The sequence below is a fragment of the Taudactylus pleione genome, unplaced genomic scaffold (assembly GCF_031769625.1).
Source record: "Taudactylus pleione unplaced genomic scaffold, aTauple2 ptg000105l, whole genome shotgun sequence".
NCBI lineage: Eukaryota > Metazoa > Chordata > Amphibia > Anura > Myobatrachidae > Taudactylus > Taudactylus pleione.
In genome coordinates this window covers 5,493,201-5,565,289 of record NW_028284507.1, presented here as the reverse complement: position 1 = coordinate 5,565,289, position 72,089 = coordinate 5,493,201, and the positions used below count along the sequence as shown (strand labels likewise).

Sequence of the window (72,089 nt, the reverse complement as noted above, 5' to 3'; positions counted from 1 at the left end):
TTCTATGCCCAGGCATGGCAATGGCCTTCTTATCTTGGCCAAGAGCTGCTTCCACTGGTGCCTGACTTATACAAATAATATCCTCATCCTCAACATCCTCATTAGTGCCAGCATCAGCTGCACATATATTCCTCTCATCCTCTTGCAATTCCACGGTGGCATCCTCAATTTCTATGTCCTCGGCAATACTGCTCATCCCCACAACTACAGATGGAAAAGAAACTGTGGAGGGCGGCTTCTCTGAAAGGTCAGGCTTACACATAGAAATGCCACTTGTGGACCCACTTAGACTCTCCTCAGGGATTTCTGACATTTGTGTTTCAAAAAACACAGTTTGTTCGACTGCCTTATTGGTTTTAAATTTTTTCACACTTCTATAGTCTGATTGAAAAGGTCTTTTATCATCACGAGAGGCACAAGATGCCTCACTGACAGCTGCAGAACCACCACTCAGAAATAAAGGGCAAAGCCTGAGTCTTTCCTTGCCGCTACGTGTGGTGAATGGTATGTTGCCAATTTTCTGTTTCTCTGCAAAAGTAGTAGTCTTTAGAGGTTTTTTTTTTGTCTTTACCCCTGTAAAATCTAAATTTTTTGATTTCAGGTTCCCTAAGGTTTTAAAGCCTCTACGCCCTTGAGCATCAGCTTTAGATAAAAGTGATGGACTTCCAGCCGCTGCAATGCTAGCATTTACATGTTGTTTCTGCTCTAATCTCAGTTCATTCTCGTGATCCATATTACTTTATCACTATGAACTGGAGTCACAGAGCTTGTATACACACAGTGGGCTATGCCCTTTCACGGAGCTTGTATAATAGACACAGTGGGCTATGCCCTGTCACGGAGCTTGTATAATAGACACAGTAGGCTATGCCCTGTCACGGAGCTTGTATAATACTCAGTGGGTTTATGCCCTGTCACGGAGCTTGTATAATAGACACAGTGGGCTTATGCCCTGTCACAGAGCTTGTATAATAGACACAGTGGGCTTATGCCCTGTCACGGAGCTTGTATAATACTCAGTGGGCTTATGCCCTGTCACGGAGCTTGTATAATAGACACAGTGGGCTATGCCCTGTCACGGAGCTTGTATAATACACTCAGTGGGCTATGCCCTGTCACGAAGCTTGTATAATACTCAGTGGGCTTATGCCCTGTCACGGAGCTTGTATAATAGACACAGTGGGCTATGCCCTGTCACGGAGCTTGTATAATACACTCAGTGGGCTATGCCCTGTCACGAAGCTTGTATAATACTCAGTGGGCTTATGCCCTGTCACGGAGCTTGTATAATAGACTCAGTGGGCTATGCCCTGTCACGAAGCTTGTATAATAGACACAGTGGGCTTATGCCCTGTCACAGAGCTTGTATAATAGACACAGTGGGCTTATGCCCTGTCACGGAGCTTGTATAATACTCAGTGGGCTTATGCCCTGTCACGGAGCTTGTATAATACACTCAGTGGGCTATGCCCTGTCACGGAGCTTGTATAATAGACACAGTGGGCTATGCCCTGTCACGGAGCTTGTATAATACTCAGTGGGCTTATGCCCTGTCACGGAGCTTGTATAATACTCAGTGGGCTTATGCCCTGTCACGGAGCTTGTATAATACACTCAGTGGGCTATGCCCTGTCACGGAGCTTGTATAATAGACACAGTAGGCTATGCCCTGTCACGGAGCTTGTATAATACTCAGTGGGTTTATGCCCTGTCACGGAGCTTGTATAATAGACCCAGTGGGCTATGCCCTGTCACGGAGCTTGTATAATACACTCAGTGGGCTATGCCCTGTCACGGAGCTTGTATAATAGACACAGTGGGCTATGCCCTGTCACGGAGCTTGTATAATAGACCCAGTGGGCTATGCCCTGTCACGGAGCTTGTATAATACACTCAGTGGGCTATGCCCTGTCACGGAGCTTGTATAATAGACACAGTGGGCTATGCCCTGTCACGGAGCTTGTATAATAGACACAGTGGGCTATGCCCTGTCACGGAGCTTGTATAATAGACACAGTGGGCTATGCCCTGTCACGGAGCTTGTATAATACACTCAGTGGGCTATGCCCTGTCACGGAGCTTGTATAATACTCAGTGGGCATATGCCCTGTCACGGAGCTTGTATAATACACTCAGTGGGCTATGCCCTGTCACGGAGCTTGTATAATAGATACAGTGGGCTATGCCCTGTCACGGAGCTTGTATAATAGACCCAGTGGGCTATGCCCTGTCACGGAGCTTGTATAATACACTCAGTGGGCTATGCCCTGTCACGGAGCTTGTATAATAGACCCAGTGGGCTATGCCCTGTCACGGAGCTTGTATAATAGACACAGTGGGCTATGCCCTGTCACGGAGCTTGTATAATAGACACAGTGGGCTATGCCCTGTCACGGAGCTTGTATAATACACTCAGTGGGCTATGCCCTGTCACGGAGCTTGTATAATACTCAGTGGGCATATGCCCTGTCACGGAGCTTGTATAATACACTCAGTGGGCTATGCCCTGTCACGGAGCTTGTATAATAGATACAGTGGGCTATGCCCTGTCACAGAGCTTGTATAATAGACACAGTGGGCTATGCCCTGTCAAGAAGCTTGTATAATACTCAGTGGGCTATGCCCTGTCACGGAGCTTGTATAATACACTGAGTGGGCTATGCCCTGTCACGGAGCTTGTATAATACTCAGTGGGCTTATGCCCTGTCACGGAGCTTGTATAATACACTCAGTGGGCTTATGCCCTGTCACGGAGCTTGTATAATAGACACAGTGGGCTATGCCCTGTCACAGAGCTTGTATAATAGACACAGTGGGCTATGCCCTGTCAAGGAGCTTGTATAATACTCAGTGGGCTATGCCCTGTCACGGAGCTTGTATAATACACTCAGTGGGCTATGCCCTGTCAGTTGTCATGGAGCTTGTATAATACAGTGAGTAGTAGAGTACACATACACACAGTGGGCTTATTATGCCCAGTCACAGAGCACACACAAGGGCTTATGCCCAGTAAAGTCACAGAGCACTGCCTACTCTAATCTATCTAACACTAGAACAGACAGCGCACTAGCTAACTACCTAACTACGCGTCACGCGAGAAATGGCGCCGACTGCCGGGCGCCGCGCCTTTTTATTGAGGCCGAACGTCACTCGGCTCTCGCGAGAATCCGACGCCGGACGGGTGACGTTCGGCCTCGAGGTGGAATCCGAGTCAGGCGGGAACACCCGAACTTGCGTTCGGGTGGACTCGGATTCCACCTGTTCGGAGAGGTTCGGATTCCTCAGAATCCGAACCGCTCATCACTAATAATGACATAAATCAATTTCAAGCTCTGATTTATTTAGGACAGTCTATAAAATGACAGAAGCTGATTGGTTGCTATGGGCAACTTCTACACTTTATCTCTCTTGAAGGTTTGATACATCTCCCCCATAGAGAGGAGGTCAGAGTTGTGGAATGTAGAAGCTGGACAGTTAGGAGGATGGGTTGCAGTTTTGAGTAAAGAGATGAGTTTTAGGGGCACGTTTAAAGGCCAGGGGCTGAATGCATGTCTGATTGGCATTCCAGAGGTAGGGAACAGCCTTGTAGAAATCCAAGAGATGGGCATGGGAAGATATAGCCAAAAGGTAAGGAGACTATAGTTATTGGCAAAGGAAAGTGGGAGGGAGTGTGTGTGTGTAAATGTGTGGAGGCAAGTGACAGCTTATCACACTGAAAATTCACCTCTTCATAGCTTACCCCCATGTGATACTATTCGTCCATGATCTACCAGATATAGTCCCACACACCGACGAGGGGGGTGGGGCGCTGTGAGCCCCTCAGCAAGTAGCAAATCCAGGGGGGAGGCACGATCAGTTTGATCGATCCCTCCCACAGGCAGAAGAGAGGAGTCAGCGGCAGCAGTCTCTTTGGTCCCATTGCAGCCCAGCGCACAGCAGCGTGTGTTGGGCTGCTGAAAGGTAAGAGGGAGGGGGGCGGCAACAGATCTGGTGCCCGGCCAAGCCATTCCTACAAGCCTCGGGTAATTAGTACCTGCCCCCCCTCCCCCCTCAAAGCCCCTGTCCATGTCCGCAATGAGTGTTTCTACTGTTTCAGCATTACCCTCTCTTCCAGACTGTAAAGTGTCACAAGCAGAGCTCTCTGTCCTCTGTCTCCTTTGTCATCCTCGTGTGCACATGTTCTGTCTTATGTGCATGTGTGTTTTGTATGATTTGAAATTCTGAGGCACTGCCGAATTTGGAGGCACCCTACAAATAAATGATGATGATGCTTTTACTTGCCAAAAATCTTATTAATTATGTAAAGCTTTATATTCTTTGCAGCATAATTATGATTTAGTGATATGTTCCGCCGATAAGGGATTGTCTATGACACAGAGATTTGTAGACAGTTGTCTGATAGTGATACTTATAAATAAAACTGATTTATAATGCTATGTAGGAAATTAAAATCAAAGTCGATAATATTATCAATGCTTGGATGAGACACTTGCCAATTGTTTAAAGGTACAATTTCCTGTCTGCCCTGTACTGTTTACATTACCCAAAGTTCTCAAAACTTTGGTGAACCCACCAAGGCAACCAATAATCTCAGCCCGTAAATCTATTCTGCAATTTCTTGCCCAATATTTAAATGTTTTTTTGTAATTGTTTTCTGATCAAATCCCCACATATATTAAATATATGGGCAATTTTATTGCTAAGTTCCCTTATCTATGTGTTTTGCCACAATTGATGTTGGGTCTTTCTACACCGTCATCCCGCATGATGATGGTGTAGAGGCAGGCAGGAAAGCCTTGACTTATTTTCATAATATGACCCTTATGCCTCCAGTTGAGTTCATGTTGGAGCTCCTTAGGGGTGTTCTGGAATATAATAATTTCCAATACAAGGATGGCTGTTACATGCAGATCTCCGGCACTGCCATTGAGTCCAATATGGCCCCCATGTATGCGAAAGTATACATGCATTTCTTTGAACAGACCCACATTTTCCCTAAGTATGGTGATAATATTTTTTATTATTTTATTATTTAAAATGTTTTATTGACTATTTGTTTATGATTTGGTCAGGTGATCATGTAAGTTTTTTGGCCATGATGGATGAACTTAATGTTGTATCTACTCCCATTAAGTTCACCTATACATACAGTCAGCCAGGGGTGGATTGGGCCACCGGGACAGCGGGAAAGTTCCCGCTGGGCCGGCCCCATTCACCCCCCTGCAGGGCCGACTGACACTACCTGCCAGGCCGGCTGCCGGCCCTGGCCAAGTACTATGTGCCAGCTGCTGCGCTTCCTGGATTTGCGTTCCACGCAAACAGGAAGCTGTCAGCTGCTCCCACTAGATGCCGGCCACTGCGGGGTTCCGTTAGTCAGGAGGAGCAGTGGTGGTGCAGCGTAGTTACTGGAGCTTGTGCGGGGCAGTGGCTGTGTTAGACGGAGCGCTGTGAATCCAAGGAGTGGTCCGTTTGTGCACCAGACCACCCCTTAGCAGTGCAAGCAGCGGCTAGGTAATGCGGAGCCGGTCAGAAGTCAGACTCAGCAGTGGGTCACGCGGACAGTAGATTTAGCCGGGGGCAGAGCACCTTCTCAGCTTTCTTTCTCGGCAGCCAGCACTATGCACATTCAGTGATCCTGGAGGACCCTGCGGCTGCTACAGTATGGCATGAAGTTCTACTTAAAAGTAAGACGTCCGGGTTCCTACTGTATGCGCAAGTAAAGCATTGAATCCCTGTCCAGCTGTGATGTGACTACAAGTCCCCAGCACACTTTGTCAACTGGATGTGCTGAGACTTGTAGTGCCATCACTGTTATAAAGGTCATGAAAAGACAACTGTTTATATATATATATATATATATATATATATCCTCTCAGTGTCCCAGCTCTCACCCTCCCTGCCCTCAGTATATCTGTAAATCCCCCTCAGTGTCCTTGCTATAACGTCCCCTCAGTGTCCTAGCCCTCACCCTCACTGTAAATTCCCTGTGTCCCTGCCCTCAGTATACCTGTAAATCCCCTCAGTTGCCCTGGGGCCCCCCACTACCCTTAATTGAGCTAATATCAACAAATCAGATTCTAGTTAACATTTATCTACAGGGCTTAAGGTGGTTCCAGAGAGGTGGTGGTACTCATGAAGCCCCGCCACCCCCCCCCCCCTTATTAAGCAGAGATACCCCGAGATGGAGCCTTGCCACTGCCACAGGCACAACCAGGGTAAGTGCTGAGGAAAGCATGTAAGATAAATGTCGCCCCTTGAAAACTGTACTTTAAAATACTGGCTGTATACTTATATTGGTGCTGAAACACACATTGGAAACCCAAATAAGGGAAGCATGAGAAGCAAAACCTCAAATGACTGGGATGAATACCATATGCACACACATATGAAAATTTTGAATGGCTGGGTGCTGCTTATGTCTCCAGAGGCTTTAAGAAGTTTGAGAGTATGAAATACATTTTAGATGTTTTTTAGCTTTCCTGCCACCAGCTGAGACTACAATGTTATGGCATTTAAAAATAAAAATGTGTTCTATGCCTGACAAGGATTGCTGTCTAACTGTTTGATCAGGTAACCAGAACGTGTTCACCTATTCATATTACATGTTCCTACTTCAGCGCAACTATGGGGGGGAACCTTGAAGGATTTTAATGTACCTTAAACCTGCATCTGTTTTAAACCTTGTGAGAGCATTTATATACAATGTGCTTAAATAAATTGCCTATACTGGTACACACTATGTATCATTTCTTCATATTGCACACCATTTATCGGTCTGAGGAGAAAGAATTGGTGTGACCGTCCAAAAGCCATAATTAAAGGTGCATTATCTACTTTGTTCTTGTAAGAATAACACCATAAGTGGGACCTTCAGTGTTGGAATCTCTCATTTTCTGTTGGAAGATGGGCAATAATTACTCATCACCATTTCCATGGGGACTTTTATCCAAATGTATTACACTATGTTTATTTTCTTTGTATGTACCTGAGAGACGACAAGTTCTGGAGAATTCAGCACCATACCACTCTATACAGTACAATATGAAGTGTGGTGATCTGCTTCTATGTAGTTTGGTGGGCTGCATATTGTTTTCTGGTTTATTGCGCGGTTGAGCTCCCTAACATTTTGTCTGTTTTAGTGATGCAATGAGATAACATCACTGGTCCTAATATAGTTTACCCATCGCGGAGCAGTGCTAGATTAAGCCTGCTGGGTGGCCCGGGGCACTTAAGAGAGGGGGCCCTCCCTCTCTTGTCAGCAAAGCCTCCTGGCTGTGCCTAGGCCCTCACCCTCTTGTCAGAAACTCCACCCTGGCTGTGCCCGCTGTATGCCTCTTGTCCCTTCTTGCCACCTTGATGCGGGACTGCTGTGGACTCACTCAGGACGGCATTTAAACGGACAAACACACCTGTGTTTCTCAGACCACTGCCCCGTCACCACCCACAAACGTTGACAGCCTGTCACTCACTCTGCGATGAATTCCTATGTGCGTCCGTAACCACAGTGCGATCGCTGCGCACGTGCAGTGCGACTTATACGAATGCACGATGGCAAACAATCACTTGATTGCGTGCGTAATTGCCTTTGCGTCCATCTCTGAATCAGGCCCTAATTGGAATTAGAACACAGGTGTTTGGGGAGGAGCCTGGAGATTAAAGCTGTAGATGGGCACAGGTCTTCCACTGAAAGTAGGATTTACTGTACATACAAAACTTTTCAATATGCTATTACAAAAACATTTGGAATATCTTTGATTAGTAGAGCAATATACCTGGGTGTACTTGCTATGCTGTATGTTCTAATGAAGGTTTAAACTCAAAAGTGTTACATCGGTAATATAAAATAATTAGGACTGTTTCAGTGGTTGTCTAAGCACAAGAATATATGATGTATTGTTGACCATGGACCATACTTGCCTCATTTTGAAAAAGGAATTCAGGGAGATTGTGAAAGCAACACCTATGAGTACAGCGGTAAAGTGGACGTGTACTGCTACATCCAAATGTAAACAAGCCCCAAAGCAGTTAGTAAGATCTACTTGTTGAAGAAAACACACTGATACTTTAGAGCTTGCTCATGTATTGTGTTTTACAAGGGTTTCCATTAGAGATGTGTGCCGACGCCCGTGTTTTGGATCTGTACCTTTTTTTTGAAATTTATAAAATCTGCTAAAATCACATAATTTATATTTTGTTCCTACAGTATTATTAACCTCAATAACATTCATTTCCACTCGTTTCCAGTCAATGTTGACCACCTCACAATACTGTTTTCATCCAGTTTAGGCTCAAAATGTGCACCAAGCTAGCTAGCTGGCTGACTAAGCAAAGCGGCAGCAGTGGGTGGCACAAACACGTGGCAGTTCAACTTCCAACATTGCACAGCAGGAAACAAATGTTTTTATTATTCAAGAGGCCTGAGGGAGTTGGAGTATGTATGTAGTTGAAGGCAGGGAGAGGAAGGGTTGATTGGTAGTACATTTAATTTCATTTTTTGATTATGAAGTAAATTTATGAGAGGGGAGGGGAGGCATTTACAAAAAATATTTTACTCATTCACATCAGTCCTTGCCCCAGAAGAATCCTTGAGGGCCATGCCTGCTGCTGCTGTGAGTGGATTTTCATCCCAGAAGGGGACCAGGAAGACTACTAGTAGTGCTTTCCAAAACAAGTGACTATTAAATAATCCTTTGCAAAGATTCCACCTGAAAAGCATTTCCCAACCTGTACAGGGACATTAAAAAAAACATAATTAGTGGCTTCCAAAATGCCATTGTACCCACTGTCCACTTAACCACATATATGTGGACAAGCTGAACAGAGCACATGCAAGATTTAAGGTTTAAGTCTTACATTGTGTCTTTCTTGAGAATCTTTGAGCGCCATGCTTGCTGCTGCTGCTGGGAGTGGATTTTCATCCCAGAATTGATGTAAAGAGCTGTTGGGAAGCAAATTGTCAGCTCAAGTGGTATGTGATGCAGCGATGGCTTCTTCTTCAGTTTCTCCAGCAAGTGCATCTGCCGAGAAAAAATTAAACTTTAAAGGCACACACTGGTGATGCAGATGAGTCAACACAACCAAGTTTTAATTTTTGACATCTGATCAGGTCAGAATGGTACAATTAATGACACCTCTACCGTGACTCCATCTGATACAGTCACCATTCAAAGAATGGTTGAGGACTATTTAAAAAAATGTAATGATAGGATCCAAATAGGCATGTCAGACAGTCCATTTGACTACTGGCAGGAAAAAAAAAAGGTAATTTGGAGGTCCTTGCACAAACTGGTTTTGCTTTACTTGAGCTGCCTACCCTCAAGTGTGTACTTAGAAAAAGTTTTCAACACAGTTGGGAGCATTGTGAGTGTTCGGCCTATGAGGCTGTTTCCCCAAAATGTGGAAAGGATTATGTCCATCAAAATGAACTACAAATTCTACGAGAAAGACCTTTACTGTCAATTACATGCAAAAATTACAGAAGCACCTGTAATGGTGGATTCCAGTGGGGACAAATTAATATTGTGTGAAGATGATGTATACACTGATGAGGGTGGGGAATCGGATAATGATGATGGCGACATCTTGTCTCTGTAAAGCCAGTTTGTTCATGAGATCATTGCCAGCAATGTCAGCTGCCCATTAGTAGTTTGTTTTTTGGGGGCCCAAGCAAACCAATTGCTTCATGATTGAGGATATTGTTGATGAAGGTGTTGGCGGTGAAGATGGCAGGTGCTTGGACCTAGCTGAGAGAAGGGAGCTAGCTGATGTTGGATTGCTTGTTGTTGCTTTTTTAGCCAAAGTTTCTGAATTTTGGCAAAACGTTTTTGATGGATGCGCTGCACATGACGTAACAGGTTGGAGGTTCCTAGATGGTTAAGGTCCCTACTAATCTCTACTAATTTTGGCTTTACAAATGGTACAGATGCCTTCACAACTGATTTGGGTTAAAATAATTCCACACCCAAGATGTGATTTTTCTGGTCTTATGCCCAGGCATCACCCCAGCCTATAACCCTAGTTTATATCGTTCCCCCAGCCTAAACCATCACTCCATATTTTACCAGGACCCAAGCCTATATCGTCATCCCATCTAGTGTTGTGTATAAATTACAGCTGCACTCCCTGTTAGATTGGGGATTCATTGTCCACTTTAGTGGATGTGAGCTCCATTTTAGTCTATATTATAACACCCCCTACACATTTTCTGACCTGGGCTACAGGAGGAGCAGCTGCACTGTGAAATACGGTTGCATGGAGTTGCCCCTCTGATTCGCTGAAATTCAGATAGAGGGGCCATGGGTAGGGAGTAGAGACACTATATCAGAGAACACAGTTTTAGCTGCTATATTTCTTTTTTTAAACCATATCCTCTAATTTCACCTTTTGAAAATATGTTTATGTGAATCTCAGCTGAGGCGTTTGTGATGTCATTATGTTTAATATATTATGCACGTTAGTTAGCACTTTGTTGTGTCGTGTAGACTAATAATTTATTCATGATTGAAGAAAGAAGTGAAAAGTTTAATTTTTTGATTGCTAACTTTGTGTTATTAAATTGTAAAATATTTTTCACAATATTTTTCACAAATACACTGCATTTTCTACTTAGTGTCACAATATTTTCCGAATACACTGCGTTTTCCACTTACAGTGTCACAATATTTATTAACCACTGCGCTACCACTTACAATGTCACACACCATACGTGTATGAATATTACACTGCAATCTGACAGGCAGCGTCACAGTAATAAAAAAATTATAGTACACTAGGGTCCAGCACAAAAAAAATATATATTTTTTAATTACATTATTATTAGATTTTATTTTTTTATACACTGGGCACCCTTGGAAGGACAGAGCACTCCTGGTTGGACACAGCAGCCGCTACCCCTGCATCATTAAGTCCCATTATCTTGCTGTAAAAATGCAGCGGTTACTGCTTACTTAAATATGGGACAAGGCCAAATGACGCAATTTTTATAGAATCGCGTCATTAAGCTCCGCCCCTACCCACAGACTGACGTTCTCACTTCTCTATGAAGTGGGCAGGATGTGGGAGAAGTGACTGTTCCCGGGGTGCGGAGGGTTACCTGAAAAATTGGGAGCCTCCCGCAGATCTCAGGAGAGTAGGCAAGTATGATTTTGAATGTATGTCTCTCTGATGTAACAGCTATATAATGGGGATAAGGTGCAATCAGGGAGATAGCTAGACTTTTCAGGGAGTCAGATAGATTGCTACTATTTCAGGGAGTCTCCCTGACTATCAAAGAGAGTTGACAAGTATGACCTATGAGCGTGCATTAAAGTAGACGTGTACTGCTACACCTGAGAGGTGTGCAATAAAATGAATTTAAATGAGCCCCAAGTTGATGAAACTTTTTATAATTTTCATGGCTTGCTCATGTATTGTATTTATAAGGGGTTCCATATAAGAGGCCTATTACACCATTTGAATGTATATATCTGATTTCTTTCTTTTCCAAGTATATAACAGCTACATTATAGGGGTAAGGTGCAGTCAGGGAGATTGCTACTATTTCAGGTAGCCTCTCTGACAATTAGGGAGCGTTGGCAAGCATGCCATGGATTGAGAAATGCTCAGGACTCCTAACATTTAAATGTTCCACTGGATGGGGATACACAGATCATTGATTGTGAAATTATGACAAATAGAGACTTGGGGGGTCATTCAGACCCACTCGCGAGCGGCAGTACGCTCGCAAGTGGGTCGATGTTCCCCACTGCGCATGCGCACGACGGAGGGAGCTCCGTCTTGCGCATGCACGAGAACCGGCGAGCGACGGGCTTTCCATCGCTCGGGGTCTCGCACCAAAGGGGGCGTGCTGTCGATGTTGATTGACAGCACGCCCCCTTTGGTGGGCGTGCCCACCAGACGGAGGCGTTCCCATGGGAACGCCTACCGTCTGAAGCCGGCCCCACTGACATCACTAGTGATGTCAGTGGGAGTGATTTTGGCTCTGATAGAGCCAAAATCACTCCTGGCCTTGCGGCTGGGAAACCCGACCGCAGGGTTTCCCTCGCAAGTCCGATGGTCGCGATGGTCAAGACCATCGCGACCATCTTTTTGCACGCTCGTATATGCTGTGGGTGGTGACCCACAGCTATACGAGCGTCCAGGAGGACGCTCCATTTTAATGGAGGAGGGCCCTGATTCAGAGCGTGCGCTCTGGTCAGAGCGTCCGGCTCTGATTCAGGGCCTTGATTTGTATTTGTGAAAACTAGGCTACAAGCCTTGCAGGCAGAGACAAGTATTTTTCTAAGCAAAATGTTGCCAAATGGATGCAAACCTTTATACATTTAAATAAATATATATATATTTTTTTAGTTATGAACAAATTTCTACCAGCGTGTGTCTCTATAATGGGTGCAAGGTGTGTGGTGCACACGGGCCCCTGGGTTCAGAGGGGCCCACACCGCACACCCTGCACCCATAGTTAATTATACTTACAGGGGCATCTTAAAAGAGGAGGAGGCCCGTGTGCATTCCCTGTCCGAGGCCCCCTCCTCTCTCCTCGGTGACCGCAGCATCAGTAGACTCTGGGCACTAGAGTATGCCTCAGAGTCTACTGCGCATGCACAGATCACCTGAGGAAATGGCGCAGCCGCCATGTTCCCAGTGATTTCCTCACTACGAATGCACAAAATGCAGGAAAAATGGCAGCGGCAGCCATTTTCCGGCATTTTGAGCAGCGCTGAGACACCAGAATCTAATGTCCTCAGTGCACTGACATAGAGGAGGGGGCCCAAACGGAGGCTGCACACAGGCCCCCTCCTCTCTTAAAATGCCCCTGATGTATCCCCATCCAGATCTCTTCTACTCTCTGTTGATATGATGCTGTGGTGGCCAATACGCAGGTAGCGGCTGTGTAATACCATACAAGTAATCTGCAAATACAGCAGGATGCGTCTGTAGGAAAAAGACACCTCCTGCATACCTCTGCCATCCGCGTTCATGGTCTGTAGACGCTGCTTTGGATCACCACGGCGACCATCGGTACACTCCCGTTTTGTACAACAGTCCTGGTCACCACCCCTGTTCGGCCCTCCAATCACCGCAGCATGTCATTCATACTGCGGCCAGGAGCGATCATGCAAGACACATTGTGTACATGCACAGAACGGGTCCTACGCATGTGCAGACCCACAACATTCTGATATGTATGCAAACCATCGGGTTTACATACATATCTGAATTAGGTCCTAAGTACACATTTTGATGTCCACATTTATTACATATCTTGGTTACCAGTAATAGACTATGGAGTCTATTTACTAAGCTGTGTTAGGAGATAAAGTGAACAGTGATAAGGTGCCAAACAATCAGCTTCTAACTGACATTTTCAAACACAGCCTGTGACATGGCAGTTAGGAGCTGATTGGCTGGTACCTTATCACCGTCCACTTTATCTCCTAACACAGCTTAGTAAATTGCCTCCCAGTCACTTGGGGGTCTACTAGCCTATACTGTTGTCTATAGTATCTGTATACTTTCTGCCTCCACTCCACTCCCCATAAAATCCCTTACCTGCTATTTTCTCTCTTTGGGGTCTATTTATCAAAGAGTGGCCTATGAAAAAAATGTGTTTTCACTTGTGATAGAAACCTCACTCTGTTCATCAAGGGGGAACCACCAGTGATAAGATTGGTTGGTTTTACCACAAACCTAGTTATGGGGAGGCATATTTAACAAGGAAAGTGGTGGTACGGGTACCACTGCAATACTGTTATTGCCATCTTAAATGTTGATAACAGACGAAAATGATTATTATTTTAATAAAGCATGTTTTCTATGTGTAAAAATGTTAAATAGCTTTATTTATTATTATTATTTTTTGCTATGATAACTTCTGCTAAAAGAAGATTCAGATAAAACAAAATTCACTTAGATATATGCAAAAAATGTCTGTCATGAAGCTGCAAAATATAATTTCCATTAAGGAATTTACAAACTATTTAAAATAAAAAACATAACATTAAGGAAACATACTGCATACATGATGAGTAGTAAAGCACAATTTACAAAGGATTATGCTAAATGTCAAACTGATTCCAAATCATAATTGTAAAATTTTCATATAAAAAGTGATCAGGTGGTGCCTAGATTGAGGTAGGCAACCTGTGGCACTCTCACTGCTGCGGAACAACACATCCCAGCATGCTCTGTCACGGTTTTAGCCTGTAGCAGTGCATGCTGGGATGTATAGTTTCACAGTAAATGCTTACCCATGGCCTAGATGATGAGTCTTATACATATTTGCCAAAAGTCTGGCTGCCCCCTTCTGGAGGCGGCAGAGAGGTCGGCACAGCAGGGGGCGTGATGTTTGATTGGGCAGGTGGTGGCCGGCCGGGAGACTTGTCCACTCTTCCGGGCGGCCAGGAGCACCACCTGGCCAGGAGCACAACCCCCCTTCCCATCTATAAATCAGGCTTGCCTACCCTCCCGATTTGGCCGGTAGCCTCCCGATTTTCGGTTGCCGCTCCCAGCCCCCTGGAAAGGCAGGCAAGCCTCCCGGAAGCCTGCGACCCTCCTGACCTCCCCCCCCAGAAAGAAAGTAGAAACCCCTGCAGCAGGGGGGGGGGGGGGGGCGGTGACGCGATTCGCGCTGAATTGCGTCATCATGGCCCTGCCCCCTGCTTCACAATGACGAAAATAACGGATCGGGCCGACATATCGGGCACATTGTCTAGTGTGTACCCATTATGCAAACCTTTGTGGGTTATTCATCAGGGTCGTTCCATTGGCCTGTATGCACGACCAAAGGACCGACCCAGCTGCCAACGCCAGCAAGGTCAATGGTGCCAGTGAACGATATATCGGGTGGGCGGTCACCAGATCGTGCAGTGTGCACCACCTGTCCGATATATCGTTCATCGGCACCATTGAGCGTCACATTGGCGGGTCACTAAGTGTGTGTCTAGCCCTAATTACATCATGATTTTTACACACTATAGACATACTTTCCCACTCTCCAAGAATGGCCAGGAGGTTCAAAATAGGGTAAAAAAACCTGAAATCTAGTTGGTGCAAAACAACTAGCTCCTAGCGCTAATAAGACAGATGTGTAAATAAAACAATTCAAACTGCTACCTGGTCTCAATAAAGTCACCCACAAAAAGCTACAAATTGGGGCTGCGCTATAGAATATAATATCTCATATATCGCTTGTTTGAAACAACGATCAAAGCTCCTCTAAATATAAAAAACTAATTTATTCACAGCCTACAAAAAAAAAGAAAAATTCTAAATAATAAAACAAAAACATATCTAAAACACACAGTCATTGCATAAAATAGCACTGGTAACAATTACATTTAAATCACTAGTGACATGCATATGATACTTCCACATATAGCTGAGTACATCAGCAAATGTCCTGATGGAAAAGGAGATATCGCTCCTTTAGTTGATATATAATCTGTCTGCATACGCTCTTATCCATCTGCATATTATCAGTTAAAGAAAGCCTTTTCATGCATTGTGAATGTCTTTAGTACCTAAAATATGCTCTCACCACCTGAGTTCAAATTGTAGAAGTAGTGGAGCAATGCCATATGCCTGTGTTCAAAAGCCGTCCTGGGAGACCATGGTGTGGTAAATGAAAAGCGGCCGTCCTCACACCGGATGCTTCCCCTTGTGTACAGATGGTAAAATAATGCAATCTTTTTCCAACCGCACTGGATGGTAGCGCAAGTGGATGAACAAGTAAGTACACAGGTAGGTACACAGATCACAGGCAGAGTCACAAATGTATTTACCCCATAAATGTCGACATGTTTTGCTCCACCAGCCACAGGTTCTCAAACTTGGTCCTCAGGACCCCCAAACAGTGCCTGTTTTCCAGGTCTCTTCACAGAATCACAAGTGAGATATTCACTCCACCTGTGGATCTTTTAACATGTGTCAGTGAGTAATGACTACACCTGTGCACCTGCTGGGTGACCTGCAAAACATGAACTGTGTGGGGTCCTGAGGACCTAGTTTAAGAGCCACTGTACTAAGCTATATGTGGAAGGATCATATGCATGTCACTAGTGATTTAAATGTAATTGTTACCAGTGCTATTTTATGCAATTACTGTGTGTTTTAGATACGTGATTTTGTTTTATCATTAGAATTTTTCTTTTTTTTTTCTATACATTGCAGGCTGTGAATACATTTGTTTTTTATATTTAGAGGAGCCTTGATTGTAGATTTATTTCAAACAAGCGATATATGAGAGATATTATATTCTATAGCGCAGCCCCGATTTGTAGTTTTTTGTGGGTCACTAAAATAGGGTGGCACTCGACCGCCCGAGAAAGTGGGCAATTCTTTCGGCTGGCTGCCACCCGCCCACATACCTCTGTAAGCCCCCACTCCCCCCCGATGATGTGCTTAATCACGACATCATGGCCCTATCCCCTGCTTCACAATGTCCGTATTCTCGGCATTGTTCAGCGGGGACGGGGTCACAATGACGCGATCGCGCAGTCACGCCCCTCCCCCAGTCCACCCCTAATGCCGGGTAATGACCCCATCCACTCCCCCATATGGCATGTCACCCCCCCACTGTGCTGATTTGTCGGCAAGTATGACTATAGATATGTTGCAGGTTACGGCATCCTGGCTGGACATTCATTGCATGTAAAGTACACAGTGATTTCTACATCATTGATCCACAGGTCTCCATTCACATAAAAAGGCTTTAGATCAATAATGCAGAGTTGAAATGATTATATCATTGATTTAGCATTCCTTACAGTAAGTGTCTTCCAAAACTCTTGTTTTGTTTCACCCACACATTAACTAGGAACACTAAGGAAACAGAAAGCACTTTGTTTGATACATAATTTAACAGTGAGCTCATGTATATGGCAATAGCTGTCTGTACTGTATGCTTGTTGTTAAGATACTCTCATATTTTAGGGCTGATTCTCATTTGGGAATAATGCAATACAAAACAAGTAACTGTGTCCATTGGTAACCATGCTGCACTGCAGGTGGGGCAGATGTAAAATGTGCAGATAGATTTAGATTAGAGAGGGGCGTGTTCTACATTACAGTGTAAAAATAAAGCTACAAGTGATTTTTGGGGCGGTGCCAAAGGGCAATCTACATAGCAGCCTAAGGAGAATTGACATCAAAATGCCGGCTCCTCTGCAGTGACAGCAGGAGCCGGGTGCTGCAGTGTGACATGCTCCTGTCATAGAAGATGCAGAAATCTGATCACACTATGCACCTCAATGTTTGACCATGTTTCCGCCATCTTACAACTGATGTTGGGACAGTATGACTGATATGAGGCGCAGCTTGTTGGTGGCAAATTGTGTGTATTTCTTTCTATGTTTTTTTTTTTCTCCCTGTCGGTGGCAAAGGGAGATGGAAATGTTTTGGCACCACATAAAAATTTCCCTAAGCCCCAGACCGTCAATTTTGTTCTGGTTTTCAATTTGGAGATTGAAACATTTTGGCTGCACCTGGAAATTTGCCTAAGCACTACACACTTTTTTTTTTCCAAGTGGGGCTATTGAGTGTTTCTTTTTATCCTGTTGTTGGCAATGTGTGAGAACATTGTATGGATTATTTTTACCCTGTCAGGGACAATGTGTTTTTCTTCATGCAGGGGCTATTGTGGTGTTTTTTATTATACAGGTTTTATTTTGTTTTTATTTTTTCCTGTTGGTGGCAATGTGTTTGGGATTTCTTTCTTTCTCTTCTGTTTAATAAATTGTTTACTTCAAACGAGCAATTATTTCTCTACTTTTATTAATTATGGAAATGCTATAGTTGGATTTTTTTTTTCACAGAACGGGAACCACAGGAGGGGGCTGGGCCAAGCCACCTTCTACAAGCCAGTAAGTACTGTACTGTACAGTACAGTAAATCCTACTACTGCACTGTACTTCTCTTCCTTTTAATCGCTTAACTGGCAATATTTTTAACCAAAAACTGCTCAGAAATTGTCATTTTTATTTATTAAAGTTTTAAATGCATTTTAAAAAATATATTAAAATATTTTATTAAAAAAATAAAAAATAAATATATATATATATATATACCCCCCTGTGTCCATAGGCCCTGTTTATAAAATCAACTCCTACCCTAAATCAGAAATAGCCTCCCCCCAGTGGAAGAAGATCCCCTGTAGTATCTCCCCCCACCCCACCTGTAGTAATAGACTCCCCTGGCAGAGCCCTCACCCTTACCCTCACTTGCCTATTCTCCCTAAATGCTCAGGAGTCTCCCTAAAATCGGATGGTGCTCCCGGCCACCCGCAAAAATAGTCAAGTTTCCCGAGTCCCGCACCAAATCCCCCCGGCAGCCCCTCTCCACCCGCTCGCACCCCCCGTGTCTGCTCACTTATATAAGTAGGTAGGTGCTGGGCGGCTGGTGACATGATTCGCGGTGAATAGCGTCATCATAGCCCTGCCCCTGCTATATAATGCTTGTTTGCTCTGCACTGTATAATGGGGGTGGGGCCACAATAATGTGATTTTGCTGCCACGCCCCCTGCACTGCCCACTTTCCCTGCCATCATGCCCCCTCTCTCTTGACCTTCCAAAGGAGGGGGCAGCAAAGTCGGTATGTCTGCCCTGACCCCTGTGACAATGGGCCCCCACTGTTTAGTGTCACTATAAATTAGTATTTTTTTTCCTGATATATCACCCCCCAAGCAAAAAAAAAAGTTTTATTGGGGCACAACCCACCCCCTGCCCCTCCCAGTGTCAAAGATGCCCCCCTATTTCCCCCTTCCCCATGGCATAGCTCCGAACCCTTGCCTTATTGCAGAGCGCAGCGGAGCATGAGGCTGGAAATCATCGGTCCTTCCTGCTGTAGCTGATCTCTGCACATGTAGAGATCAGCTTACTTGTGCTTAGAGGGGAACCTCACACTTTTAGTATAGGCACATGCGCCCCAGAGTGCCGTTCACACAGCATTTTGGGGTACGATTATGGGAGTGATGTCGGCGTCGCACACCGCCGCATCACTCCCTGGGGGCCTGAGCAGGAGGAGGAAATCCGTTCTGTACGTGTGCAGGACGAATCTCTTCCATTACAGATGGGGTATTGGGGGAAGCAGCACAAACGCATGAGATGCGACATGGTCAGGTATCGCACTCCTGGCTGTGGTCGCATCTCATGCGTTAGTGCCAGGCAAGAGGTCAGGAATGTCTATTAATGACACTAACAAAATACCCCATGTATTATACATCATCACAAATTGGGGAATTAATTAAAAGTAACTATTTTCACGTTGGAAAGATTTTCACTGTTGCCCAGTGTAATTCTTGTACAGCACTGTATTTGGAATTGAAATGCCGGTGGCTGTTCAGATACCGACTGCGAAAGCCCGACAGGAGTAGATCCTGACTGGGACTGGTAAGTATCCTAACCCTCCCCTCTCTAGTCCCTAGCCCTCTCTTGGTGGTGTCTAACTCCAAAACTCCCGGGGTGGTGCCTAACGCTAAGTCCCCCTGGAGGTGCCTAAACCTAACCCCCCCTTCCCGCACCCTAAATCTAACCATCCTGGGGAGATGCCTAACCCTAACGCCCCCTTCCCCTAGCCTAACCCTAACCCTCCCAGGGGGTGCTTAACCCTAAATCCTTTCGGGGGTGCCTAAATTCCCCCCCCCCCTTCCCAGGCTAACTTCTAAGATGCACCGGACTTACCTTGTTTGGAGCGGCGTCCTTCTGCATTCTTGTGTCGGGATTAAGATAGGCATCGGTAATTCTATGCCTATTTTAAGTTCCGTCAGGGTTTAGACCTGCTGCATCCTGGCCGCCGGTCTAATAACTACATCTCCTGTATTGGTATTCATGTGTAATACATCATTTCTGTGTATTTGTTTGTGTTGTTATTGAGGTTTTGCCTAAAGACTTGTACTGTAGTGCAGTAGGGGTTTATTTATTGTAAATGGGTTTGAGGCAAACTTACAGTGCATTGCTTTTTTCACAGTACATCCACAGTGACAGCAGGAGGAGGAGGAAGAGGAAAGTCAGGGCCAAGCCACTTTACACAACCCCGTAAGTACTGTACAGTACATTCTACTACTATTCCTTTTAAGAATGTCTATAGTACCTCCTGTACTGCAGTTTAATAAAACCCTCAATGTACTGTATTTGAAAGCTTCTCTCATGTGCCACCTTTACCTTTCCTGGCCAAAACCATACATACATAAGATCTTTTAGGTGCCCACACACATACCGATGTCCTCACGATTTGATTTTATGGCCAATTTCCTCATGAACTTTCACGGGAGCTCCCTTGCCGTCGTGATCACAATTTTGGAAAAAAGACACCCAATCTGTCTTACGATCTCACGATCTATTGGATCGTACGCATTGTGAGATTGGCCATAACAAATCGTGAGTTTAAAAATAAAATAAAACAGGCTCTTGACTATTGGTGGGAAATTTAAATAGCCATAACAATGGGAGGGGCTATCTAGGGAGTATAAAAAGCAGGCACCCTTTAAACTCTGTGTACATTCTGCTCTGCTACTAGATGAGGCTAGGTGTATTCCTGCTTAATCCTGTACATTGCTACTGTGCTCTTTGTATTTGGCTTGCCTCTTACAAAGTTTATTCTACCTGCAAGTGTGTGCTACCTACCTGCATTCTATCCTGTTCCTGAATTCTGTACTGATGCGTCCCTATCAGTATAGAGTGTTGGTCGCTGAAGCTGGGGTCCGGGAGATTAGGAAGAGGGCCCAGCGAAGAAGGACGAGAGCATGCTGGACCAAGGAGTGGCTGCTACAAAGGGATACCCGCTCTCACATGTCCCTGCTGATGGAGATCAAGGAGAACAACCCAGACGACTATCGGAACTACCTGCGCATGGATGACGCCAGCTTCCAAGAATTACTGCATCTGGTTTCCCCCCACATCCAGAGACAGGACACAAGGTGGCGGAGGGCAATCCTTGCTGAAGACTGGTGGCTACCCTAAGGTACCTGGCTACAGGAAGGTCACTGGAAGACCTAAAGTTTGGGATACTCACCTCACCTCAGTCCTTGGGCATCATCATTCCGGAGACCTGCAAAGCCATCGTAAAAGTGCTACAGTACCAGTATTGCAAGGTAAGTTAAAAAAAAACACCACACATTGGTTTCTTGTGCAAAGAAAAATTTTTATTTTTATTTTTTACTCAACATAAAGCAAAAAATTGCCTTCTTTTAGTACAATGTGCAATGAGCTGCAGGCAACTGAAATTGTGCACTAAACTGTGTGCAATATCCTTTTTTTATAACAATTTTACAAAAGAACATTATCACCAAATTTTATGAATCCCAATAGGTAGCTGGCTGTATGTGATAGGGTGGGTCAGACGCCAGTTTGAACAGGCCAATACACATATGGCACAAGTATACATTGTGGCCCCGGCTTCCAGCAATGTGTACTTGTGCCATGTGTGTAGTGACCTTGTCCAAATGGCGTCATCACCACCCTATCCCATGCAGCAAGCACCTATTAGAAATCATAAAATTTGGTGATATTAAAAGCAAGACAAAAAAACAACCAAATTAAATATCAGCAAATTTTATGAATCCCAATAGGTAGCTGGCTGTATGTGATAGGGTGGGTCAGACGCCAGTTTGAACAGGCCAATACACATATGGCACAAGTACACATTGTGGCCCCGGCTTCCAGCAATGTCTACTTGTGCCATGTGCGTAGTGACCTTGTCCAAATGGCGTCATCACCACCCTATCCCATGCAGCAAGCACCTATTAGAAATCATAAAATTTGGTGATATTAAAAGCAAGAAAAAATTTACATCTCTGTAAATTGGGGTGACTCATCTGCTGCATCCAGCAGAGCATTATACAAGGTGGTGCTGGTGCTTGGGGTGCTTGGTGGGGGAGTAATATCTAACTGGGCAGGGGGGGGCGGACATACCTATTTGGGGCAGGGGAAAATAGCATTGGATCTGCAATGTATGTAGAATTTGAGATATTTTTGCTCATACAGCGACTCAACAGGTCGTAGTTTAACCTTAAAAAATTTCTTTGGATATCTGTATCCAGATTTCTCAATGTGCTGTTCACATGAGCTGTGAAATCATCTATTGCATCTGGGGGTTTCTGCAGCATTTTGTAAAAAATGGCCCTCACGTTCAGTAAGATTCTCCCTTTTCCCTTGTTTTTTTTTCTTTTTTTGGGGTTGTTGAGAAGATGAGGGTCCAGGTGGAAGTTGAGTTTCCACTTGTGTGCTATTCTCCGGATCACTGTCACCACCGAGCAGACTGAGGTCCGGTGTGGATGCTAAATCAGGGTCTTGGGTGGGAGTCTATATAGGGAAAAAATATATAAAAAATATTAGTCATGTTTTAACCCCTTTTTTACTATTTTTACAGTTTCCTAACACCGTGGAGGAGTGGACCAGCATCGCGGAAGATTTTGAACAACGTTGGAATTTCCCTAACTGCGGAGGAGCCATCGATGGGAAACACATCCGCATCAACCCACCTGCCGACTACAACTAAAAAGGATTCTTCAGTATCGTTCTCATGGCAGTGGTGAATGCCAACTACGAATTTCTGTTTGTGGATGTCGGCAAGAATGGGCGTGCTTCGGATGGTGGGTCCTTCAAAAAGACGGCTTTCTACTAGAGACTCGCCAACAAAACCCTCAACCTGCCCTCACTGGACCAGACAAAGCACGGCCTAAATTACGTTTTCGTTGCAGACGAGGCTTTTGCATTACATAAACATGTGATGAAGCCATTTGCACACAGGGGTCTGATCAGAGAGAAAAGGATATACAACTACCGTCTATCCTGGGCACAGCGCATTGTGGAAAATGCGTTTGGAATAATGAGCAACCGCTTCCGCATTTTCCACACCACCATCAATCTACATGTGGAGAAGATAGACTGGGTCGTGATGGCGTGCTGTGTGCTGCACAACTTTCTGCAAAGAAAATCTACTCAACGAGGACCAGTCCCAGCAAGACCAGAAGATGTAGGACTCCTGGAGGACATTGAACATTTGACATCTGTGTCTGCACCACCAACTACAACAACATCCACCGCACATGCCAAAGAAGTGAGGGAGGAGTACATGACCTATTTCAATGTACCAGGTGCTGTACCATGGCAGGAGGACTGTCTGTGAACTACTGACTAAATTGGACATTTGGGATTTAACAACAAAAACATTAAGGATTTTGGTTTAAACTGTGTCACTACTTACCAAGACTTCTGCAACCTCCTCATCTCCCTCACACTCAGACATCAAGATGATTGATTCCCTTTGAGACTCTTGTTCACTGATGAATGACATCATTTGGTAGTACCACAGCGCAGGAGTATATATTTCATCTGTAGCCGCTCCTGATTTTTTGGAGTCATCCACCTTTTTTTTTTCTTTGATGTACACTGTCCTGAGATTTTGAATCTTTTGCTGTACAGTTTTCAGGTCTGCATCAGATATGTATTTTTTCGTATACACCAAAAGTTCCTCTAGTGCGGCCAACTTGTGCGACTTATTGTGGTACTTCCGAGAACTGATCTTCCACAGACACTCTTTCGAGTGCAGGATTTCAATGAATCCTATAATGAATTCATGTTCAGAATCCATGGACATTATCTATGAATAAGAAAAAAAAGGACATTTAAATATTTGTGTATATAGTTTTGTTAAATGTAATGTTGTTATAGTTCACATATTTAATGTTTTAATATTTTCTTTTTTACAGGTTTTTAAAGGTTTGTTATGGTATTCTAATCATGTTTTCTTTTACAGGAATGTTATGTGTTTATTGCTTGGTAATATAATGTTTTTCTTTGTTTGACAGTATGGGTTTTCCACCTTTGGGCCTGTCGTTATGGTAGAACTACAGATCCCAGGATGCCCTAAAAACAGTTTCAAAGGTGGGTGGCAGGTCATCCTGGGATCTGTAGTTCCACAACAGCTGGAGACCGAAAGGTAGAAGACCCCTAGCTTTAAATAATGTGTGTTTTTAAATGTAATGTACAGTATGGTGATTTTTTTGTAAAATACGTTTTTATTTATTTATTTTTTTGATGTATTACACACATTGGTGGGCAGTGGGGGAGCTTAATGCATTACCCAGCCACCGCCCGCCTCAATACGGCGGGCGGTGGCTGGGTCATGCATTTATTACCTGGGGGCACACATTGGTGGGCAGTGGGAGCTTAATGCATGACCCAGCCACTGTCCGCCTCAATACGGCAGGCGGTGGCTGGGTCATGCATTTATTACCTGGGGGCACACATTGGTGGGCAGTGGGAGCTTAATGCATGACCCAGCCACCGTCCGCCTCAATACGGCAGGCGGTGGCTGGGTCATGCATTTATTACCTGGGGGCACACATTGGTGGGCAGTGGGGAGCACATATTGGTGGTCAGTGTGGTTGCAAACTGTACAAATACTCACCAAATATCCAACAAAACAAGACTTCAGTGTGCAGGCTCCCAAAGTGCGACTGTCTTGCTCCATACACGATGCTGCACAAGATGGCGATGGGGTGTGTCCAGGCTTCTGTCAGTCAAATTCCGCATTGTGTGATGAATCGTACGATTCATCGTGAGGAAGAAAACCCTCACGATCGGCTTCCATCGTGTTCATGGTTGGCTAATCTGCCCTACAGCACGGCAGATCAGAAGATGCGATATACGACGAGCGGGGATGCGCATCGGCATCGTGCTCGTGAGTACAAACTCACGATTTGTTCTTTTTTTACCCGATTCATCGTCACGATTCGTCGAATCACCTTTATGGTGCCCACACACATACCAACTTGCTCCCAATCAGCCGATGTACACGATTTCCCCTGAACCCTCCCCAGGCAGTCTTGGTCACGATTTGGAGTTAAAAATGTCCAATCTGACTAAAGATCTATCTTGCAGCCAATGCATTGTATCCCAGATTGGCTAATCTGCCCTACAGCACGGCAGATCTGAAGATTCGTCGAAATCGGACAAATTGGATGAAAAGTCGGTATGTGTGTGGGCACCTTTAGTCTTTCCAGCTAACTTACAGTATCAGTCCTCGATGTGGGAATGCTTCAAAAGCCTTTTAAAGTCTATTGTGAATATGCTTACAGTATTGCACAAGGCTAGCTTTTGGCCTTTCACACTAAACTACAGTACAGTACTGTAGTTGATACTTCTTTGGTTAACCATATTGACCAACCTACAGTACTGTATACAAAATTCCCTTCACCTCAGGCCTGTGGGATGTGATCCTGACTGGACAGCTTTATTTTTAAATTGCAATTTAGATCTGAGCTTGGATACACCCTTTTCAAATCTAAATATCTGCACATTTTATATCTGTCCCTACTGCAACACAACATGGCTTCCCCCAGGTGCACAGTTACTGTACTTGCTTCTTTTTGCTTCGCTCCCAACTCAGAATCAGTAATACCCCTTTCACACTGAAAATGAAAATCCCGGGTACTGTAATTCACTTTTACCCGGTAATTTGCTAAACAACCCGGGTTTTTTCCCTGTGTGAAAGGGTCATCCCGGGACTAAAATCCCGGGTCTCCGAACCTTGGCCCTCATTCAGAGCCACTCGCTATCGGCAGTACGCTCGTTCTGAGTGATGTTCGCACATCTGCGCATGCGTACGGTTTTTAGTACGCATGCGCGAACCAGTCAGTGCGGCCGAAAATCATTTGTACGCAATATAGCGAGTGCCTGCTATTTTGAGTGACAGAATGAGGCGTATGTGGGTGGTAACAGGGGAAGGTGCTTGAAAACGGGGAGTGGAGATCCGAACGCAGGCGTGCTTAAAGGTCAAAACGGGCGTTTTATGGGTGTGCATAATTAATATAGCAGCGTCAATGACCACGTCACTTGGTTTTTTTTAACTCAGAACTGCTCGCAAAATAGCAGTTGAAAAAACCAACCACAAGAATAGCGAGCAGTTCAAATCCTGTTCGATGTACTCGATTAATCTAATAAATAGCGGACATGACGTATGGTGCGAGCGGCCAGGGGGCGTTTTTAAGAAATAAAAGAGCGTATGTTTTGCTCGCTCGATCAGACTTAGAGGTGTGAACAGACTGCAATGTGCGAACGGATCATTTGCATAGCCACCCCTTGTTTTTGAACGAACAAACGCAAATAGCGAACGGCTCTGAATGAGGGCCCTTGTTTTTTTGCAGGTTTGTAGACCTGGAAATTAAGCCCCGGGTTGACCCTTTCACACAGGGAAAAAACCCGGGTTGTTTAGCAAATTACCGGGTAAAAGTGAATTACCTGGGATTTTCATTTTCCTGTGTGAAAGGGCTATCGGGCAGAAAATGGCAAACAACCTGGCATGCAAAAGCTGGGTAAAAGCTGGGTTTTTTGCCATTTTCTTTCTGAAAATGGTATAAATATTCTATTTTTCTGTAATGTCTGATTGAATACTGCACTCTGGTGGTCACTGTTTATATGAGAAGCTCTATACTTTGCATAACTAGGAACAGTTAGTACACAGGTTCTCAAACTCAGGGCCTGATTCAGACCCGGTCGCGAGCGCTGTGCGCTCGCAACCGGGTCGATGGTGGGCCAGTGCGCATGCACACGACGGAGCAGGCTCCGTCGTGCGCATGCGCGAGACCCATATAGCGACGGGCACTCTGTCGCTCCGGGTCTCGCAACAAAGGGGGTGTGCTGTCGATGTTGAGTGACAGCACGCCCCCTTTGGTGGGTGGGCTGGAGGAGTGGCTGCCCAAACGGAGGCGTTCCCATGTGAACGCCTTTGTCTGGGGCCGGCCCCACTGACATCACTCGCGATGTCAGTGGGAGAGATTTCGGCTCTGTTAGAGCCGAAATCTCTCTGGGGCTTGCAGCAACGAGACCCTACCACAAGGGTCTCGTCGCAAGCCCGATGGTCGTGACCATCGCAACCATCTTCCTGGCCGCTCGCTATAGCTGTGGGTTGTCACCCACAGCTATGCGAACGGCCAGGAGGCCGTTCAAAAAAAAAAAATAGCCCGGCCCTGATTCAGAGCGAGTGCTCTGTCAGGTGACCTGGAAAATGTGACCATAGTGGTGGTCCTCAGGACCGAGTTTGAGAACCTCTGAGTTAGTATAAACCACAGATTCTCAAACTCGGTCCTCAGGACACCAAACAGCGCATGTTTTCCAGGTTTCCTCACAGAGCCTCAAGTGAAATAATTAGCTCCACCTGTGGATCTTTTAAAATGTGTCAGTGAGTAATGAATACACCTGTGCACCTGCTAGGTGATCTGGAAAACGTGGACCGTGTGGGGTCCTGAGAACCGCTGGCAATTGGAACTATGCAGCATGTACTGTGAGGGAAAACGTGACAGATACAAATATTTGCTTTTATTTTGAAAACGTAAAAGTCTGTTTTGAAGTAGAGATACTTATAATATACCTACAAAAGAAAATATAAAGTGCCACTTATTTAGCTCTCTTTTCAAACAGATAATGATGTATTTTGTTTGGAGGGAGTAAAGTAGTTCCAGGTGCAACTTTACAGAGCCTGGCCCTGTTGGCTAATGCATCCTTCTGATGGCAGTAGCTATTTTGGCTATGGAGGTATTCTCGCAGGAGAGGGATCTCGCAGTTCTTCTCCCACTGCTTCTATTTTCTGCTGTCGGTTTTCACTAAATAATATTGCTGGGTATGCGCAGTGTCATAAAAGGCAGTGATGTGATAGTGATAGCTATCACTTCATTGCCAAGCTCTTCACGGGACAGCTATAGTCAGAACTGCTGTCCCGGCAAGAGATCCTTGGTACATAGGGCTTGATTCACTACCGTACGCAACTGCGATTACGCACGCAGTCGTCCGATTGTTATGTTCTGTGCATGCGTATGCATCACAGGACACATGCACGAACTAGCCACTGTGATCGGGACTACGATCACAGAGACTACGCAGACCCATCGCAAAATTACTGACAGGAAGTGTCATTTGTGGGAGGTGACGGGGGGGTCGGCAAAACGCAGGCATGCCAGTGCGTTCGCCCGCTGTTGCAGGGGTGTTCATAAATTAGCCATTGCGATGCCCTACACAGCCTGAGATCTCATAGCGTACTTGGAAGTTAGAAATTTCTGCATAAGATACAACAAGAAACGAAAGATTCCGCACAGAACAACTTCTACTTAATGAAAACCAACCATATATCATCACAGAATAAATTGTATCATTAAGTTTTGTTGGTGGTGCTCCCAAAGCTCAAGATTAAACATGCAAAGACAACGAGAGAAAAAAAGTAGAGCTAGTCGCTGGGGCACGCTTATGAATAAATGGATGTTTTTAATAAAACATAACTTTTAATATTTATCAATAAAATAATATAATGAGGCACCTTGCATTTTGTACATAAAGTACAGATGATATAATAATCATCTGCTGGATGTAACGGCGAAATATTAAATAAATCTCTATATCAATGGGTACAAAGAGATATTGGTTTTGAACAGATGAAAATTAAACATATAATAGGTTTAGCTGCTCTGCCTGTGCATAGAAATCCCAACCATCCTCTTTTAACCTACAGCACCTGGTATTCCCAGGAGGTCTCCCATCCAAGTACTGGCCAGGCCTATCACTGGTTAGCTGCCAAGATCAGAAGGGATTGGGCAATCATGTGATGTAAGGCTGTAGGTATAATAATAATGGGTTGCAACAGCACTGGGTCAGAGCAGTAACCATAAATGTAGGACTATCTTGGTGGATAGTCCATTTATTGTTTTAAATATAGTGTTCAAAGAAAGTGTTGCATAGGCACACCTCAATTGTTACACGTACATGCATCAAATAGGATTATCCATATAGCAATATAACGTGTAACATAGGGTAGATAAATAAATGATTATCAAACACAGACTTATTTATAATAGTCAATACATAGGTGTAGCATATGTCACTTTTGATCAATAAAAACTCACAATGAGATGCTATAAGATTAGTTCTGTAGTGTAATTACATTGAATGATACATTCAGCAATTAGGATTTAAGTTTAAACAACAAATCTCACATGATAATTCCTCATGCATGTAACACACTCGGAGTCACCCGCAAACCATGTTTGTGTTATTGGATAACAAAGATGACCTTAATCAATGATCATAATTTATAGTGATACAATCTCATATAAATATAGCATACACAAGTGGTGCTGTAGGACAGTGTTTTTCTAATTAAAGAGGTATAGATCAACTAAAATTAAAAGCATAACCACTAAAGTCCCAGACCACATTGGAGTTCTCATACAATACCAATCCCAAAGTTGAGATAGCCAGGAGTCCAATCCGTGCACAGATTGATTCTCCCAGCAAGCTGTATACCGCAGCACAGGACGCGCATTTCGCCCGAATGAGGGCTTGTTCACCTCATGCATAATTAGTTGAGACCAAACCGTCTCTATAAAAAGGTTCGAGAATCCCTCCCATGATATCCAGCTGTGTATCATTAATAAAAGATTAGTGAGAAGGTAAACATAAAAGTTCATCCATCTCTGGTTGGGAGCGGACACGTGATCAGACCAACGGGCCAATCACATGTTGGTAAATCAGGGTGCCTTATGGTAAATGTAGTGCACTGTAATCCATTTCGCTTGAAAACAGCCAAATCAGGGATGTGCGCATAGGAAAAACAGAGCCGCTGACCAAGGTCACAGCCACACTTATTAGACATTGGGACAAGAAGCTACCATGCATGTTTTCCATCTCCCTATAAAAGTTCGTCCATCTCTTTGGTTGGAAGCGGACACGTGATCGGACCAACGGGCCAATCATATGGTGGTAAATCAAGGTGCATTAAGGTAAATGTAGTGCACTGTAATCCATACGCTTGAAAACAACCAAATCAGGGATGTGCGCATAGGAAAAACAGAGCCGCTGACCAAGGTCACAACCACACTTATTAGACATTAGGGCAAGAAGCTACCATGCATATTTCCCATCTCCCTACCCAAAGGTACCCAGCGAGTGGGCCCACCATCCAACTGTAGATAATGTTGAAGTGTTACTAAGGGGATAGCAATTCATCCTTCTCCTTGGTTAAAGGAGAACATGTGATCGGACCCACTGGCCAATCATTGTGTAACATTTAAAACAGGGTGCATGCTAGTAAACGTAGTGCAACTAGATAGCAAATAATATCTCCCAAATAGAGACAATATTATTGAGGTACATGTAGGTCAGAATAGTGTACAGTGATATGGAATACTACATCTAAGGCAGCAAATCATAGGGAGATAAATAGCGCTGACCAAAGTCACAGCTACACGCATTTAAAGATAAGCCAGGAAACTACCATACATGGTTCCCGTCTCCCTACTCAAAAGCACCCAGCAAATGGACCCACCATCCAGCTAATGTTGAAAGGTTACCAAGGGGATACAATTCATCTATCTCCTTGGTTACAAAAGGAGACATGTGATCGGACTCACGGGCAAATCATTGTGCACCATTTGTGACAGGGTGCATATTGGTACACGTAGTTCACCTAGATATCAAATGATATCTCCCAAGGAGATACTATTGTCAAAGTGCATGTTGGTTAGTATAGTATAGTGTCTCTCATTTGGAAGCAACGAGCAGAAAAAAGTTAACAATATACAGGGAAACACACATTATCTAATTATAAATACTTATTTGGAAAGTTACTTAAAGAGAGGACAATTCACCCTACTCCTTGATTGAATGAACATATATGGCCGGACCCACATCTTGTTCAATTTTATCAGGGTGCATGCTGGTAATTATAGTGCACCTGAGTATCAAAGAATACCTCCCATTTAAATGTGAAAAAGTCAAGGAACATGCAGGTGCATTTTTTTAAAACAGGCGATGTCTCCCATTAGGAGCCCCATCATTTCCTTAAGTGAGCCTAAATGGAATTCTAAACTTGGAATATAGATTAAAAGAAAGTAAGTGTGTAGAAATGTGATCAGAATATGATAGCAAAAATAGATTCTCTGTTTTTATATAATGAGAGACCACCCAACACGTATTAGATAATAGTAAATAGGACGGATTACAAGGACCTGGTTGATTCGTTAAAATGTATAAAAAACCATAATTCTAAATCATAAGATAAAATAAAATTGTCTATTGAGATCTGGATAAGTCCCGTATATTATTGAATCAAAAAAGGAAGAAAGGGAAAATTCAACAATAATAATAATGCGAAAAAAGTTTTTTAGTTTTTAATATAGTGAATGGGATTGGTTAAACTATATTAGAATAATAATAGGTGTTCCTTAATAAATGTGATTTGTCATAATAAAGACCAATATACAAATATCAATAACATGTGAGTAAAGTGAATAAAAGTGAATAAATATAAAAATAGATAAACATGGTGAACAACTAGTGCAAATTAGTATTGTACATATGTCAGATGAAAAGGTAGTGAAAAAAATAATAATATAAGGTGTCACGATGTCAATTCATACAATGTGTATATATAATAATAAAAATATTATTTAATTAGTGAAAGATGTGATGAGAAGTGTATATATGAAGTGCATACATGAAAGTGTACTATTATAGGAAAATATTTGGATTGGGCTAAGTCTTCTATTTGTTGGATTCCAGATCTGGACATAAACTATTAATTATCCAAGGAAACACAAAGATTATAGGAACACACTATAATTAATGTATTCATTCATTCCTTGTGGATTGAGAGCACCCAGTTTAAATGTCCACAAACTTTCTCTCTTAATTAATTCCTGTGTAATGTCACCTCCACGGATTCCCAAGTTTACTTTTTCTAATCCAAATGCTTGAAGTTCTCTGTAATTATCATTATGTTGTGTGTGGAAATGACGAGCTACTGAGGTCAGTTTTTTAAATTTCGCACGATCAGAAGAAGCGTTTCTGATCGTCCCCACGTGTTCCAAAATGCGTTGTTTGAGGTTTCTAGATGTCATTCCCACATATTTGATGTTACAACTACAGGTAAGGCAATATATGACACCTGTCGTGTTACAATTAATGAAATCCCTGATCTGGATCTGAGTTCCATATTTATCAGTGACTTTATTACATTTGGTCATATAAGGACATGCCTTGCGTGTACCACAAGCAAAAGAGCCTTTTGTTCTTATATCATGTTTAGGAAATCTTATATAATGGCTCTGAACAAACTGATCTTTCAAATTCCTGGATCTACGCCATCCCATGGCTACTTTGGTATCCAAAATTTGAGATAAATCATAGTCTAAGTGCAGGATATGCCAATGTTGTTGAATGATACCTTGGATGGCTCTCCATTCTTTACAAAAGTTGCCAATGAATCTCATTCCTTTTTTATCAGTCTTTTGTTTGGAATCATGTCTTACCTGATTGAATGATGTATCATTCAATGTAATTACACTACAGAACCAATCTTATAGCATCTCATTGTGAGTTTTTATTGATCAAAAGTGACATATGCTACACCTATGTATTGACTATTATAAATAAGTCTGTGTATTGACCATTATAAATAAGTCTGTGTTTGATAATCATTTATTTATCTACCCTATGTTACACGTTATATTGCTATATGGATAATCCTATTTGATGCATGTACGTGTAACAATTGAGGTGTGCCTATGCAACACTTTCTTTGAACACTATATTTAAAACAATAAATGGACTATCCACCAAGATAGTCCTACATTTATGGTTACTGCTCTGACCCAGTGCTGTTGCAACCCATTATTATTATACCTACAGCCTTACATCACATGATTGCCCAATCCCTTCTGATCTTGGCAGCTAACCAGTGATAGGCCTGGCTAGTACTTGGATGGGAGACCTCCTGGGAATACCAGGTGCTGTAGGTTAAAAGAGGATGGTTGGGATTTCTATGCACAGGCAGAGCAGCTAAACCTATTATATGTTTAATTTCTGCATAAGGTCAGAGCTTGTGCAAGTGTGTGTGAGGCTGCGACGGTACTCGATTGTACCGATGGTTTTGCAGTCTTGCTAAACATTACGGATGTGTGCTAAGTAAAGTGCCCTGTCCTTGTGTAGTGCTGCGAGGGAATAGTGATCGCAATGGATTAGCATACTATCGCAGTTGAACTGCATGCATAATGGCAATTGCATTTGCAGTTATGTTCCTTATTTAATCAGGCCCATAGACCTTCCTTTATTGTACTGATATGCAGCGATAAGGGATGTTAATTTCATATTTTTTATCAAATAGTCTCCGTCTGTGAGTCTGATACTGTATGTTTGTTCTTACGTTAGGTACGTAGGTGGCATCCTTTCCTCTTGTGACAGATGGTGCGGGTAGGGCAGTCAGCCTTGTAGAGCGCGCAATGAAAAAAATGGGGCGTGGCCTCACAGGTAGGGGACCAGTCTGTTTGTAGTGTCTGCTCCCTCACTGTGTCAGGAGCCAAGTGCTGCACGTAGTGCTACAGTGCAGCAACCGGCTCCGGTCACTGAGGAGGAGCCGGCACTTTGGTGTCAATCCTCGGCAAGTGACACCCGGGTACGGCCCGCACCCCCCTTGTGACGCCAATAGGTACAGTCTTATCAAGTGACAAAAAGTTTTCCACTCCCTGTGACTTACCTCTGCTTACCCTTCAATGTACAGCGAGTTACACTAACCTCACCCCTTGTCCTCCTTCTAATTAGCTTGTTGGTACATTGTCCTGTGTTGTTCCTAAGATATGTCCTCTTACATTAGATTTTACTTATGATATGTAAAATTAGACCGTTACTGTATATATTCCCTGAACTTTGGTGCCTTAAAAATGAAAAAAATCATAATAATAATAATAATAATAATAATAATACATTTGCAATTGAGACATTACCTAAAACTAAATTCCAAAATTAATATAAAAATATTTTTTTAAACTTTGTATAAGCCCCCCCGATCCGAGCCGGGAACCGAGTCCGGCTCGGGTTTTACCGCCTAACTCGGAACTGAAATCGAGGCAAAACGTCATCATCTCGCCTTCCAGATCTTGCAGGGGGCATGCAAATGGTGGAAGGAGCCACCTCTTCCCGTCCAGTGTTGGGAAGGTCAGGCATTGCAACCGTCGCCAACTTGGACTCTCCATCGGGATTTGTGATATCTTCTTAGAATTAGAAAGCACAGTTCTTTGCTGTGCTTTTGCCAAATATCAAAGTGTATGTTACCAAGTTTAAAAACTCAAAACGTAACAAGTCCAGTGTTACCTACCTGCTCCCTCTCTGTGGGATCCAAGCACCTTCGATCTCCAACACCAACACCTGCATCATCAACATCCTCATTCGTCATCGGGAGTAGTCTTGCTGCATCCAATGTTGTTATTCGAAGCATGATTGACTCCTCTCCTATCCGTGATTCCTCAGAAGGATCCTTGATGACTACGCCTGTTGCTGTTGCTGTGAGTGGATCTTCATCCCAAAAGGGACCAGGAGGAAGACTACTTGTAGCGTGTCCTCCAAAAAACATTTAACTGTCAAACAATCGTTTGCAAGAGCAAACAAGTATGACAGCAATCACAGAATTTGCACAGCGGATTACTGATGCCATAACAGCTATGCTGGTATTAGATGTGCGTCCAGTATCCGCCATTACTGCAGTGGGTTTTCAACAGTTAGTTGAGGTCATGTGTTCTCTCTCTTCTAGATTCCACTTCGCTAGAACAGCAAATCCAAGTCTGTACAAGGACATTAAAAAAAAAACCTTATTAATGTCCTCAGAAATGCCTTTGTACCCACTGTCCACTTGACCACTGATATGTGGACAAGTGGGACAGGGCAAACTAAGGATTACATGACTGTGACAGCCCACTGGGTAGATGTATCGCCTACAACAGCAGCAGCAACATCTACCAAAAGACAGCTGATACAGAGGCAGGCTACTCTTTGTATAACTGATTTCACTAAGAGGCATACCGCTGAGAACCTCTTAGAAAAACTCAGGGAAATCATTGCTAAATGGCATACCCCACTTGGACTCTCTTCGGGTTTTGTGATTTCAGGCAATGCCACCAATATTGTGAGAGCATTACACGTGGGCGAATTCCAACACGTCCCATGTTTTGCTCACACAATTAATTTGGTCGTGCAACATTTAAAAAAAAAATTACAGGGTCGCGCAGGACATTCTCTCGGTGGCCCACAAAATATCTGGATATTTTAGACATTCGGGGACCGCTTGTCAAAGATTGCATGACCAGCAGGTACTGTTAAATTTGCCCTGTCATCAGCTGAAGCAAGAGGTAGTAACTCGGTGGAATTCTACCCTCTATATGCTTCAGCAGATGGAGAAACAGCAAAAGGCCATCCAGGGCTATACAACGGCCTATGACATAGGCCGTGGAGGGGGAATGCGCCTTACTCAAGCGCAGTGGAGAATAATTTCCGTGTTGTGCAAGGTTCTCAAACCCTTTGAACTTGCCACATGTGAAGTTAGTTCAGACACTGCCAGCTCGAGTCAGGTCCTTCCCCTCATCAGACTTTTGCAAAAACAGCTGGAGAAACTGAAGGAGGAGGTGAAACAGAGTGATTGTGCAAAGTATGTCAGACTGGTGAATCAAGCCCTTGATTCACTTCACCAGGATCCAAGAGTTGTCAATCTATTGAAATCTGAAAAATATATTTTGGCGACCATTCTGGATCCTAGGTTTAAGTCCTACCTTGTGAGTTTTTTTCCAGCAGACCGAAATCTAAAACTGTGCAAATAGCTGTTGGTAAAAAAATTGTCAGATGCAGCCGCACGTGAAATTCCATCATCTCTTCCTTCAGTTTCTGCAGCTGCCAGGAAAAAACAAAATTTTCCTTACAGAATGCCTGCTGATCATGCAGATCATTCACCAAAAAATTACATCTGGTCGGGCCTGAGAGAACTGCCTACTAGTGACATGTCTTGTACCGTGACTACTGTATGTGTGATACGGTCTCCATTCACAGAATGGTGGAGGACTATTTCAGAGATAACATCCTAATAGGCATGTCAGACAGTCCCTTTCAGTACTGGCAGGAAAAAGAGGCAATTTGGAGTTCCATACACAATCTGGCTTTGAATTACTTAAGTTGCCACCCTGCAGTGTGTACTCCAAAAGCGTTTTCAGTGCAGCTGGCAACCTTGTCAGTGATCAGCATAGGAGGTTACTTCCTCAAAATGTGGAAAAGATGATGTTCATTAAAATGAATTACAAATTCCACGAGAAAGACCTCTACCAACAATTACATAAAAAAATTACAGAGATGCCTATGGTGGATTCCAGCGGGGACGTATTAATATTGTGTGAAGAAGAGGATGTACACACTGATGGGGAGGACAAGGACGATGACAACTTGTAATGTAAAGTCAGTTTGTGTATGGGATAATTTTCATTTCCATGTCCAATGCACATTGGCAGCTTGTTTTATGGGGGTCCAAACAAACCAATCATTTCAGCCACAATTGGCAGTCCTTGTCGCTGAAATGATTGGTTTGTTAAACTGTGAACGTCCTGTTTCATATACAACATAAGGGTGGATGGGAGGGCCCAAGGACTATTCCATATTGCACCTTTTTCCTTTCCATTACGTGCTGGTTGGGGCATTGCTACCTGACATTTTAAATTAATGTTATGGTTGGTTTAGGAAACATTGATTTTTTTTTAAATTAATTTATTATCAATTTTACAGCCATGGGCTGCACAAATTTATTTTTATTAATTATTCAGCCAGGAGCTGCACCCAATGAATTGTTTTTTACTTTTTTAATTAAATTATTAATTATTCAGCCCGCAGCTGCACCAATGAATTGTTTTTTAATTAATTTATTATGAATTAAAAGAATTTCTTTTTATTAATTATTCAGCCAGGGGCTGCACCCAATGAATTGTTTTTTACTTTTTCAATTTCATTATTATTAATTATTTAGCCCGCGGCTGCACCAACGAATTGTTTTTTAATTAATTTATTATCAATTTTCAGCCAGTGGCTGCACCAATGAATTTCTTTTTGTTATTAATTATTCAGCCCGGAGCTGCACCAATGAATTGTTTTTTAATTAATTTATTATCAATTTTACAGCCAGGGTCTGCACCAACTATCAATTCTTCAATCCTCAAGGGTATCCCAACCATCATCTTTGTACAGTCTTCAACTCTATTAATAATTATATCAATCAGTTTTGAGCCAGCTTGGCCCTTTAACTAGATGAAAAAATCAATATTGTGAGCTGTGAGGTGGTCAAAATTTCCTGGAAACAAGTGGAAATAAATGTTATTGAGGTTATTAATACTGTAGGAACAAAAAAATGCCCATTTTATGTGATATTAGCTGTTTTTTTTAGTTTTTTTGAGTTTTTAAAAAAAATCCAGATCAAAAGCCAAAACACGAAAACAAAACATGAAGGTGAGGTTTTCGCAAAATCAATCCAGATCCAAAACCAAGGGAGATCTAGATCCAAAACCAAAACACAGGGGTCGTTGCAAATCTATAATTTAAATACATCAATATTGAATTGTGGGCCTGATTCAGACCCGGTCGCTAAGCTGCGCTTGCTCGTTGCCAAAAGGGGCCGGGTATGCAAATCCCGCGATCGCATTGTGTGGCTTAAGGATGCCCTCTATGTCTTAGAGAGCGATGACAGTGAGCATACACTGGTTTTTAAAGATGCCCACTTTTCATTCTTAAATGAGCCACTGTAGACCTCACTTGGTTTCCCGCAGCAATATATCCAATGTAAAGTGAATCTATTAGTAAACTGACAAGCCAGTAGCTATTAGATAAATTATTCATAGATATATGATTGTAGCTTGGTAGGAGAGGCCTGCTCTAGATCATCCCTGCTCTTGTCTGGGCTTCCCTGGATATAGTGATATGACTTCTCTGTGTGGAATTATTGGATGCTTCTTTATTAGTGGCATCACTAGGGGAGTGTGCGGAAGTCACCATCTAAGGGGGTGACATCAAAATGCCAACTTCTCAGTGACTGTGAGTCGGGCGCTACACTGAGACATTATCATGCAGTACACAACTCCTGGTCACTGAGGAGGAGCCGGCAGTGTGGGAAGAGTCTCTGGGGTCAGCTCAGCATCTCCAGGAGTGATGGACACAACCACAAAGTGATAAAAACAGGGTTAAGCCCTTTTTTTGGGCATGCATACTTTTGGAGCACAATGGGTCTGTTTGGCACTCTGGGTGACATCAACCCCAGTGATGTAACTAATATTACACTGACACATAAAGAACATTGTGTATTTTGGATGAAGATATTACCAATAGCTTAACCACATGCCTGGCGTGGTCGTATCAGATGCAACCACACAAGACTGGGCTTTCCCTGACTTGGTCACATTTGATGCGACCAGTTAGAAATGCCCACTAGGCATATGAGAGTGACCTGCTGGTCCACCTGCAACCAGCTAGCCGCAGTTGTTGCTGTGTCCCCAGGCACCCGGAATCGACTCCTCCCGGTGTGGCTGCAGGCAGCTGTGTTTGTGAGTCCACTAGAAGCAGCAGCTGCAGTGTCCCGTCCGGGCAGCCAGCGGCACCCCTGCCCTGCCCCATGTAGTTTGTGTAGGGATCATTTTCCGCATTAAACACCCACTCCTTCTCCCACCACCCCAGGTAGAGGCCAGCATATGTGGGGGTAGAAGTTGTTATTACAAACAAAATACTTTTTAGTGAGTATAAATCTTAAGAGGGAAATGAGAAAGTTGTTGAAGTCATTGATACGATCCATTCTAAAGAAATACTTGACTGCTCTAATTCCATATTCATGGGAAATACTCGTATAGAGACCTTCCATGTCGCATGTAATTAGCCAAGTATTTTCATTTAGAATGATGTCCTGGACCTTAGTAAGTACATCAGAAGTGTCCCTTACATATGATGGTAACTCACCAAAAACTATTTTGTTTGTAATAACAACTTCTACCTCCAGGTATGAGGGACAGCTATGGGGACCACGTGTGCCCCCACATATGCTGGCCTCTACCTGGGGTGGTGGGAGAGGGAGTGAGTGTTTAATGAGGAAAATGATCCCTACACAAACCACATTTTATTATGGTTGAGATATAGCGACGATCTTTTGATAATCTAGGAAGGGAAAATGAAGCTCTTTGAAGAAATTTTGTTGAGACTTAATACAAATGAGTTTAATTTGAAATGAACCCATGAAGCAAGTAAAGAAAGAATACATTTCCTTGACATAACATTGACAATCGAAGGAGATGGACACATTTCATCTGATTTGTTCTGTAAAAAAAACATCCACTAACAGTATCTTGCATAACAAGGGCTTACATTTCCCGCTGGTGCTGAACAGATTGCCGAAAGGAGAATTTCTCCATATGAAATGGAACCGCTCGGAGGAACATACATTCCAAATACAGTTAAAACAACTGAGCACGAGACTCAAATCTCAAGGATATAGTGGAATAGCTATTAAGAAAGCATATAAAGATACTAGGATGTATACTAGAGATCAACTTTTATTACCCAAAAAGAAAGAGAAAGAACAAGAGTGTATCTGGTTAGTGCGAACATTCTGTCATGATTGGAAAAACATGCAGGAAATTACATAAACACTTTGATGTTTTACGTACATATCAGGATCTAGCTGGAGAAAAAATCCAAATGAGTTGGAGAAGATCCAAAAATCTGAGGGATATTTTGGTTAAAAGTCACCTGGAGTCCCCGAGAAAACAACTATACTTTAAAAATGGATCCAGAAAGTGTGGAACATGCAAGGCATGTAACAACTATGATCACAACCTATACATTTAGTGACAGATACATCAAGATCTGGTACATCAAGGAGCATATTACTTGTGATACCGCAGGGGTAATTTATAACCTCCAAAGCCCCTGTAAAAACAGCTATATTGGAAAGAACAAGAGACATTTCAAAAGAAGAGTTCTAGAACATATAGGAAGTATAAGGAATGCAGAGCAAGATAAACAGAAGTTTAGATCTTTGACTCCTATAGCCAGACACTTCTTGAAGTATCATGACGGAAACCCCAAAGACTTGAAAGCCTTTGGATTGAAAAGAATCAATATGAACATCAGTGGGGGAGATGTGGATGTTGAACTCCTGAAACAGGAATCCAAATTAATTTTTCTATTGGATACCTTAACACCTAAGGTTCTGAATGAGGAAAACAGTTATTCAGCTTTCCTAAAATAATGTCAACTATATCATGTAGGCATTTTTGTGGATAGTGATCATATATATATATAAATATCTGACCCTTATATATGAAGAATACCTAGGTGCATTATGACATTTTTTGGAGTCACATGATATCCATCAATTTTCTGACTGGTGCATTTTTATCGAATGGACCAACTAAATAATAACAAGAATATTTGGGAGAATTATTATATCTATTTATCCTCCACCCAATTGGTCTAAGCAATATCTATCATTTTGAGATTGGAAACATTAATTTAATTCTTCTCCAAATTTATCTAACATAATGACTATGACTATATTTTGCGGTTATTCTGAAGTTGACTGTCACATTTATTATAACAACAATTAGGGAAAGCACTATATTCTCTTATTTGTCTAAATTTTTAAAGGCACTTATATACAAATAATCTATGTTCTACTCACATTGATTTTTACTAATTTTCACCTCTTTTTTATTATTCCCTTATTTTATTATTAGCTTAGTTTTCATATGGAATGATTTTTGTGATTTTTGCCTTTTTCTTTTCCCCTTTTTTTCTTCTTTTTCATATATTTTCACATTGTTATATTATAATTTTTAATATGGATTAATTAGGTGTCACTTTTGTATGATTCCTGATGGAACCAACTCACATTTCATATATTTTGAATAATGAACAAATTAATACTGGTAGATTCCAGTCACGCTTATCACATATTATTAAATGTATGACTATTAAATATCATTATTAAAACATTGTCTTTTATTATATTACTCAACACTATTTATTCACTTTCATTCTCACACTCATGATAGCATATATAACACAATAAGTTAATTGATGTTATAATTAAAACTGTATATTTTATGTTAATCATACTAATCTCAACTGAAGAATTTAACATTTGTGAGAATCACAGAATATTTACACATAGAATATATAATATATTTATTCTGTATAATGGATCGTAAATAAACAATATTTTAGGAGACAATAATAATATACCTAATAATTAAATTTCATTCAATTTAATTAGTACTTTTTTTTTAACAATTAACATTTATAATAAACATTCAACCAGATATATGATATTTCCAATCCATGCTAATATAGATGATAGACTGAGAATGCCTTGTCAGGACTAATCCCTGATCGCTTATCTATTAGATAAACCTGTATGGACTCTAGCACTTAGCACTATAGGATGGTCATGTGACCAGTTTTGAGCATTATTATTGTTTTTTGATCTAAATATATCCAGTAGATGATTCTGATATTAACATCATAACTCGATAAAGGGATTATGGTTAATAAAATCATTGATAGATACTGTATTTTCCTTATATTAAGGCTAACATAAATATTGCCCTCTGAGATCAATTGCTTTAGCCTGATAGTCATCATGCAGATTGGAGAATGATTGAGGACTCCTAGAATACCACGTCACTAGCCTTAACATCACCTCAAGTCAGGGAGGGCGGTACTTAATGACATGGCTAGACATGATAGGTGGATTGGGACTGATTGACATCCCGCTTACCAATGATACACTTGTGGGTATATAAGGCAGTTCTGGTAAGCGGCTTGGCTTACCTTGATAAAGCTTCTAAGCGAAACGCCACGTTGGTCTGTGACGCACCCTGTTGCCACTCACTATGATCTAAATTAAAAGAAACCTCTCTGTTGCTCTCTAATAAATACCCAAGAGGGATTGTTAATAACTACATGTAGAAGCACCGAGACTAGAACTCAAGCTATACAATTGATCTGTAATCATACACTGAAAGTGATTTCTCCTTTGCTTCCTAACAGACACCCGGGAGGGTTTGTCAATAACTGCATGAGAAGCAGGGAGATTAGAACTCACACTGTGTAATAAATTTGCATATATATTTCCCATGAGCATCTTTATGAAGACTAAGTTTTAGCCCATATAAAACCAGTATTACATTAAGTATGATAAATATAATACATGAATGTTTATAATTTGGGATAAACAAATAACACAGGAGAGACACTAAATCATTTATTTAAACACATATAGGATCATTGGTTTTGATTGCTGTAATCATATAAGCAATTACAAAGCACTACCTACCAATTACTAATTATACTTATCTAAGAATAGATCTAAATGGTTTGGTAGAAATCACAGCACCCACTTATGATCGGTACTTACAACTGCTAATCATAGTTGATGAGACATGTGTGTGCATGCATGCTGACAAAATAACAGCAAGTAATAGAGTTCTGTGATCAATAAATTGGGCATGTCTAGTATAGGATAAGCGCTACACAGTATATAATAGCCTTGATCCAATATATGATTATGTGGAAGTATAGGGGCATTGCATATATTTTAACTCACTGAATTCATTACTTTTTCACTCTTCAATCGTTTTCATTTTTCACTGTTCAATTTGTCTTATGGACAATATTAAATAAATTAATATTAAAAGTTATATTTTGGATACCCCAGTTCACCACTTTAGGCATTTCATTTCTTCTTTGTTTCTCTGGTTCAATATTCATTGCCTGTGGTAGCACCCCCCAACAGACTATAATCAATATTGGGGGTTACCATTGTCCCTTATTAAGGGGTACAATGTTTTCTGGTGCGACTAGATAACCCGTATTTAAGTTACATCATTGTCAGATGGCAATGGTGATGCCATAAAAAAAATCAGTGAAATCATAGATGATATCACAATGAATAACCTCTCTAACGGCTTCACAAGAGAACACAGCACAACTGAATGGAACTGTTGGTGACATCACAATAGGTAACAACCATCATAATGCCACAATCTGTTGCCATCAAATAGATGACATCGCACTGGTGACATCAAATATAGGTGTTCAATGACACAAAGTAAGCTCACAAAATTAGTGACATCAAAATTTTTATCACAAGAGGATCATGCTCACACCAAAAAAAATCACAGTGGTTGATACTGTGGAAATGTACAGTGGTTAAATGCTACAAGCTGTCTCTCACAGTCAGGGGAGCCGTGAGGGGGGGGAGTGGGTACTAATCACCCGGGCCAGGGCTTGGTAGAGGGGCCCGGCACCGCCTCCCCTCCCTCTTATCTCACAGCAGCCCAGCACATGCTGCTGTATGCTGGGCAGCAGTGGGAGACCGCTGCAGCCATCTTCTATGCCTGTGGGGTCGAACACAAAGCCCCCTGGCTTTGCGTTGGGCTGAGAGGCTCACAGGGACCCCCTCCCTTGAAAGATTACTGTTTTCTATTTTTTTTGCCTGAGGGGGCATGGCCACGCCTCCCTTGATTGGGCCATGCCCTCTTTCCCCTGGGCCTGGTGCGGCTCTTGACGCCCCTGCTTATGGTAACTGTGTGTTATTGACTCTTAAGCCAAAATAACAACACATGTCTATAGTGCATGTCTTGCCTGAGTCACCAGACTTAAAGGTCGACCAATTGGAAATCAGGTGTTAGACTTGTTTATTTGGCTCTATAAAAGTGTCTGCATGTGCCCAAGCCTGTCACTGTGTGTATTGGAGCCTCATAGTGCTGTAACCCTGTACAGTACTTAGCCTAAGAGAGATTACTACCTTATATATTGACTGCTGATTATCTTCTCTCACCCGTATCCTGTTATCTTCAATAAATTTACTCTGGTTTGGACTCAACATGTGGACTACTCCTTGCTCACATTGCATGCACCTACCAACTTGTAGGCATCTGCCAATAGATACAACTGATTAAATCACAATGGATGAGAGCATGGAGGCTAACATATGCTAGGAGGTGACTGATGTTGCCATAAGTGACCCAATGGGTGTTTAGGGCCATAACTAGGGGTGTGTGAGCAGTGCTGCACAAAGAAACCTGGGGGCAGTGCTCTTCCTGATGCCACTTTAGTGTGGCATCATGATGTAATATTTACTGGAGAGGCTCATATGACCTCAAAACATTGATAAATGACACAGTCAGCACAGCACCCCTGCGCACCTACGGTACTGATAAGTGTGGCTAACACACACACACAAAAGAAAGGTTTTGTATGATCTCTCTAGAATTGAATACTTACGTTATATACATGATAATCTTTTTAGTGATATGCCTCTTTAACACCCATCTCCCTAATAATATTTACCAGTCGATTCCCCCTGATGTAATTGGGATTCCCCATCACGTGATCTAGTTTGAACACGTGAGCAGAACCCAATGGGACCTAACACGTGTTCTATTGACGTGTATTATTTACCATTCTCTCAATTGGACACGGCCAGACCACGTGACCTACGATGATCACGTGATCGGGAGTCCGGAACTATAGAACAACTCAGATTGACATTCACGATCTGAGAAGGTAATTTAATGTTTGTTTATTATTTACTGTATATCTTTTATGAATACCCTTTATTTGCTGTCCAGACAATAATTGTGGTTCCAAAGCACAAAAATTCTTATTGCAATAAAAAAAGAAATGTACACGCTTTGATCTAGCACAATTAGCGCAAAGACAATTAAATACAGAATATACGATACAGCCCAATACATACGCATGCGCAGCGGTCCCAGAATACAGTCATCAGTCCATAAGCTTGTGGTCATCCAAAGAGAATGGCTACTGACTGGGACCGGGACACAGGCTATGTACCCTAACAGATCATGATAACAACAATGTAGACAGACAAACATAATTCCATTGGTTCTTACTTTTGGTCTTTGTAGTTCGCTGTAGTTCATAGGACAGTTCACTAGGGGTTTGTCCCAATTCTCCACAGTCTCTTGAGATTACATTGTCTTTCTTTAATTGGTTTAAGACACTACATACAGAGTATACATTCTAGCCAATAATTTCCTATGATCCATAACCATCAAACGCAAGGTGCGACTCCCTCGCTGATAGACTCGAATATCTGGAAATAAACAGGGTGTCAGTATAGTACCAAACATGCCATGTCTACCATGTTGTATACCTTAAAGATCATATACATACATTTCACAACATAATTATATGCTACTAAAACCTCTAATATTACGTTTAATGGTATGAGTGAGTGTATATTTATGATTATATGTAAGTATGCGTTGTGCGTCTACACGTAAAAGGTGCGCTGTGTACAGGGGTTGTGTACAGCGCAAACATGCACCGTGTATGTGTTAATATTTACAATAGCAACTGTGTATATGTGTGCACGCATTGTGGATACACCTGTGATTGTTTAAGTGTATATATATATATATATATATATATATATATATATGTGTGTGTGCAAATGTGCATCAGTGTCATATACATATATTAATATATATATCTAGCTTTATTCAGTAACTGGTAATATTACGTTTACTTCTGTCTGAACTAAGGGCCTTATTCAGAGCCGGACGCTCTGACAAGAGCGCTCGCTCTGAATCAGGGCCCTCCCACCTATTTTTGGAGCGGCTTCCTGGCCGCTCGCATAGCTGTGGGTGACCACCCACAGCTTATGCGAGCGGCCAAAAAGATGGTCGCGATGGTCAAGACCATCGCGACCATCGGGCTTGCGACGAGACCCTGCGGTAGGGTCTCGCTGCCGCAAGCCTAGGAGTGCTTTTGGCTCATCACTAGTGATGTCAGTGGGGCCGGCCCCAGACGGTAGGCATTCCCATGGGAATGCCTCCGTCTGGGCAGCAACGCCCCCGGCACGACCACCAAAGGGGGCGTGCTGTCACTCACCATCGACAGCACGCCCCCTTTGATGCGAGCCCCATAGCTACGGCTTGGCTGTCGCTATGCGGGTCTCGCGCATGCGCACAACGGGCACCATTGACCCGCTTGCGAGCGCTCAGCGCTCGCGAGCGGGTCTGAATCTGGCCATAAGTTAAAAAATGACAGACAATGGAGTTGTTCTGATCAGAGATGGCCAGCCTATACTTGATGGAATCACAATGTAATCAAAGGCCACTCTCCAGCCTATTTGGAAGGTAAATGCTAGTTCCTTTAGGCATACAATGATAGTCAGACAATGGTTCATTCAAAACACTCGTCTGCACCTCACAATATGTGTGTGTTTTTCAATTACTAGTCACTGACATGTCCACAGGGCTTGTCTCCCAGCACTGGCCAAACCTTGCATTTTAAAATATATATAAAGTCTTTTAAATACATATGTATATCCGTGCGCATTTATTATGTAAAGACTTTAACAGTGTGCAGTAACACGGCAGATGTACACAAGGCTAAATTGCACCGCATACAATGATATTATACAGACTACGCCAGATGGCGGCGTGCAGACAACGCAAACATGACATCTTCAGATATTAATTTAAGATCCGGTCTCAGCCAATCATCCAGCTTCGACACTTTATTTGTGCATATTCCTCATATCCAGGAGATTTAGTATGGCTGCCTCCCATACCCATTTTTAGATTTTGATGGATGGTTCTTTTTATCTTACTGATTAATTACATGTGTTTTGAATGTTCAATTACACTGCACAACAATGAAAATGTTTCCTATGTGAAAATAGTTACTTCTAATTGATTTCAGCATGCAAAGAATGAATATGACATTTAAAACTCTCAGTTAGCTCTGAGTTCCGAGATATAGCCCATTTATGACGATGTAGGGGTATTCCTAGTGACGTGGGCAGAATGGAGAGAATCTTACCAGCAATCTGCGTTCCGCGCAGAGGGGGCGGGGCCTAATGACCCAATTAAATGAATCAGTTATTTGTCCCCTCCCCTATTCAAATATATGCGATTCACGGGATTACCCACACAAGATAACTGTGGTGCACTGAGTGACAAGCATAGTGAGCGATTCCACCAAGACATTTCAGCAATGGAACAAAGATATCAGGGTAGGTGATCACTACTGTTGGACGGTGACAAGAGATGCCCCAGAAGAGGAGTACAAGCGACAAAGAGAAAGCACCCCCATGAATAGGCCACTATATTACATAGTACTTGCGTATGCTGTATGTTTGTTTCGTTTTGTGTTCTTATTTGCGATTGATAGAAAATAAATAACAGTTGTTTTAATTCAATCAAGAAAATATCAGATTATTTTAAAATAGCTTTTCACTGTGACTATATTACTAATGTACATACAGTATCAGTTTAGTTTTTCTTGACCTCAAATTAGTAATGTATGACTATTTTTAGAAAGGAAACAAATTAAAAGTATTAATTTGTTGTCCAGTTACCTGTTGGGTATATAAGAGCAACTCTCTGACCCACACTTCAAACTCCTGATGAAGCTGAGCGGTCATTGCCCAACGAAACGCGTTGAGACCTTCCACTATTTACCACCCAGACCTTTGGGACACTTTGGATCTGTTGGATACACACTCTCTCCCCGGTTAAAAACTTGGATTAACCCCTGCAGCCATGGACGCCTCCTTGCATATTGTGCTCCAGCCTTGTTTTCTACCACCGCTGGATACCGGAGGACTTCCCAAACAGCTATTTCATCTAGGAACTGGTAACGTTGTGCTGCTATCTCTTAATCAATTGTGATTCAGCCTGCACTTTCTATAAGCTGGATGCCACAGGACTTCCTAATAACAATTTCAGCCACTAACTGACAATGTGGGGTTGATCCCATTGACTCCTTTGGGATCTTTTAGAGAGTTTCCATTTCTACCCTTATATCCATTTGGTCCTTGGTGGATATACCCAATTCTTAATTTTGTGTTTATGTTATGTCTTGAATGTTTGTATGTATATTGATATACTATATGCATGTTTTCACGGATATATGTGAATCTATTGCATGCATTTAAGTGCTGATTTTAGCTTAATAAATTACCAATTGGTACCTTTTATTCAAACCATTCATCTATAATCATTATATAATGTTCTAGCACTGGTTTCTCTATTTCTTAAAGCCAGTGGCTGCCCCCTTGGATGTAGTTTTACTGGATTCAGTAGCGTGAATTCCCCAGTTATCATGAGTAACCTGAGGGTTACTCAGATGTCTGATGTTCACGCAGATGATCCGATGCCGCATCTTCGGACACAGCAGTGGATCACATAAGCCAACAGGAGGCGTCTTTTTACACAAGATGCCTCCTGCGGCATTAGCCTTTTATAGAGAAAATAACATTTTATTAATGTCAAGACTGCAGTATGTGGCCAGCTTTATTTATCTGTACATCATAGCCCATCCTCTCCACAGGTAATTCATCTTAGGGCTCGTCCACAGCATTTTTTTGTGTGTGCGTGTTAGCCACACTTATCAGCAACGTAGGTGTGCAGGGGTGCTGTGCTGCCTGTGTCTCATTTATCAAGGGGCTGCTGCCTCATTCAGGGGTGCTTTGCCCCCCCTAGTGTGAAAAAAAAATAAAAAATTGTGTGTGCGTTAGCCACACTTATCAGTAACATAGGTGTGCAGGGGTGCTGTGCTGTCTGTGTCTCTCTTATAAAGGGGCTGCTGCCTTGTTCAGGGGTGCTTTCGCCCGTAGTGTGAAAAAAATAAAAACAATTTTTCATGTGTGTGGTTGGTTGTGTGCATTAGCCGCAACTTAGCTGCGCTATAATTGCTTGGTAACACTGCTGTAAGACCGCAGTGAGTATGAAGGACAGTCAGATGACAGGACAGCAGGATCCACATACCAGTCTTGTAGCTGCCGACAGCAGTCATGATGACGATGCAAGGCCGTCAACATCATCTATGAAGGCTGATGCACCAGGGCTTATGTCAGGCCATTTAAAAAATCAACTTTTCTACTTCAGGGTCCATAGGGTATCCACAGGATACCTTGGGGTATAGGTGTGACGTCAGTCATCGGGCATCATAGAGTTAAGCTTTTCAGCCTCCCAGGATGCACTAGGTCCCCCTCCTATACCCCGCCCCGAGCCAAGGCACCTCAGTTTAGTTTGGTGCCCGGCCGGAGTCGGGTGCACCTGTCGGAGTGGGGGCTAGAAGAGCCCCTGAAGCTTTCTTCTATGCAGCTGTGGCTGCACATCTGGATGTACAGCATGGACAGTCAGTCCTGACATCCATGCTGTCTTCCCTACACCCCCGCCGGTACCAGAATGCCGGTACCGATCTGGGGATGCTGGTGAGCATCTGGGGTCACAGCTAGCGGTGACCCCAGATGTTCCGGACCATGGCCGGATTCAAGGGGGACAAAGGTAAGCAGCGGGGTCCCGCGGTGGGTCCCCGCTGGTCACATGGTCCTAAGTCCCCAGGCAGGGGGCTCCCTGGGGACTGGCTGCAGCGTGGAGCCAGGCGACCAACCTGCACTTCCACTACCCCCTGGGACAGCGGACTGCAGCAGAGCAGTAGCGCTGCGGCGTCCCAGGGGTTAAATGCATGCCAGGGGAGCGCACCTTCCCTGTCTCACAGCCGGCGCCTCCCCCGCTGCACACAGCCCTCTCTGCACGCTGCCGACTGGTCATGTGGCAGCGCTCCTCCCCCAGGCCAGCCTCCTCTCTGCTCCTCGGTGGCCATCTTCTCTGAAACGCATGGTGAACGCTGCTGGAAGCCCGGACGGAAGCATCGTGGTCTGGGTCCCCCTGCATACCTCTCCTCCGATTTGGGTCAGGTCTGTGTATGCTGCGCTGTGTCCTACCAGGCCCTGTGTCTGTGTAGTTGAGTGATCAGCGCTGTTAGTGCAGGAATTGATATTTCTTTGCATTGTATGTGACTGTGCTAGCGCTGCTGCCTGTAACTTTTCTTCTAACTGTCAGCTTTATTACTGTCCCTGTTCTTTCTGCTAAGCCCTTGCGGTGCGGTGCTGCAGGGTGGTCTCTCGCCTATTTAATATATAATTGGTGAGAGGGGTCACATACGTGGTGCCATCATGTCTGAAAATGATTTTCCCCTCCGGCTACAGTGTACTACGTGTAAAGTACCGTTAGCGGAGGGGGAGGGTAGCGCGGAGGGCCTCTGCCGGCAGTGTTTGTCCATGGCGCGGCCTCTTACGGTTACAGCACCGGTACAGGAGCCGCCCTGGGCTTTTTTCGCTTAGGCGCTTACAGCCTTAGTGGGCCAGTTAGCTCCGCAGCCCGCGTTTACACCGATGGGTTTGTCCCAGCAGTCAGTGGTGTTGTCACCCATGCAGGGTTTCCCACGACAATTGGTGGTACCCCACAGTCTCCCTATTTCCCCGCTCCCGGTTTCTCAGGAGCCAGCATGGGTTAACTCCCTGACGAGTTCTGTACAGCACTTGTCGGATGTGTTACAAGGGGAGTCTGTGATGCGGCCACATAAACGGCCGGTGGCGTCTCTATCGGCTCCTTATGAGGATGACGTGGGGACGTCAGATGATGGGTGAGATTCTGGATCCTTATGATCAGGAACCTCTCCATACTAAGGATGCTGATGCTAAGTCCAAAGTATATATTCCTGGGCTTATTCGGGTGGTCCGCACAGCCTTGGTGATTGAGGACGAAGTTCCCCCAGTGGCTAAATCTAAGTATGCCTTTTTCAAGGATGTGAAGGGCGATGCCAGTCTTTCCTCTTTCGGGTCAGTTAGTGGACCATTTAGAGGAGGCGTGGAAACAGCCTGGCAAAAGATACCAGCCGCAGAGGTGCCTGGCGGTGGCTTATCCGTTCGCGGATAATTATTTTGCAAAGTGGGAATCCCCTCCACAGGTGGATTCTCACGTGACCCGTCTTGTCCGTAGTGCCACATTGCCGATGCCATCCATGTCCTCCCTTAAGGATGCTACGGACCGCAAGGTGGAGATCTGCCTGAAGTCCGCTTATTCCCTAGCGGGGGGGGGCAGCACGGCCGGCTATGGCCATTTGCTGGGTTGCCAGAGCGATGGAGTGCTGGGCGGATTCATTAGAGCCATCTTTTGATTCCGACTGTCCGGCCAAACAGGCGGAGTTGATTGGTAATCTCCGTGATTCGGCCACTTATATCAACGAGGTGGCCTTAGACATTAGTACTCTGGTGTCTAGAATTTCTTCAGCAGCGGTGGCTGCTCGTCGCACCTTGTGGCTGCGATCCTGGAAGGCGGACACAGATTCCAAAAAGGGTCTGGAGGCGTTGCCATTTACCGGAGAAGTTCTCTTCGGTCCGGATCTGGATAAGATTGTGGCCACGCTGGCGGCAGCCAAATCGGCTTGTCTCCCGTCGGCCGCTGCTCCTTCTGGTTCTGGACCATCATCCTTTTGGTCATCTAGGGCCCAGGGCAGGCCCAAACCACAGTTGTTTCCTCGACAGGCTGGCCCTAAGAAATCGGCCAAGCCCCGGAAGCAGGCATGGAGTACCAGACATCCGGCCCCCAAGCCAGATGACAAGCCTGCGGCCTGACGGTCCGGGCCTCCCTTTGGGGGATCCCAAAGTGGGAGGCCGCCTGCTGCAGTTCGCCCAGTGTTGGTCGGTCACTATGACAGACACTTGGGTTCTCGAGGTGGTCTCCCACGGGTACGCCCTCTCCTTCCGGCACAGACCCCCAGCTCGATTCTTCACCATGGGTCTACCATCAGACCGGAACAAGGCTACGGAGCTGCGGAAGGTATTGCACACTATGCTCCAGGCTGGAGTTATAGTGCCTGTTCCATTCTCCCAGAGGGGCCAGGGTTTCTATTCAAATCTTTTTTTGGTACAGAAACCCAATGGGTCATATCGTCCGATTCTCAACCTCAAAGCTCTCAACAGGTCTTTGCGGGTTCCGAAGTTTCGGATGGAGACCCTACGGTCCATCATTCTGGCACTGGAACCTGGGGACTACATGGTGTCATTGGACATACAGGACGCTTACCTGCATGTCCCTAATCTTTTGCGCCATCAACAGTTCCTCAGGTTTGCAATCCGCAGTGACCACTTCCAGTTTCGGCCGTTACCTTTTGGCCTGGCAACAGCACCACGTGTTTTCACCAAGGTGATGGCGGTCATGGCGGCTTCTCTGCGGCTGCAGGGAGTCCGCATGTTGCCATACTTGGATGACCTTTTATTAGTGGCAGGATCTCCAGAGCTCCTTCTACGCCACTTGGACCTGTCCATTGCGCTACTGCAACGGCACGGCTGGATAATCAACTGGCAGAAGTCCACTCTAATCCCGTCTCGGAGGATTCTGCACCTCGGAGCCTTATTGGACTCGTAACATCAGAGGATCTTCGTGACGGAGGAAAAGATCTCTGCTTTACAGTCGAGGGTGCGCAGTTGTCTGCTCAGCCGCCGGGTGTCTCTACACTCGGCGATGAGGTTACTGGGCTCCATGGTGTCGGTGTTCGACATGGTGGAATATGCCCAGTTTCACTCCAGACCTCTGCAGCACCTGATTCTGTCCAAGTGGAACAGACTGCCTCAGTCTCTGAAGTCCCAGACGATTGTGCTCACCCCGGAGGTTCGCCTGTCTCTTGCCTGGTGGTTACAGATGACCCATCTCAGCAGGGGACGTCCGTTCTGGGTTCCAAATTGGGTCCTGTTGACAACGGACGCCAGTCTTCAGGGCTGGGGAGCAGTTTCGGGTCCAAACTTGTTCCAGGGCAGGTGGACGCCGACAGAAGCGGAGCTTCCAATCAATATCTTGGAACTCCGTGCGGTCTTCAATGCTCTCCAGCAGGCACATCGGGTTCTCCAGGGTCGTCCGGTACAGGTCCAGTCGGACAACGGGAGGCGGACTTTCTAAGTCGCCAGGACGTTCATCCGGGGGAATGGTCCCTGCACCCGGACATTTTTCAACTGCTGGTGGACAGATGGGGTCTTCCAGAGATCGACCTCATGGCGTCCCGGCACAACAACAAGTTGCCGGTGTACGGGTCTCGCACAAGAGACGAAGGGGCGTCTCTGGTGGATGCTCTGTCCGTCCGGTGGACGTTCCGGTTTGCATACCTGTTCCCTCCGGTCTCCCTTCTTCCACGGGTAATCCGGAAATTCACACAGGAAGGAGGGACGCTCCTGTTGATAGCTCCCGCGTGGCCCAGATGGCACTGGTTCTCAGACCTTCAGGGTCTGTCCGTGGACAGTCCTCTGCGGTTGCCGCTATGACCGGACCTTCTGTCTCAGGGTCCTTGTCTTCACCCGGACCTGACTCGGCTGTCTTTGATGGCGTGGCTGTTGAGACGGCCATGCTGAGGTCCCGGGGGTTTTCCAGCTCTGTGGTGCATACCATGTTGCGAGCTCGGAAACCGTCTTCCGCGAGGATATACCATCGCGTGTGGCATACGTTCTTCCAGTGGTATCGATCGAGAGGTTATGCACCGCGGGAGTTTCGTCTGTCTCGGATTCTCGCCTTCCTGCAAGCGGGACTAGATCATGGGCTTCGCCTTGCTTCTTTGAAGGTACAGGTTTCGTCCCTGTCTGTCTGGTTTCACCGTAGGATTGCTACAATCCCGGATGTGCGCACCTTTATGCAAGGTGTTCTCCGCATTCAGCCGCCCTTTGTTCCACCTGTGGCGCCTTGGGATTTGGCTGTGGTCCTGAGGGCTCTCCAAGGACCGCCGTTTGAACCACTGGGCTCAGTGGATCTTAAATGGTTAACAGCTAAGACTGTTTTCCTTCTGGCTATTGCTTCGGCCAGACGTGTTTCTGAGTTAGGGGCTCTTTCTTGTAGACCCCCTTTCTTGGTTTTTTATGGGAACAGGGCAGTGCTCCGCACTCGGCCTGATTTTCTTCCCAAGGTTGTTTCCCAGTTTCATGTTAACGAGGAAATCATTGTTCCGGCCTTTAACTCACCGGGTCTTTCCGTGGGTGAGGCCTCTTTGGATGTTGTGCGGGCCTTAAGGACTTATGTTGACCGCACTTCTTCGTTTAGGAAGTCGGACGCTTTGTTTGTTCTCTATGGCTTCCGTAAAAAGGGTTGGCCTGCCTCAAAGCAAACTTTGGCAGCCTGGATCCGTATGGCTATTTCTGAAGCTTATCTTCATGAAGGCCTACCGGTTCCTCCTTCTCTGAAGGCTCATTCCACTAGGTCTGTGGGTCCTTCGTGGGCAGCTCGACGTGGTGCCTCTGCAGTTCAGATCTGCAAGGCTGCTACGTGGTCCTCTGTCCATACCTTCGTGAGGTATTACAGGTTTGACACCTTCGCCTCTCAGGATGCTTCCTTCGGGCGGCGGATTCTCTTTTCTGCACAGGAGCGTCCCCACCCTTAAAGGATACTGCTTTGGGGCATCCCCAAGGTATCCTGTGGATACCCTATGGACCCTGAAGTAGAAAATATGAGATATGGTAAGAACTTACCCTTGTTATCTCTATTTCTACGAAGTCCATAGGGTTCCACAGGACTCCCGCCCTGTCGCACCTGTGCTGCAGATGGGCTTTGCTCTGGTCACCGGTTTTTCCGTCTCCCTCTGGTGAGAATGTGATTCTTGTGTGTGTCCAGATCTTTTTTCTCTCTCTTCCTTCTCCTCCTCCGGCCTATGGCTTGGTAACTAACTGAGGTGCCTTGGCTCGGGGGCGGGGTATAGGAGGGGGACCTAGTGCATCCTGGGAGGCTGAAAAGCTTATCTCTATGGTGCCCGATGACTGACGTCACACCTATACCCCAAGGTATCCTGTGGAACCCTATGGACTTCGTAGAAATAGAGATAACAAGGGTAAGTTCTTACCATATCTCATATTTTATCCTGTTAAAGAAAAAAAAAATCTAAAGCTAAGTTAGCTTTAGAGAAACAAAAAATTGGCAATATGCCATTCACTACACAAAGTGGCAAGGTAAGGATAAGGCCTTGGCCTTTATTTATGACTGGTTGTTCTAGTGTTGATTTAGATTTAGGCCCTTCTGCTTGTAGGAGAGGTACAAAAGTTTTTGTAATTGTTAACATGAGTAAGACACCGGAACCAACTGTGTGCTCTGAAAAAATCACAAATCCCAGAAGAGATTTCAAGTGTGTACGCGGTTGTCATGTGCGAGCCTGACCTTTCTAATACTGTACTTGAAGAGGATCCCTCTTCCACCATTTGTGTGCCCTCTGTAAATGTGGGGATGAGCAGCACAAGTCAACATGCTGACGTAGAAATCAAGGATGCTTCTGTGCATTTGCACCAGGAGAATGAGGAGGATATTTACGTAGTTGGCGATAACAACAAGGATGATGAGGATGTTGCTGCGGAGGATGTTTGTGTAATAACTGTAAATCAGGCAACAGTTGTCCATGGTGGGAAAAATCCCATTATTGCCAAGCCTGGGCAAAGGACCAAAAAATCCACTTCCATTGTGTGGAATTATTTCAACCCAAATCCAGACAACCTTTGCCAAGCCATTTGTAACCGTTGCCATGTAACAGTGAGTAGACATCAGGACCTTAACCATCTAGTAACCTTCTCCCTGTTACGTCACTCGCAGCACATTCATCAAATTGGAAAGGGTATTTCAAATTCTGAAACTTTGGTGACTAAAAACTGAACAACAATCAGTCCAGTGTCACCTAGCTGCTCCCTTCTATCTGGATCCAAGCACCTGTAATCTCCACCACCAACACCTGCATCATCATCATCAACATCCTCATTCGTGATCGGAAGTAGTCCTGCATGCAATTTCCTAAGGACTGACTCCTCTCCTATCCATTGTTCCTCAGAAGGATCCTTGATGACTACGCCTGTTGCTGCTGCTGTTGCTGTGAGTGGATCTTCATCCCAGAAGGGGACCAGGAATAAAACTACTTTTATTAGTTCAACCAAACAATTTACTGTCACACAATCCTTTGCATTTGTGAGCAAGTATGACAGCAAACACCCAGTTGCACAGCGGATTACTGATGCCATAACAGCTGTGCTGGTATTAGATGTGCATCTAGTATGCGCCATTAATGCAGTGGTTTTTAGACAGTTGATGTCACCGCTACCATGTCTCTTCTAGATTCCACTTCTCTAGAATAGCAATTCCCAATCTGATAAAACACCTTATTAATGTCCTCCGAAATGCCATTGTGCCCACTGTCCACTTAACCACAGATATGTGGACAAGTGGGACAGGGCAAACTAAAGATTACATGACTGTGACAGCCCACTTGGTAGTTGTATTGCCTCCAACAGTGCAAACAGCAGCAGCAGTAGCATCTAACAAATGCCAGCTCATTCAGAGGCAGGCTACTCTGCATATCACTGGTTTCACTAAGAGGAATACCACTTAGAAAAGCTCAGGGAAATAATTAGAAAATGGCTTACCCCACTTGGACTCTCCTTGGGATTTGTGATTTCTGACAATGCCAGAAATATTGTGCGAGCATTACATGTGGGCGAATTCGAACACATCCCATGTTTTGCTCACACAATTAATTTGGTGGTGCAACATTTTTTTAAAAATGACAGGGGTGTGCAGGAGATGCTCTCGGTGGCCTGAAAGATTTCTGGACTTTTTAACATTCACCAACTGCGTGTCGAAGATTGCAGCACCAGCAAGAACTGTTGAATTTGCCCTGTGATCAGCTGAAGCAAGAGGTAGTAACTAGGTGGAATTCTACCATCTATATGCTTCAGCGGACGGAGGAGCAGAAAAAGGCCATCCAAGGCTACACTATGGCCTAGGACATAGGGAAAGGAGCGGGGATGCACCTTAGTCAAGCGCAGTGGAGAATAATTTCCGTGTTGTGCAAGGTTCTCAAGCCCTTTGAACTTGCCACACGTGAAGTTAGTTCAGACACTGCCAGCTTGAGTCTGGTCATTGCCCTAATCAGACTTTTGCAAAAGCAGCTGGAGAAACTGAAGGGGAGGCTGAAATGGAGTGATTCTGCTAAGTATGTCGGACTTGTAGATCAAGCCCTTCATTCGCTTTGACAGGATCCAAGGTTCGTCAATCTCTTGAAATCAGATCACTATATTTTGGCAACCATACTTGATCCTAGGTTTAATTCATACCTTGAGTCTTTCTTTCTGATGGACATAAATCTGAAAAGATGCAAAGAGCTGTTGGTGAAAAAATTGTCAGATCAAGCGGCAAGTGACACGGCAGCATCTCCTCCTTCAATTTCTGCAGCTGCCAGAAGAAATTACATTTTCCTAAGAGACCAACTGCTGGTGGTGATGCAGATCAGTCAGCAAAACCTAATGACATCTAGTTTGGTCTGAAAGAGCTGCCTACAATGTGTGACATGTCTACCGTGACTTTGTCTGATACGGTTACCATTCAGAGAATGATGGATGATTATTTTAGGGATAGTATCCAAATAGGCATGTCACTCAGTCCATTTCACTCCTGGCAGGAAAAAGATGCAATTTGGAGTCCCTTACACAAACTGGCTTTGCTGTACTTAAGTTGCCCATCCTCCAGTGTGTACTCTGAAAGAGTTTTCAGCGCAGCCGGGAACCTTGTCAGTGATCATCATAAGAGGCTGCTTCCCCAAAATGTGGAAAAGATGATGTTCATTAAAATGAATTACAAATTCCACGAGGAAGACCTTTCCCAGTAATTTAGTCCAAGAAATACAGAAGTGTATCTAATGGTGGTTTCCAGCAGTGATGAACTAATATTGTGCGAAGAAGAGGAGGATGCACACACTGATGGGGATGATGATGATGACATCCAATCTAATGTATTGTAAAGCCAGTTTGTGTATGGGATCATTGCCACCAATGTCCACTGCGCATTGGCAGCTTGTTTTGTGGGGGGTCCAAACAAACCAATAATTTCAGCCACAAGTGGCAGTCCCTGTGATTGGTTTGTTAAACTGTGACTGTCCTGTTTCATATATACAACATAAGGGCGGGTTGAAGGGCCCAAGGACAATTCCATCTTGCACCTTTTTCCTTTCCATTATGTGCTGTTTGGGGCATTGCTGCCTGACATTTTTAATGTTATGGTTTATGAATGTCCAGAAATTGTAATGTCCACAAACAGCATGCCCCTTTCATTTTTTTTAAAAGAAAATTCTGAACCAACTGCTGCTTGTTGTGTCAACCCGAAGGCACAAGTCGCAAAACAGTGACATTCAGCCAAGGGTTCTCAGCCTTCAAGGCAGCTACATGGCCCAAAGGCCGCATCCTGCTTCACAGCCCAAAGGCCACCTGTCATCACTCCTCACCAGCCCTCAAGGCTGTAACGGCCCCAACTTGCCAAGAGTTTCAGCCCTCAAGGCTGTTGCAGGACTGGTTCCTTCCTAATCATAGCTCTGTATTCCACTACTACTCAGCTTGGAGGCTGCATCAACCATTAACTATCAACTATAAATTCTTCAGCCAGTGGCTGCACCAATTATCAAGTATCAACTCTTCTTACTTAAGCCAGTGGCTGCGCCAACTATCAACTATCAATTCTTCAGCCAGTGGCTGCACCAATTATCAAGTATCAACTCTTCTTACTTCAGCCAGTGGCTGCGCCAAATATCAATTCTTACTTGATAATTGGTGAGGTAACTGGCTGCAGTAAGAATTGATAGTTGATAGTTGGCGCAGCCACTGGCTGAAGCAAGAATAGTTGATACTTGATAATTGGTGCAGTCACTGACTGAAGTAAGAATAGTTGATACTTGATAATTGGTGAAGCCACTGGCTGATGTAAGAAGAGTTGATACTTGATAATTGGTGCAGTCACTGGCTGAAGTATCAACTCTTCTTACTTCAGCCAGTGGCTGCGCCAACTATCAACTATCAATTCTTCAGCCAGTGGCTGCACCAATTATCAAGTATCAACTCTTTATACTTCAGCCAGTGGCTGCGCCAAGTTTCAATTCTTTAGCCAGTGGCTGCACCAATTATCAAGTATCAACTCTTCATACTTTAGGTATTGGCTGCGCCAAGTATCAACTATCACTTCTTCAATACTCAAGGGGTACCCCAACCATCATCTTTGCACAGTCCTGAACTCTATTTATCACTCAGTTTTGAGCCAGCTAGCTGGATGCAACCTTTTGGCCCTAAACTAGATGAAAAAAAAATCAATATTGAGAGCTGTTAGGTGGTTAAAATTGACTGGAAACGAGTGGAAATAAATGTTATTGAGGTTAATAATACTGTAGGAACAAAAACAGGCCAATTTTATGTGATTTTAGCTGTTTTTATGTTTTTTTAAGAAAAAAAATCCAGATCCAAAACCGAAAAACAAAACACGGAGGTGAGGTTTTGGCAAAACCAATCCAGATCCAAAACCAGGTGAGATCCAGATCCAAAACCAAAACATGGGGGTCGGCGCACATCTCTAATTACAATTAGCTTTGAAATGTGTACTGTAACCTACCTTTAGGATACATTGGGTAGTAGAGAATATTATACAGAACAAAGAACTATTACAAAACAGAGAAAAAACAGCATTCATTTCCCATTTCCACTTATTAAAATTGTAACAGGTGACATCATAATGGGCTACATGTATGAAGAAATTATAATGAGCGACATGACTGATAACTAGAGATGTGCTGTTCGGTTTTCCAGAAATCTGAATCCAAACAAATTTCCTGAATCCGGACAGATCCGAGCCACAGTTCTAATTTTCTGTGAAGATCCGGATAAATCGCTGTTCTAATCTTCCAGAGGTTGGGAATTTGGATTTTAAATCCACATTTTGAGTTTTGGATTGAAAAAATTACATGATTTTAACTGTTTTTAAAAACTTTTTATTATTTAAAAAAAAAAAATTACAGATCCAAAACATGTGAGGGTGGTTTTGCAAAACCAAAATACGAAATGAATCCAGATCCAAAACCAAACTTAAAACATGGGGGTCAGGGCACTTCTCTACTGATAACAACACTAAGGGGTCAATCCAATTGATCGCCACAACGGCCGCACTTGACAGCAGCCTGTGCAGGCTCAAAACTGTGCGCAGCCCCATAGGGCTGCATACAAAATTGAGCAAATTCAGCCTGAAAGAGGGCTGCGAAGGGGTGGTGGGGTGCTAGTGGCGGTACCATTGCCGGTGTTTGAAAGCTGTGGCAATGGCAAAACGCACCCGATTCGCACCCCTAATGGCTAATTGGACTGTCCCCTAAAAGGGAATGTGCACCACAATGAATGTTATTATATTTTATGATTATTATTAGGGGTGTGCACCGGCCACTTTTCGTGTTTTGTGTTTTGGTTTTGGATCTGGATCTTTCTTCGTGTTTTGGATCTGGATTGGTTTTGCCAAAACCACCCTTCCGTGTTTTGGGTTCTGGGTTTTGTGTTTTGGATCTGTATTTTTTTGAAAAAAAGCATAAAAACAGCTAAAATCACAGAATTTGTAGGTTTTTCTGCTCCTATGCTATTATTAACCTCAATAACCTTAATTTCCACTCATTTCCAGTCTATTCTGAACACCTCACACCTCACAATAGTGTTTTTATGTCCAAAAGGTTGCACCGAGGTAGCTGGATGACTATGCTAAGCGACACGAGTGGGCGGCACAAACACGTGACCCATCTAGGAGTGACACTGCAGTGGCAGACAGGATGGCAGTTAGAAAAACTAGGCCCCAAACTGTACATAATGCAAAGAAAAAAAAGAGGTGCAAGATGGAATTGTCCTTGGGCCCTCCCACCCACCCTTATGTTGTATAAACAGGACATGCACACTTTAACAAATCAATCATTTCAGCGCCAGGGTCTGCCACACAACTGTGGCTGAAATGATTGGTTCGTTTGGGCCCCCACAAAACAAGCTGGCAATTAATGTGTCCCTGCACAAACTGGCTCTACGGAGGCAAGATGTCATCCTCATCCTCCTCATCCACCGATTCCTCACCCTCTTCAGTGTGTACATCCTCATCCTCACAAAGTATTAACTCGTCCCCACTTGAATCCACCACCACAGGTCCCTCTGTACGTTCTGGAGGCTGGTCTCCCTGGAAGAGCTGATAATTCATTTTGATGAACATCATCTTCTCCACATTCTGTGGAAGCAACCTCCTACGCCTTTCGCTGACAAGGTTCCCGGCTGCACTAAACACTCTTTCGGAGTACACACTGGAGGGGGGGCAACTCAGGTAAAATAGAGCCAGTTTGTACAGGGGCCTCCAAATTGCCTCTTTTTCCTGCCAGTACAGGTATGGACTGTCTGACATGCCTACTTGGATGCTGTCACCGATGTAATCCTCCACCATTCTGTCAATGGTGACAGTATCATATGCAGTGACAGTAGACATGTCAGAAATTGTTGCCAGGTCCTTCAGTCCGGACCAGATGTCCAAACTTGGTCCTGCCTGCCCTGCATCACCGCCAGCGGGTTGCTTAGGATACCTAAGTTTTTTCCTGGCAGCCCCAGTTGCGGGAGAAAATGAAGAAGGAGCCGTTGACGTGTCACGTTCCGCTTCAGCTGACAGTGTGTTCACCAGCAGGTCTTTGCACCTCTGCAGGCTTGTGTCGGCCGGAAAGAGAGACACCACATAGGCTTTAAACCTAGGATCGAGCACGGTGGCCAAAATGTAGTGGTCTGATTTCAACAGATTGACCACCCTGGAATCCTGGCAAAGCGAATGAAGGGCTTCATCCACAAGTCCCACATGCCGAGCGGAATCGCTCCGTCTTAGCTCCTCCTTCACTTTCTCCAGCTGCTTCTGCAAAAGCCTGATGAGGGGAATGACCTGACTCAAGCTGGCAGTGTCTGAACTGACTTCACGTGTGGCAAGTTCGAAGGGCTGAAGAACCTTGCACAACACGGAAATCATTCTCCACTGCGCTTGAGTCAGGTGCATACCCCCTCCTTTGCCTATGTCATAGGTGGATGTATAGGCTTGTATGGCCTTTTGCTGCTCCTCCATCCTCTGAAGCATATAGAGGGTTGAGTTCCACCGCGTCACAACCTCTTGCTTCAGGTGATGGCGGGGCAGGTTCAAGAGTGTTTGCTGGCGCTCCAGTCTTCGGCACGCAGTCGCTGAATGGCGAAAGTGGCCAGAAATTTTTTGGGCCACCCAAAGCGTCTCCTGCACGCCCCTGTCGCTTTTCAGAAAATTCTGCACCACCAAGTTTATTGTGTGAGCAAAACATGGGACGTGCTGGAATTTGCCCAGATGTAATGCCCGCACAATATTGGTGGCGTTGTCAGATATCACAAATCCCCAGGAGAGTCTAAGTGGGGTAAGCCACTGGGCGATGATTTCCCTCAGTTTCTCTAAGAGGTTGTCGGCGGTGTGCCTCTTACTGAAACCGGTGATACACAGCGTAGCCTGCCTTGTAACGAGCTGGCGTTTCTGAGATGCTGCTACTGGTGACGCTGCTGCTGTTGCTGCGTAAGGTGATACATCTACCCAGTGGGCTGTCACAGTCATATAGTCCTTAGTCTGCCCTGTTCCACTTGTCCACATGTCCGTGGTTAAGTGGACATTGTGTACAACGGCATTTTTCAGGACACTGAGGACACTTTTTCTGACGTTTCTGTACAGTCTCGGTATCGCCTGCCTAGTGAAGTGGAATCTAGACGGGATTTGGAACCGGGGACACACTACCTCCATCAATTGTCTAAATCCCACTGCACTAATGGCGGATACCGGACGCACGTCTAACACCAACATAGCAGTCAAGGCCTCAGTTATACGTTTTGCTTCAGGATGACTGCTGTCGTACTTCATCCTCCTCGCTAAGGACTGTTGGAGGGTCAATTGTTTAGTAAAAGTAGTGGTGTTCCTACTTCCTCTCTGGGATGATGAACGACTCCCAGCAGCAGCAGCAACAGCAGCAGCGGCAGCAGTAGGCGTAGCAATGCAGGATCCTCCGGAGGAATCCCGGATAGGAGAGTCAGTCATGCCAGTGATATGGCCTGCAGGACTACTTCCGATCCTGACTAAGGAGGAAATTGACGAGGAGGGAGTTGACGGTGTGGTTTGCAGGCGCTTGGATACAACAGGACAACGGGATTTAGGTGTCCCTGGACTGCTTACGGTCTGAGCCAAAGTTTCTGAACTTGACAGTAACTTTTTATGAACGCGCTGCAGGTGCCGTATAAGGGAGGATGTTCCTAGGTGGTTGACGTCCCTACCCCTACTTATTTCACCTTTACATATGGTACATATGGCAAGACAGTTGTTGTCCGGATTTGGATAGAAATATTGCCAGACCAAAGAGGTGGAATGTTTGGTCTTCTGCCCAGGCATGACCGTGATGGGCTTTTTCATCCCACGGACAACAACTGTCTCCCCCGGAGCCTGATTTAAACAAACCACATCACCATCAGAATCCTCCTCGCCAACTTCCTCCTCAGCGCCAGCTACACCAGTATCCTCATCCTGTTGTACTTCAACAGTGACATCTTCAATTTGCATATCAGCAAGTGGACTGTGGGTGCTCCTTTCAGCACTTGCAGGGGGCGTGCAAATGGTGGAAAGAGCCACCTCTTCCCGTCCAGTGCTGGGAAGGTCAGGCATCGCAACCACCACCACACTTGGACTCTCCTTGGGGATTTGTGATATCTTCTTAGAAAGCACAGTTCTTCGCTGTGCTTTTGCCAGCTTAACTCTTTTGATTTTTTTAGTGGGAGGAGTGCTTCCATCGTCATGTGAAGCTGAACCACTAGTCATGAACATACTAGGGATCGACCTTAGCCGTTCCTTGCCACTCCGTGTCGTAAATGGCATATTGGCAAGTTTACGTTTCTCTTCAGCTGATTTAAATGTCTTTTTCAAGGTCATTTTCCTGAACTTTGCCATTTGGGATTGTATGTGCCCTCTACTATGACATTGGGCATCGGCCTTGGCAGACGACGTTGATGGCATGTTATCGTCTATGTCATGACTAGTGGCAGCAGCTTCAGCACTAGGAGGAAGTGGTTCTTGATCTTTCTCTATTTTATTTTTATCGGAGAAAGTTTGGTCCTCCATTTATGTTATATCGATTTGATATATACGTGCGGCTAAACACAGAAAATAATTTTTTTTTTGGTTTGGACTGGAGTGTACTTTGTGGGTTACAGCACCCTTTAACGGTCAAGCCAGCCGGCCCTTTACTTATGACACAGGCGCACTCTTGGCACTACTTTGTTGATGCACGTGCGGCTACTGCGCACACAATTCACAAACACAGAAAATTATTTTTTTTTGGTTTGGACTGGAGTGTACTTTGGGGGTTACAGCACCCTTTAACGGTCAAGCCAGCCGGCCCTTTACTTATGACACAGGCGCACGCTTGGCACTACTTTGTTGATGCACGTGCGGCTACTGCGCACACAATTCACAAACACAGAAAATATTTTTTTTTTGGTTTGGACTGGAGTGTACTTTCGGGGGTTACAGCACCCTTTAACGGTCAAGCCAGCCGGCCCTTTACTTATGACACAGGCGCACGCTTGGCACTACTTTGTTGATGCACGTGCGGCTACTGCGCACACAATTCACAAACACAGAAAATAATTTTTTTTTGGTTTGGACTGGAGTGTACTTTCGGGGGTTACAGCACCCTTTAACGGTCAAGCCAGCCGGCCCTTTACTTATGACACAGGCGCACGCTTGGCACTACTTTGTTGATGCACGTGCGGCTACTGCGCACACAATTCACAAACACAGAAAATAATTTTTTTTTAGGTTTGGACTGGAGTGTACTTTCAGGGGTTACAGCACCCTTAACGGTCAAGCCAGCCGGCCCTTTACTTATGACACAGGCGCACGCTTGGCACTACTTTGTTGATGCACGTGCGGCTACTGCGCACACAATTCACAAACACAGAAAATATTTTTTTTTTGGTTTGGACTGGAGTGTACTTTCGGGGGTTACAGCACCCTTTAACGGTCAAGCCAGCCGGCCCTTTACTTATGACACAGGCGCACGCTTGGCACTACTTTGTTGATGCACGTGCGGCTACTGCGCACACAATTCACAAACACAGAAAATAATTTTTTTTTAGGTTTGGACTGGAGTGTACTTTCAGGGGTTACAGCACCCTTAACGGTCAAGCCAGCCGGCCCTTTACTTATGACACAGGCGCACGCTTGGCACTACTTTGTTGATGCACGTGCGGCTACTGCGCACACAATTCACAAACACAGAAAATAATTTTTTTTTGGTTTGGACTGGAGTGTACTTTCGGGGGTTACAGCACCCTTTAACGGTCAAGCCAGCTGGCCCTTTACTTATGACACAGGCGCACGCTTGGCACTACTTTGTTGATGCACGTGCGGCTACTGCGCACACAATTCACAAACACAGAAAATAATTTTTTTTTAGGTTTGGACTGGAGTGTACTTTCGGGGGTTACAGCACCCTTAACGGGCAAGCCAGCCGGCCCTTTACTTATGACACAGGCGCACGCTTGGCACTACTTTGTTGATGCACGTGCGGCTACTGCGCACACAATTCACAAACACAGAAAATAATTTTTTTTTTGGTTTGGACTGGAGTGTACTTTCGGGGGTTACAGCACCCTTAACGGTCAAGCCAGCCGGCCCTTTACTTATGACACAGGCGCACGCTTGGCACTACTTTGTTGATGCACGTGCGGCTACTGCGCACACAATTCACAAACACAGAAAATAATTTTTTTTTAGGTTTGGACTGGAGTGTACTTTCAGGGGTTACAGCACCCTTAACGGTCAAGCCAGCCGGCCCTTTACTTATGACACAGGCGCACGCTTGGCACTACTTTGTTGATGCACGTGCGGCTACTGCGCACACAATTCACAAACACAGAAAATAATTTTTTTTTGGTTTGGACTGGAGTGTACTTTCGGGGGTTACAGCACCCTTTAACGGTCAAGCCAGCTGGCCCTTTACTTATGACACAGGCGCACGCTTGGCACTACTTTGTTGATGCACGTGCGGCTACTGCGCACACAATTCACAAACACAGAAAATAATTTTTTTTTTGGTTTGGACTGGAGTGTACTTTCGGGGGTTACAGCACCCTTAACGGTCAAGCCAGCCGGCCCTTTACTTATGACACAGGCGCACGCTTGGCACTACTTTGTTGATGCACGTGCGGCTACTGCGCACACAATTCACAAACACAGAAAATAATTTTTTTTTGGGTTTGGACTGGAGTGTACTTTCGGGGGTTACAGCACCCTTAACGGTCAAGCCAGCCGGCCCTTTACTTATGACACAGGTGCACGTTTGGCACTACTTTGTTGATGCACGTGCGGCTACTGCGCACACAATTCACAAACACAGAAAATAATTTTTTTTTTGGTTTGGACTGGAGTGTACTTTCGGGGGTTACAGCACCCTTAACGGTCAAGCCAGCCGGCCCTTTACTTATGACACAGGCGCACGTTTGGCACTACTTTGTTGATGCACGTGCGGCTACTGCGCACACAATTCACAAACACAGAAAATAATTTTTTTTTTGGTTTGGACTGGAGTGTACTTTCGGGGGTTACAGCACCCTTAACGATCAAGCCAGCCGGCCCTTTACTTATGACACAGGCGCACGCTTGGCACTACTTTGTTGATGCACGTGCGGCTACTGCGCACACAATTCACAAACACAGAAAATAATTTTTTTTTAGGTTTGGACTGGAGTGTACTTTCAGGGGTTACAGCACCCTTAACGGTCAAGCCAGCCGGCCCTTTACTTATGACACAGGCGCACGCTTGGCACTACTTTGTTGATGCACGTGCGGCTACTGCGCACACAATTCACAAACACAGAAAATAATTTTTTTTTGGTTTGGACTGGAGTGTACTTTCGGGGGTTACAGCACCCTTTAACGGTCAAGCCAGCTGGCCCTTTACTTATGACACAGGCGCACGCTTGGCACTACTTTGTTGATGCACGTGCGGCTACTGCGCACACAATTCACAAACACAGAAAATAATTTTTTTTTAGGTTTGGACTGGAGTGTACTGTCAGGGGTTACAGCACCCTTAACGGTCAAGCCAGCCGGCCCTTTACTTATGACACAGGCGCACGCTTGGCACTACTTTGTTGATGCACGTGCGGCTACTGCGCACACAATTCACAAACACAGAAAATAATTTTTTTTTGGTTTGGACTGGAGTGTACTTTCGGGGGTTACAGCACCCTTTAACGGTCAAGCCAGCTGGCCCTTTACTTATGACACAGGCGCACGCTTGGCACTACTTTGTTGATGCACGTGCGGCTACTGCGCACACAATTCACAAACACAGAAAATAATTTTTTTTTAGGTTTGGACTGGAGTGTACTTTCGGGGGTTACAGCACCCTTAACGGTCAAGCCAGCCGGCCCTTTACTTATGACACAGGCGCACGCTTGGCACTACTTTGTTGATGCACGTGCGGCTACTGCGCACACAATTCACAAACACAGAAAATAATTTTTTTTTTGGTTTGGACTGGAGTGTACTTTCGGGGGTTACAGCACCCTTAACGGTCAAGCCAGCCGGCCCTTTACTTATGACACAGGCGCACGCTTGGCACTACTTTGTTGATGCACGTGCGGCTACTGCGCACACAATTCACAAACACAGAAAATAATTTTTTTTTGGGTTTGGACTGGAGTGTACTTTCGGGGGTTACAGCACCCTTAACGGTCAAGCCAGCCGGCCCTTTACTTATGACACAGGCGCACGTTTGGCACTACTTTGTTGATGCACGTGCGGCTACTGCGCACACAATTCACAAACACAGAAAATAATTTTTTTTTTGGTTTGGACTGGAGTGTACTTTCGGGGGTTACAGCACCCTTAACGGTCAAGCCAGCCGGCCCTTTACTTATGACACAGGCGCACGTTTGGCACTACTTTGTTGATGCACGTGCGGCTACTGCGCACACAATTCACAAACACAGAAAATAATTTTTTTTTTGGTTTGGACTGGAGTGTACTTTCGGGGGTTACAGCACCCTTAACGATCAAGCCAGCCGGCCCTTTACTTATGACACAGGCGCACGCTTGGCACTACTTTGTTGATGCACATGCGGCTACTGCGCACACAATTCACAAACACAGAAAATAATTTTTTTTTTGGTTTGGACTGGAGTGTACTTTCGGGGGTTACAGCACCCTTAACGGTCAAGCCAGCCGGCCCTTTACTTATGACACAGGCGCACGTTTGGCACTACTTTGTTGATGCACGTGCGGCTACTGCGCACACAATTCACAAACACAGAAAATAATTTTTTTTTGGTTTGGACTGGAGTGTACTTTCGGGGGTTACAGCACCCTTTAACGGTCAAGCCAGCCGGCCCTTTACTTATGACACAGGCGCACGCTTGGCACTACTTTGTTGATGCACGTGCGGCTACTGCGCACACAATTCACAAACACAGAAAATATATTATTTTTTTAGCACTTGGGGGGAGCACCCCTGATGGACAGAGCACCCCCTGGACAACACTACAGCACCCCTTTAGGACTGGGACACTGCACAGGACTTTGGAGTGGACACAGCCCCTATGGAGAACTGACTGCACAACACAGTCCAGCCAGCCCCTATGGACTTTGAAGTAGTGGACACAGCCCCTATTAACAACAGCAGCACAGCACAACACAGCCAGCCCCTATGGACTTTGAAGTAGTGGACAACAGCAGCACTACACTACACTACACTACACAGCCCTAACTCCCACCCTCCCTCTTCACTGTCCACAGCCGAGTGAGAAAATGGCGCCGACGCGGGTACCTTATATAGGATCCAAAACCCGCGAGACTCGGAAGGCGGGATGATGACGTTTTGCCTCGATTTCAGATCCGAGTCAGGCGGGAAAAGTCGAGCCTGACTCGGATCGGACTCGGATCGGGGGGGCTCGGGGGGGTTCGGATTTCAGAAATCCGAACCCGCTCACCCCTAATTTATAGTCACAAAATCAAGCGGGTATTGGCTGGAAGAGTGATATTAGAGCCACCATATGGTTGCTCAGAATGGCTGATGGTACATGGCTGCCGGTGCCAGTGGAACTGCATCTTTTTACATGTCTGCAGACAATAGCCACCCCACCAGTCACCGGCCAGGAACGCCTATTGAAATTGCATCGATCTCCATGCAATTTCAATATGCACCAGAAAATGGTAAACATCGAGAAGCGTGCGCAGTGCATCTCGGGCGCCATGTGCAGATTTGAAACATCAGGCGCTTGCACCCAATGTTCTATATGGGTCCTCCTCTGAACCAGACCATCAGTGTCATCTCATTTGCGGATGAATGGGTGTAACTGGATGGCAATGGGGTATTTGCACGTGATCTGGCAACCCTAATTATGACATTACCATAGGTTACTTTAATTATGACAATAAAATAGATGACATCACTGATGATCCATTTTGCATTGTTCTCGTACAGGGAGGAGAGGGGTTAATCATAGTTGGAACACCCGGAATCCTCCCTCCCCTATTCCTCACTGTCTGTAAATTATTAATACATGGTTTCTGGCTGAATGGGGCCGAGGAAATTAAGCTGGGATAATTCAGTGACTGTCACATTGGAGCTGGATATTAAGGCAGCAAGACTGGTCTGGAGCGAGTGAGTTCATGCATATCAAATGTTTGAAACTAGAACTCCATTACACAGAATAAAACCCAGCTCATTAGTTTGTTGACTAAACCGCGCGCCTCTGAGTCATTACCCTGGCTAACTGCTTGCGGACACTGATAGATATCCTGAGCACAACCAGCAACCTTAGCTCATTTACTAATTTGACAAATTCTCCCCATAGTCACTTAGAGCATATACCATGTAGGAAGCCTGCAACCAACTGGTTCCTCTTTAATTACAGCAACAGCAAATACAAAATGAAGAAAAAAATAATAGCACATAATCTGAAAATTACCAGAGGCGCTGTATGTTTAAAACAATTCCTTACACCTTGGTCCTATTTTGGTCAATAACATCTTTGATTTGTCAGTGACATATACCTTTCTCTCACCGTCTCCTCACGTTCTCACATATACAAGTTAACTGTGAAGAAGTGTAAGGTCCCACGTCATGCATATAACACTCTCTATAAGATCTGGCCCTCCCTGCATAAAATCACATGAATAGTATTCATTGGCACAATATTATATATCTCATACAAGGAGCAGAATATTTCACTATTACAAATAAACAAAAACAGAAATTTTGCAAAGTCCTAGGCAAATGTGTGTGTGTGTGGGGGACCCTCCTCCCCAGCCCACCACATCATAACCACAATAGAAATAGTAATATGTAATTTTACTAGTGCTGCATGTTCTTCTCAGTATCACAAATGAAATAATTAGCACCACCTGTGGATTTTTTAACATGTCATCCTACACCTGTGCACCAGTTAGTATATCTGGAAAATATGCATTGTTAGGGGTGCACTGCTATAGACCATCAATAGGGTTAATTATTAATACCATAGAATAATACATTGCATAACAAGACCAATATGTACATACAGTCAGGTCCATAAATATTGGGACATTGACAGAATTTTCATATTTTGTCCTCTATTCACCACCACAATGGCTTTGAAATGAAACAAACAAGATGTGATTTAACTGCAGACTTTCAGATTTCATTTGAGGGTGATTACATCCAAATCAGGTGAACGGTGTAGGAATTACAATGGTTTCTATATGTGCCTCCCACTTTTTAAGGGGCCAAAAGTAATGGGACAAACTAAACAATCCTAAATCTAATTTTCACTTTTTAATACTTTGTTGCAAATCCTTTGCAGGCAATTACAGCCTGAAGTCTGGAACGCATAGACATCACCAGACGCTGGGTTTCATCCCTGGTGATGCTCTGCCAGGCCTCTACTGCAAATGTCTTCAGTTCCTGCTTGTTCTTGGGGCATTTTCCCTTCAGTTTTGTCTTCATCAAGTGAAATGCATGCTCAATCGGATTCTGGTCAGGGGATTGACTTGGCCATTGCATAACATTCCACTTTTTAGCCTTAAAAAACTCTTTGGTTGCTTTTGCAGTATGCTTCGGGTCATTGTCCATCTGCACTGTGAAGCGCTGTCCAATGAGTTCTGAAGCATTTGACTGAATATGAGCATATAATATTGCCCGAAACACTTCAGAATTCATTCTGCTGCTTTTGTCAGCAGTCATATCATCAATAAATACAAGGGAACCAGTTCCATTGGCAGCCATACATGCCCACGCCATGACACTACCACCACCATGCTTCACTGATGAGGTGGTATGTTTTGGATCATGAGCAGTTCCTTTCCTTCTCTTCCCATCACTCTGGTAAAAGTTGATCTTTGTCTCATCTGTCAATAGGATGTTGTTCCAGAACTGTAATGACTTTTTTAGATGTTGTTTGGCAAACTCTAATCTGGTCTTCCTGTTTTTGTGGCTCATCATTGGTTTGCATCTTGTGGTGAACCCTCTATATTCACTCTTGTGAAGTCTTCTCTTGATTGTTGACTTTGACACATATATATCTACCTCCTGGAGAGTGTTCTTGATTTGGCCAACTGTTGTAAAGGGGTTTTTCTTCACCAGGTAAATAATTCTTTTGTCATCCACCACAGTTGTTTTCCTTGGTCTTCCGGGTCTTTTGGTGTTGCTGAGCTCTCCGGTGCGTTCTTTAATTTTAAGAATGTTCCAAACAGTTGATTTGGCCACACCTAATGTTTTTGCAATCTCTCTGATGGGTTTGTTTTCATTTTTCAGCCTAATGATGGCTTGCTTCACTGATAGTGACAACTCTTTGGATCTCATATTGAGAGTTGACAGCAACTGATTCCAAATACAAATGTCACACCAAGAATCAACTCCAGACCTTTTACCTGCTTAATTGATAATGAAATAATGAGGGAATAGCCCACACCTGTCCATGAAATAGCTTTTGAGTTGATAGTCCCATTACTTTTGGCCCCTTAAAAAGTGGGAGGCACATATTGAAACTGTTGTAATTCCTACACTGTTCACCCGATTTGGATGTAATTACCCTCAAATTAAATCTGAAAGTCTGTAGTTAAAGTACATCTTGTTTGTTTAATTTCAAAACCATTGTGGTGGTGAATAGATGCCAAAATCTGAAAATTCTGTCAATGTCCCAATATTTATGGACCTGACTGTATATGTCCAGGGCAGTGCTGGGCTCTTCTGCTGCTCCTTCAGACTCCTGGACTTGCTCCAATGCTATGGAATGGTGCCCACATCTGAAATTAAAACATTCAGCTTAGGCAGGATGGCCCTATTGCTGCATACAGTATAATGGCTTACTGTGATACACAATAAACGTTGTATGACGCATATTAAAGCTGGTTATGCCTTCTTCATGGACTGGCCAAACTCACTTTACAATCACGCATTTGGAAACCCCCCTCTTTGGAAACTCACCTTCAGATTACTTTCCCTGAAGCTATCTTTTCTTTTCTGTCTCTCCATAGGATCACACTTGCCTACTCTCCATTCTCTAATTTTTGTGAAGTCCCATAGAAC

The 72,089-nt window shown here is 44.3% G+C and overlaps 1 long non-coding RNA gene and 2 pseudogenes across 1 annotated transcript; 2 read left to right on the top strand and 1 right to left on the bottom strand.

Annotated features, from left to right (window-relative positions):
* The first annotated feature begins 19,928 nt into the window (after positions 1–19,928).
* LOC148525528 (uncharacterized) lies at positions 19,929–22,472 on the top strand. The gene is made up of 3 exons (XR_015878269.1): positions 19,929–20,027; positions 20,664–21,082; positions 22,360–22,472. It is a non-coding gene; the product is annotated as an uncharacterized LOC148525528 (long non-coding RNA).
* Positions 22,473–28,485: 6,013 nt separating this feature from the next.
* LOC148525527 (5S ribosomal RNA) lies at positions 28,486–28,603 on the bottom strand (annotated as a pseudogene).
* A 4,058-nt stretch (positions 28,604–32,661) lies between these two features.
* On the top strand, positions 32,662–32,779 carry LOC148525526 (5S ribosomal RNA; annotated as a pseudogene).
* Positions 32,780–72,089: the final 39,310 nt, after the last annotated feature.